The sequence below is a fragment of the Arvicola amphibius genome, chromosome 12 (genome assembly GCF_903992535.2).
Source record: "Arvicola amphibius chromosome 12, mArvAmp1.2, whole genome shotgun sequence".
Classification (NCBI taxonomy): Eukaryota; Metazoa; Chordata; class Mammalia; order Rodentia; family Cricetidae; genus Arvicola; species Arvicola amphibius.
The window spans coordinates 56,533,133-56,605,221 of record NC_052058.2 but is presented as its reverse complement, the minus strand read 5'-3'; the positions used below and the strand labels follow the sequence as shown (position 1 = coordinate 56,605,221).

Below are 72,089 nucleotides of genomic sequence, written 5' to 3'. Positions count from 1 at the left end.
TAGGCGTCCTACCAACACCAACCAGCAGGTGTTGGTCCTACGTGTACTTAAGCACAGCTGGGAACAGGAGTCGGATAATTCAGGAAGCCCATTGGCTCATGGGCAACTCGTCCAATAGAATGATCTCTCACATTGTACCATCATCTATCTCTTGCAGCTTCTACAGTTCTGTTCTTTACTCTATTCTTGCTTTTTCCAACATGCCTCAGTCATGTTGAACTGGGCAGAACAAGCAGGCAGGACTGTGTTGGCCCTAGCCACGCCCACTTAACATTCATTGTATGCACTGCTAAGCTAAACCAACATTCATATTTTAAAGGTATTTTGACTTCCAAATTTGGGTCTAAGGATTATGTTGCTTTGGAAAAGAGGTTCTTCTTTTATTTCCACAGAAGATGAGAATCTATGGATTTCTTCCAGACTAATGTAGTTTGATAGACCAAAAGCCCCCAAAAGGTTGCCATGAACACCCTCTAAAATTATTTTGCCCAACAAAAATCAGGAAGCAGTTTGGAGAGAACTATGTCCAAAGTCCCTACATGATTATTTATAAATAAATGTTTGTTTACATTTAAAGGGGAATATGATGTAGATATAAATAATTTGAATTGGTATGGATATTGGCTATTGATACAAATTTTAGGTCAATCTTATTATATGTATATTTCTGCTCTTGATTAAGGTATTGTGTTTGTGAGCTCATTTTAAAATGTAATGTATAATGAAGAAATATTGGTTAATAGATAACCATCCATAATAGTCAAGTTTGTAGTCATGCTAGTTAGGTTTTCTAGATATACATAGAGAGAGAGATTTCAGTTAGATAGGTATTCTTCAGATCTTTCAGAGACCTTCAGAATATGGCATTTAAAATGTTCTAAGAGGTTAAGACTTTTTATGACAATGAGACACATCTGTTGGTGCATCCTAATTCAGTCTAATTATCTTTTCCTCCAAATAATTCTCCAATGCCTGGTCACTAACCTCCAACAGCTCAGTCCCTATCATCAGTCAGTCATCCAAAGATGGTGTTCTTTTATTCTAAATAGCTCAGAACCTAGGCACCTGTATGGCCCTTCTTGCTGTTTGATTTTCCATCTGAAAGCTGGGGTGACAGGAAGCAGTGTCATTTAAGAGCCTAAAACTCATCTCTACTCCAAAAACAAAATAAAACAATAATTGCTTGACCTTTTGTGGCTACTCCAGACAGAAACTGTCTTAGGTTAGTTATTATGGACAGACAAACGGCATAAATTTTCATACTTCCCTGCCAAGTTTAGAAGCAGCTACTTCTTGTCCCTCCTGCTTATGGTTGCAGAAAGGGGCAAGAGAACTGTGGCTGCCTACAGCCTGTGCACACATCCACACAACCTCTAATGATGCTTTAGAGAGGGATAAATACATACACCATGTGTCTGCAAGAACCTAAGAGCTGGCCTAGGAAACAAGAAAGAAGAAGCCTATCTCCATCTCTGAAACACAGAGGTAACAACTGATCTAAGTCTTGATGCTTCTCAATAAAAATTAAGTGGGACTTTTACAAATTAAGGATAGCTTTCCATCCCAGCTCATTTTTCCAGAGTCACTAGAAAGTACAGAATGTTTATCTAAAAAGCTAAACGTAGTCAGCGGCCATTCTGAGGGTTGTTTTGTGCTAGAAGCCCTCAAAATCCATAACACAATCTATACAGCCATCAAAATGCTAATAGACTACCACACACACTTAACATCAGCCTTTAAAAGAATCTACGTCTCCAACACTCACATCAGCCATCTTTGCTATTTTTCCAACGGCAATTAGAAAACACATGAGTCTACTTTTAACAAATATCCCATGATCCTCTTTCCTTCATTTCTCCTCAGTGATTCTGGTCAGGCTTTATTTGGACAAACAACTATTAAGTCTAGTGGATTTCGCTACACTGTCTCTCTGCACTTTCATGGTGTCTTCTGCATTTGAACCATTGATCTGGTACTTTAAGAAGATTAGGGATAAAGGTACTAAATCAAAGAATGATGACATATAGTTAAATCAAAATGAAGCACCAAGAATAAAACCAGCAATAGATGAACTACTCACTAAGAAAAAAATTGTAGCAAAAGCATCAACATAAATTACCTAGAGCTCTTTTTGCATGGTGATTACATTATGTACATCATGTGATACAATTGAAATAGTATTATTTGTGCAATATTTTGAGTAATAGAAGGCTCATGAACTAGCCTGAGTAGCCAACCATCATTTGTAACTCATGAGCAAAAACCCTCTTGTTCTTTCTCAGTAAGACCTATTCCTGAGTTCCTGAAATGTCAGCGACAATTGGTTATAATTGTCTCTGTGGAACAAAGGCATGCTCTCACTCACTCACCAAATATCCACTGACTACCTATCAGAGGTGTTACATTAGGTGTTGGAATGTAGATATAATCCTGCCGTAAGGAAGCTTCAAAAGAGCAAGAAAGATGGTAAGCAAATGATTATTATGACCTGGTGGAATGAAGATATTCTAAAGAGAAAATATATCTCTCAATCTGAATATCAGACTGTTGAAATGGTAGACCCCAAAGAAATGGGAGTTTTCCCAGGAATCTTATGCTGGTGGAAGGAGAAGGCCGAGCCCGAGGAAGAACTCATCTCCCTCCAATTGACTTCTCAGAGCTCTAACAACTTGTCAGATCACCCTACAGGATGGGCTGAAGCTCAGACATGGACGGGTGTGTGGCAGGCAGCACCACATCTTGACTGGGACTGCTTAGACAGACACATCCTTGGCCTTCTGTTTAAACTTTAATCTCATTTCTAATCTAATCGAAGACAGATTTTGGGGAGGGGCTCCCTGGATCTCCTTGTCCTACTTCCTAATATGGCCATATTAAAGAAATCTCCTTTTTTCTTACATTTATTAATTTGGCTCTTTTAATTGACTTACTAAGGACAGGTGACTAAATTGGCTTAGGGTCCAAACTGTGACCCCCCAAGCAGGATAACTTTAGAGTATTGTGTGATGGTTCATGGAAAGGTAGCAAAGGCATATAACGCGGGTGAGACCCCAAGTGACAGTCAGTGGTCTGTCTGTGGTAAGATAGAGAGATCTGATGGATGAGTAACATTGGAGGGGCTGAAGAAAGAGATATCTTTTCATGGACCTGAGCTGGTCTGAGACAGGCATCTCTGATGGCAGATGAAGACGGCCCTTCAAAGTTGAAGGGTAACAGGGTCTCACCTACCTTCCCAACATATCTCTCTGGGATGTCAGCTCAGCCCTGTCCCCTGAACTCTGAGCATCCACCTGCCCCTTCTCCATTCTACATGGCTACTACTAGGTAGCTCATAACAGCCAACAGTTAGGAAGAACATTTGGACAAGTATAAGGGAATTAAACATGCATTCGTAGGAGCTAGAAAAAGTCCTAAGCCATGGATAACATCAGGAAGAATTCTTCAGGAACACAGACTGTTAGATTTGCCTTGGGGGAATTTCAAAGGACAAAAAGATAGAAAAGATAGATCCTAATCTTAGAAAGGGGAGTGATAAAGTTAAACCCTTGTCTGTGTCTATCCATCAACCAAGACTTGACCAAGCACGCTGCAGATGTATTATTTAGAGTAAGACCTCGATTGGGAAAATATATGAACATTAATCACCAACAGGTCTTCCCTTTAATTAAATGAAATGGTCCTCAGCTGGAACATGACCTCATACAGCACAAACAGGTGAGCTGTCATGGCAAGAGGCTTAGCATAATTGCAGCCTCTCTAGTCTCCTCAAACCATTTATTTTTATTTGTGAAGATGAAACCTACAGAGGTTTTAAGACTCCCCTGCTTGTCATGCATTCTCTTACGCAGCTACATGAGGAGCCACAGAAGCATCAGGAAGCCAGATGGATACCCCCACAATGGGTCAGAGTGTAGATTTTAATTGACAGAGTGAAGGTGCAGCCAGTACTGCTGACATTTCAAGCAGTGAGCATCCTGCTTCTTAATAGGTGGGGAATTCAAGGGGAAGTGAATCTCAATAGAACTCCTCCCAGCAGATGCTCAGTAAATTATTTCCAATGTAAGAGACTCAGATATTTATTAAGGGTTTGGGCCTTTTTTTTGCTTCATTTTTTAAAAGGAATGATTGTTTCTAAGGGATTCATATTCATTTTGTATAATGCCAAATGATGAGACAGTCTGCCAGAGACAAAATTTTATTTTGAGCCAATAGCTCCCCAGTTTAATTTGTTTTCTTCCAGAACAAGTGATTCTAAAAATTAGTCCACCTGCATCCCTGTTTAGCCAGAGACTAGAGAGCGATACCCTTCTGAGGTTGCCTTTAAAAAATGAATTTAAATTGCCTTATTTATTCTGGAACGTCTATAAAGATGGTGTCTGGAATAGTCCATCTCTTCTTCCTGGTTACTCTTCAGGAGGCCATAAATGATTCCTGATGTGTTAAGTAGATAGGTTTTCCATGGTAGATGGGCCCTAGTTGTCACGGGTACAAAAGATGAATATTATACCCAAGGTCAGATTGTCATGTCGGCCAGAGGCACCAAAATGTACTTTCCACAGTCATTGACTCCTATTAGAGTACACAAAGAAGCCAGCCAGTCTCTTCCAACCGTGTGACTTTTGTACCTCAGGACTGCTATAGGTTTGATGCTTTGAGTCACTGCTTACAACATGACAGCATGAACTTGACAAAAGCTGAGTGCTGTGTACACCCCAATCCTTCCTTCAGCCCAGAGATGCAGGGCCAACCCAGCTCTCCAGATTCCAGCTCCGACTAACCAAGATGTACCAATAATCTGAACCTGCTCTATGGTAGACACTATGCTAAGAAACATGGAACACCATAGACATGGGTTCTACACATTACATTTGCAATGTAATGGAGAAAACTATGCTATTCCACTTAGTGAAAGTAAACGAAGCCTCCGTGTTTCAACAAAGTTCCAGAGAGATTCTTTTACCTATGCAGCTTTGACCATCACCAGCTCATCAGTTTGTGAGAGCAAGAACTACACACTAATCCCAAATCGCTCTCATTTGACAGAAAGATAGGATGTCAAGGTTGAAGGAATTGTTGGCTCAGTGTCAGTGTCTACATCAGAGAGAAGTACTATATGGAGTGGTCCATAGAAGAAAAGAAATAGTTAAGGACTGGAGCAAATCACACACACACACACACACACACACACACACACACACACACACACACACACCTGTCGTGGTTTGGATAGGAATGGCCCCCATGGACTTGTTGAATGCTTAGTCACCAAGCAGTGGCACTATTAGGAGGCGTGACCTTCTTAGAGTAGGTATGGCTTTATTGGAGGAAGTGTGTCTCCCGAGGCAGGCCTTGAGATTTTAGATGCTCAAGCTATGCCCAGTGTCTCATTCTCTCTTCCTGCTGCCTTCAGATGCAGATGTAGAACTCTTAGTCCCTTCTCTAGTACCATGTCTACCTGCATGACACCATGCTTCCTGCCATGACAACAATGGACTAAACCTCTGAACCATAAACCAGTCCCCAGTTAAATGTTTTCCTTTATAAGAGATGCTGTGGTCATGGTGTCTCGTCACAGCATAGAAACCCTACCTAAGACACAGCCTAAAATGATCTGGAGGGAGGAGGGGAAGCTACTCCCTGCCAGCTGTGGTTCTCGGTGCCACAGTACGTTGCTCCAGGGTCTGAGGAGCTCTGTGGTAGAAGACCCTTCGAGACATCTGACAGCTGCTGACGACTTTGCCTTTGTCATTGACCTCGGGGATCAATTGTTCACAGGTGGAAGAGCACATGTCCTGGGCACCCGTGCCCTTTCCCAGGGGAGCTGCTACTTGTGTTCCTCTCTTGCTTCACAGGGATCCCCAGGGCTGGCCCTAACCACAATTTGCAAACATGAATACATTTCCATCTTTCAAAATAGTCATTTCACTTCTGTGGCACTTCTTAAATTCCTCATACACCCACATACATCATACAGAGCTAATAATAATAATAATAATTAGTAAAATACATTTTTTAAAAAGATGGAGAATAAATGTGGAAGACACCCAGCATCCACCTCTGTCCTTTATATATGCACACACACACACACACACACACACACACACACACACACACACACACTTAAGCATACACACATCACACAAAAACAATATATATAGACACAATATGGGTGACGACAAACTCTGAAAACCCCTCAAGTCCAATATGTGTTGCACAGAAACCGGCATGCTCCGCTGTCAACTATGTGATAGACACAGAGGTTGAGTGGGGCTGGACACAGGTCTCAGGAACAGCCACTGCAGCATGGCCACAAAAGTAATGGGGAAAGTGGATGTGAGGGTAGTCTGGAATACCCTCCTATACGCCAGTGCTTCAAAAGAAAAATAAGGCAAAAATGTGGAAGTGAAAGAGTTAAGTAGGCAGAATCTGTCTGGAAGAAAGATGGGACCCCAGAGGGTGACATGCAGCGCCACAGAGACCTACGCTGGGAAACAGGAGCAGGGGCAGGGGGTACCAACAGATACCTGCTGCCCAGTTAGAGACAAGAAAGCCAAGTTATGTGACCTACACCAAGCTCTAAATGATCCAGTTCCCTAACAGTCTGGTGAGCCTGGCTATCCTGACACATCTCCTCCTTCATGGGAAACCTGGAAAGCAACCTTTACTTTCCTTAGTTCCTGGGGACTTTGAAATTTGTATTTGAAAATCTAAAACAGTCTCCTAAAGAGACACCTGTAGACCGCTGCTGTCCAGTCTTGAGTTGCCTAACCCCAAAACAGTAAAAGTCATAAAAATCACAGTCTTTGATTTGTCCTAAGACTTGAGCCCTTTAAAGTATACTCGTGTGTTTGTGCAGGTTTGTGTATGCATGTTTGTTTGTGTATATGTCTCTGTGATTGATTGTGCATGCATGTTTATGAAGTTCATTTTTGTTCATGTGTATATGCTCGTGTTGCTCTGTGTGTATGTTAGCATATGTGTGTTTGTGTGTGCACATGCATACAAGTGATGAGTGTGTAGACCTGTGTTCATGTGTGCTTGTTAAGTGTGTTTATGTGTATGCATATGCGTGGTTATTTGTGTGTTTGGGATGTGTTGTGTGTTGTTATGCGTGTTGTGACTTTGTGTTTGTTAGTGTGTTCATGTCTGCATATATGTGTGTACCTATGAACCTCCTTCTGTGTGTGCATGCATGTGATTATGTGTATCTTTTGTGTGTGCATATATTAGCGTGCAAGGGTTAATAAATATGTGCATGCCTATTTCAGTGTGTGTGTACATGTGTTTGCATGATTACATGCCTCTATGTATGTTTTTGTGTATGCTTTTGTGTGTGTTTGTGCATATGTGTATATGTTTGTCTGCACTTCTCTCTGTGTGTATCTGTGTACATATCTGTTGTCTGTATGCACGCATGTTGTGAGTATATGTGAATGTGTTTGTAAGTGGATGTTTATGCATTCATATGTGTTTTGGGGTATGTGATGTATGTATATGCATTTGTTCCTGTTTGTGTCTGAGCTTTTCCACATATATATTTGTGTGTAGTGTGTGCTTGTGTATTTGTGTGTATGTGTGTATTTGTGTTTATATATGTGTTGGTACTTATGTGCCTGTGTCTCTGTATGTGCATGTATGTTTGTGTATTTATATAGGCATAGCCATGCTTTTTCATGTGTGTTTTGGTGTGTGTGTGTGTGTACATGAGTGCTTGTGTGCACATGTGTTTTTGTGTATGCAGGTGTTTGTATATTTTTGTGTGCTAATGTTTCCATTTATGGTGGTCTGCATACATGTATTTGTGTATTTGTCCTTGTTTGTGTTTATATCTGCTTGTGTGTTCATTTATTGTTTATGCTTTTGTATGCATGTATATGTGGGGTTTTGTGTTTACACATATGTTTGTATGTGTGCATGCATTTCTGTATGTATGCCTGTGTGTGCACTTATGTGCCTTTGTGTGTTGGCGTGCGGTTATGTGTGTGTTTGTGTGTGCATGCATGTATTGTGTGTGTGCACATGTGTATTGTGTGTGTACAGGATTTGGGGGATTGTATGTTTGTTTGAAGCAGGCTCTCACTGTGAATGCTGGCTGGCTCAATATGTATACCAGAGACTTGCTTTGAAGTCCCAAGTGCTGGGGTTAAAAGTATGCACCAACACACCAGATGTGTTTGTATGAGTGCCTATATACATATATGTGTTTGTGTGTGTTGGGTATGTCCTTACTCCCAACAATAATTCCTGTTATCAAAAAAGTTAGCATATGAACATTATCTCAGACATAAAATTGACAACTGATGGAGAAGATGTGAAAACTAGATTCTTTGATCTTAGACCTACCTGGACAGGTATGATAGATAACATGCTCATTGCTATCCCAGATGGGTACTGACATCTGCACAAACCAACGCCTCCTAAGACGGACCCACAGGTCAATACTGGGGATCTGTGCAGAACAGATGGAATTTAAACATCCTTTTACCACGGATTTCACTGTAGTCACAAACCAGCTCACTGCTAAATTAGATACTCCTAAACATCCTCCCGCTGGGACTGCTCTGACCTCAAGATATACTCGGCAAGTTCAACTTCCTTTATTGGTCATCCTCTTACTTGGATTTCAATCCTAGATAATGATACCCCTTTTCTCCCTTCCCCTGGTGGCTTTTCCCTTTCTCATTTATTGCCCCCTCCTTTTCTCTGAATCTATCTCTTTACTTTCCTTATTCTTTTCTAACTCTCGTTCAAATCCTCCCTCTCCTGCCTTCAGCAAAGCCCACCTGTGACCTTCATGTTTCTCGTGTCTCAAACCTTCAGAGAGCCACTGCCCCCGTTTAAAATGCTTTCCATCCCAGCCTCTGTCCACCTCTCTGCCTCTCTATGTATTCTTGCTCATCTGTTCCTATGCTCACCCTCCAGCAAATGCCTTGGAGAGTCGGACGCACAGTGTGAGTCACCGAGATATTAATACGTTTTTCTTTGTGAAGGCAGATGACATCACTAACCCACTGTCTGGAGGACATGTGCCCTTGATCAGGTTTCTCTACAGGAGAAACAAGTGGATAATTTTGTCTTCCCAGCTCTGCCCACAAGGGTGATTTCAAGACCCTTCTAAACTTGAGATGCAGGAAGCAGACTTAAAATCGAAGGAAGCCAGCTTTACCAGTTCCTAAGATCTTGATGCAGGCCATCAAAAGGTGTAGGAAGCCCATGTTCAAAACTAGATGTGCTTGGACCATTTTAACCAAAAAGGGTCCTGTTTAAGGTTAGTGATTTTTAATTGTGGTCTGAAAGAACGGGCTGCATAGCCTTACGGCTTAATGGTGTCGCCAGTCAGCAAAGATGCGGTAGGTCGTTACAGCATCTCCAATCCTATCAACATCATTAAGAGACTGACAGTCACAGAGATTAACCCAGAAACAGGCACAGAGCTAGCGCATGTGAAAGCCTGGCTTGAACACACTCTTTCCGTTACAGCACAAACCACATGTGTTCCAGCTTTCAGCCTCTCTTCTTGCATGTGGATAACGTGAGCCTCTGGGTAACATAAGCCTCAGCTGGTAGCAGAGGAAACCCCAGCAGCAGCCACAGTGCCAGAGGGGATCTCCTCCTGTTGACCCTCCCTTTCACGGTCATTGTCTGCACCAGGTCTGAGACTCCAGAGACCCAGTGACTAACGCCGGTCCTTGGAGTGTTATGGGCTGTTACAACACACTGCCCTACCTGGGAAATAGGCGGCACCCACTGATTTCATACCTTTGCAGGCCGCTTACCTGCTCTTTACTCTGATCAGCTGGTATAGGAAGTAGTGTAGGGTTTCATAGGCATAGCCAGTTCTCGCTGGTCACGCCTGAACAATGTTATGAATTTTTTGATGTCTTGATTGGCACTGAGTGTCCGAACCTTGTGCTATGAAATCAAGTGAGGGTTTGTAAATGCCAGTCTGGCAACACATGCAGGTGTCATTTTCCGTATGTGTTCCTTGTCTCCCTGGGTTATAATCATGGTGGGCAAGGTCTCTGTGCTAGTGATGACTGTGACATCTGCAGAGACAATAATGGATAAGTTAATCTTTGCTGCTTGTGATACATTCTACGCCAGTTGCAGAAATGGGATTCTAGGGGAGTTCTGCCCACAACAGAGTCTCCTCCATCTATTACAGATAAAATGGAGGAGACGAGACAAATTAGTGCCTTCCAAGTGTTGGCTGCTTTCTCTGCTTTGAAAATTGGAAAGAATTCTCAATTCTATAAACATTTGCGGGATGCTCGCTCGCTAAATATGTTTTGTTCTATGAGGATGACACTAGTTCAAGACACAGACATCAGAGAAAAACAGCTCCAAAATTCTCTGAAGCAACAGAAGCATGAACAAAGTGTAATAGCCACCCAGAAGAAGAAACTGGAATGGTCTGGAATGAAGCCCTGTAGAGGCTATAGGCACACTGGCCATACCCAGAAAAGGACTTCTGAACGCATTGAAAAGCGAAGATTCCACTTCCAGAATCAAGATTCTCCGTCACAGTCAGCATTGTTGCAGGCCTACTGAACGCCATTCGAGGTGAGTCATAAACATAGCTTTACTTAATCTTTCAGCTACAATGGTCAAGGATTGATATTATTTTATCTCTTTCACACACCAAAAAAGTAAGTTTCTAGCTAAGCATGGTGGCACATACCTGTAAATCTCGGGCGCCTGAGATAAGGGGATCCAATGTTCAAAGCTGACTTGGGCTACATAGCAAGACAAGAATAAATTTTATTTATTTAAGCAAAATTTTAATTATTTTCTTAAAAAATAAATAAGGTTTTTTTTTTAAGTAAAAAGGCTTGGCTGAAGAATCTCAGGTGACACCACAAGTCCTCCTGTCACCCATTATCTCTACATCACCACTGTGATATGCTCGTGGGCACAGGAGCCACCCCTGTGAAAGAACCCACATCAATCACGCAGTAAGTTTTGTCCTTTACTTACGTAATACTTCCTTTACATTCTGAAAAGAGGGATTAGTTCAGCCCTAGTCATATCATAATAATAAAAATAACTCATCAGTATCGTTATGTATTCTAGTCTGTGTGGAGCTTTGCCATCTGACAGGCTGTGTCAACTGTGTCCTATTTAATGCCACACTGCAAAGCCATTATTCTTACTATCATTCCTGCTTGGAGAGATGAAGACATCAACACACACACATCCAGACTAGAGATTATAAACGGATCTGTCTTAAGTACTTTATGAGATTTGAGGGGAGAAAGGACAATCTTTACCTTAAGCCTATTTTCTTGGCAAAAATAAACTTTACTTTTTCTCCAGATCCTTCCCTGATGATTTTTTTTAAGAGAAAGCCACAAATCTGCAAGCCTCTGGCAAGCAAATTCAGTGCTTCTCCCACCAGGCTCTACGGTATAAGGAGGAACGGTCATCTTACACAGAGTAGCTGCTGTCTGCTGCCCTGACTTCGGACACATTTGAAAGCTTAAATTGGCAGTAGAGTCAATGGTCAGCCTCCCAGATTAGCACTGACTGACAGAAAGAGCAGCCATCCTAAAGAACATGCTCTCTGCCTTTGACCCTCGGCTCTCATCCAGGACCGAATCTGAGTAAACAGCCATGAGACCCAAGTGCTTTTTATGTGGCAAAAAAATAGTGAGAAATTGGTCCCTCCCCCTTCCCCCAACCCAATCCCCTAGCCTCTAACCCTGCAGGCTGTCATGTGACTAACCTACTGAGTGCCTGTGGGCGCCCCTGCCATCTTATTTCAGATAATTCCTCTCCCTGCCTCCCTCCTGACAGCACCTTGCACTTCACGCCTTCTATCATCCCGTATTTCAGATTCAGCTGTTGACCCAGCTTCCGGTTTCCTGCAGAAATTAGAAGTCATCAGTAAAGGAGCTTCCACAGGCTCCCACTTAACAGTCTACCCACAGCTCATTTAGGTGACTAAATGAGCAGCCTGACCCTCCTACTACATGTATGAACCTCTACACTGCTAGCTGGAGTCAACCTATATTTACATTGAAGCATCTGCCTGCTGGTACCTTCTCAAGGACTTTGCTCCATCCAATGGCTCATCTCTTTCCTATGAGCAAACACAGTATTTATCATAGTTCAAAATCCATCCCTCAACTTCATTTCTATCCCCAGCTCCTGCTCTATTTCTTTGCCCCCCAAATAATAACAACCATCCAGACCTGTGTCTATTCAGTATCTTCTCTTTCCCTTGTCGCTTGAATTCACAGCATCCAGACTGCTTCTTAGCACCCCTGAAAACTACTTTTGTTAAGCTCTTCAGTGCCATCCTTCCTCCCACTTCAGCCCTCTTTTCCTCCACCTCCACATGCACACATTAAGAAATTAATTCTCATACTTGATCTTTCTTGACCTAATAGCATCATTTGACCCCAAGGGTCATGGTTTTATTCCTGAAGTTTCTGTTTTCTGCACTATCGCTCTTTCTTGGTCCTCTACCGACTTCATTAGATGTTCTTTCCCAGTCTTTATTGGTTCCTACTTATGTGATCATCGTCCAAAATTACATGAGGCCAGGACTTGCTCTCTAGGTCCTCAGCATTTGAGCTTACTTTGTGATCTTCCTCTGTTCTCGTGGATTTCAGCACTACATCTGTCCCGATAATGTTCTGATTTTTAGCTCAGTTCTAATAACTCCTCTAACCTCCATCTTGATAAATATAACTTCTAATGACTATCTATAGCTGGACTTGTAAAATGTATTCAAAATTCCTCATATCGAAAATAATGAATTCTTAATTTGTGGTCCCCTCAAACTTGCTTGTCCTCTACACACTTCGGTTCCAGTGAATTATAGCTCTGTTTTTGCAGCTGCTCAAGATAGACCCTTGCAATAATCCCTGGCTTCTCACCTCTTCCCTTCTTCCTAGCAACAGGTGTCAGTTTCTCTCTCCGATATCCAGAACATGAACGCGTCCTACTGTTTTCGCTCTCACTGCCTTAGTGCCTCCCAGCGCTAACCCTTTCCCACGTTTCTATACAGCTGTCTCACCTCCTTCCCTCCAGCCTCGCTCACAGTCCACCTGCTGGTGGAAGTCAGAATGATCTTCTAACGTGTAAGTCAGGTCATGTCATTTGTCTGCTTAAAAACCTTCATTCACCGCATGTCACAGAGTAAAATTCAATGTTCTTACCATCTGTAATAGGTCAGCCACATAGCAACATAATCTTAGGGTTTTTTTCCCTATGTAATGGCCTAGAAGGAAAGAATGGCAAATACTACTTTTGCCTCTTTGTTCGTATGTTGCCATCACCCTGGTCTCCCCTCTCACATTAATCTCTACTCTACTTGCAAGTCCCATCAACTCTATATCTTCAAAATATCCCACAAATCTGATCACTTCTCACCACCTCCAGCACCTCCATCTGGGCTGCTATGGCCCAGCCTATCTATACTGTTTTGTAGCATCCTTGCTGGTCTCTTGCTTGCACTTGCTCCCAGCTTTCAGAGTAACCTTAACAAAATGTAAGTAGCACCACATCCTTCCTGCTTTAGCCCTTGAAGAGCTTCCTGTCTCAGAGAAAATCCCAGGCTCTTTTCTTCACATGAATGGGCAAAAAGTGGGTATAACCACAATAAGGATAAATTTGAAGAGACAGCCGGGCCAGAAATCTTAAGGATGAAGAGTTCACCTGAGGTGATCAAATGGAGACAGTTTATATAAAATATTATTTTAAAAAAATGGAGGAGGAAGGGCAGAAAAATTTGGGCATGAACAGAAGTTTAAAAACAGGGTAGGGTAGCTGATGACAGTGGCTTCGGTTTGACAGCGAATTCACTCACACAGAGAGATAAAGTAAGAGGCTGAAAATAGAATATAGGAAGTTATTGTCCAACCTCAGAGGAAAGAGAAGATCTCAGAGGCTCAGCTGAAACAGATAGTTTCGGGTAGGAGAGAGGTCATGCATTTGAATGAGCCAGAAAGGTAGAAAGGATTAATGGAATATAGATAATTTATAGTAGGGGAATATGCCAAAGATAACAGGAGGTATGATTTGAAAATGTCTCTGATATTGATCATATTCAGAAAGTAACCCAATGTACTATAATACCTATAGCAAACTATTAGCAAGCAAACATTATTACCTTAAAACAAAATTTAATTCTGGACATATTTTTCTCTTATTAAATATAATTGTCAATATTACAACTGTGAAGTATGTGTTTTAATTTAGCAAGGAATCTACAGTACAATAAAACTATCAAAGTTTCCAAAAGTGGATCCATTTTATTGAGAATACCAGGGCCATGTTTACATTGTTATACTGAAAATTGAGAAAGAAAATAATATTTTAGGTTGTGAAGCAGATACGTAAGCATGCCCAGGTACTAAAGAAACTAGACAACAATAGGATTCAAACGAGCATGCTGGAGACTCAGTGCATAGGCTAAATTGTGGAGTTTTACACTATTTCTAGATTTACATGTATTCTTAGTCACATGTTACTTGACCTTTGTATATAATCAGTTCATACCCACAACCAATTCTCACAAAGACACCAGTATCTTTCCTGTCACTTCAAAGACTGGCCTCCTTTCTCCCTTCCTTGTTCATTTATCGTCTACTTACTAATCCATAGCCAGAGTGACCTTCTGAGATGTCAGCAGGTTGTGTCACTTCTCCGCTCCAAAGCTACAAGTTTTCCTTGTCATTGGAAGGCCAGTCCAATGGAAACCCAACAGGTTAATCAAGAGCATTAGGAAGCATGAGCAGGTGCAGGTTTTCTGCAAGATGCTCTTCATCAGATACATGCAAGTACATGTCCCAAATTTTCATAAGACAGTCTTGGCAAATCATATACTCCTCAGAGCTTTTTCAGACACCAAAACCTATGAGACTTTTCATTATTCTCTCTCAACTTTTATGTATTGTTGATCAGTTATATCATTAGAATCTGTGGATTCTTCTTCCGTTATTTCTCTTGATTGCACCTCAGCCTCAAGTATCACATATTATAAACTTTCTCAAACAATAATTCTGTCCCATATTATTTTTAAGTATTTATTTATTTATTTATTTATTGGTTTTTCAAGACAGGGTTTCTCTGTAGCTCTGGGAACCTGTCCTGGAACTTGCTCTATAGACCATGCTGGCCTCAAACTCACAGAGATTCACCTGCCTCTGCTCCCAAAGTGCTGGGATTAAAGGCATATGCATCACTGCCCAGCAAAATTTTATGTTTTCAAAAAAATATTGTTTTGAATGGAATCTTCTTCCATAATTCTTCAATTTTGTACTGTAACTTTTAAAGCCATACAATGAAGAATGCTAAGCTGTGTGTGGATGTAAAGGAAGTATATATGTAAATATTTTTAGTCTGTATTACTCAAATAGTAAAAATATTATAACCATATACAATCAATATATTGTTTCTTGACCTGCTAAGTACTGGAAGATATTTATATTTTAAAGTAAATTTTAAAACTATTTGTTCGTGAAAAAATTATTTTATTTTAAGTATATGGACAGTTTGTCTGCGTGAATGTCTGGGTACCACTGTGTATGTCTGGTACCCAAGGAGACCAGAAAAGAGTGTTTGGAACTAGCATTACAGATGTTTGTGAGACTCCATATGGGTTCAGGGAATCAAACCCTGGTCCTCTGGAAGAGCTCAAGGGTGCTTGACTACTGAGCCATCATCTCTCCAACCCCAAGGTTTTATTTCATTTTTAAGCATGGATATGAACACGTGTGAGTATGTGTGTGTGTGTCTATCTATAGATAATTGTGAGTACCCGAAGAGGCCAAAGCATCTGAGAAAAAAAGAAGGCATCAGAACCCCTAAAGTCCTAAAGCTGGAGTTATGGGGGTTACAAGCTGCGTGCTTGGAACAACGAAGGTGAAGAAATCCCATTATTCTGTCTGTGGTTCTCAGAAATCCCGCACACGTTTGTGTTCCCACAATAGCCAACCCAAAGTAGGCCCTGGCCTCGGGTCTGAATGTTCAAAGACAACTACCTCGCTGCCAACTCCTCTCAATGGCAGTCACTCCCTCCTCCTTAATTGAATGGCGCATTTCATTTTGTCCCATTCTATTGCCAGTGTTCCATTGACTCTTGTAGACTCATGGCCAGTGTGCTGTTGACTCTTGTAGACTCACGGCCAGTGTGCTGTGGTTGACTCTTGTAGACTCATGGCCAGTGTGCTGTTATGTGGATTCCTGTAGACTCATGCCAAGTGTGCTGCTGACTCTTGTAGACTCAGGCAGCTTTCTTGTGGGTTATTTCAAAGGTGTAGGAAAATATGGGTCTCTACCTCACCTCCAGTCAGGGAGCCTCTGCAGCAGTTCTTATTCAGAGGAAAAGAAGGTCTCTAGATGGGAAAATGTGAGCAGTTCAGGACCTGAACCAAAACTTAAGGACTTAAGTCTTCTTGCCTTGTGCCAGGATGGGGAAACCATCCCCTCAGACACACAGTCACACTGGCCTGCAGTTCTGATGGCAGTAGTGGGGGGACTTGGAAATGAAGAACTTCAGCACGTATTCAGGAGTGCTGTCACCAGTGAACTTACACTTTCATCCCCTGAAGCGCTACCTGTGCTCTCTACCAGCCAGGAATCCTGGCATTAATTCTTCCTCAAAGCAACTCTCCAGTTCCCTTCCAGTGGTTCTCAGCCTTCCTAATGCTGTGACCCCTGAATATAGTTTCTTGTGTTGTGGTGACCTCCAGCCATAAGACTATTTTCCCTGCTACTTCATAATTGCAATTTTGCTACTGTTATGAATCACAATGTAAATTTTTTCTGATACACGGGATATCAGATATGCGTCCCCTGTGAAAGGGTCATTTGACCCAAGGGGGTCATGACCTATAGGTTGAGAACCACTATCTTATGCTCTAAGATAGCACATAACCAGATGGTAGCAGCAGAACCACTGGCTCAGAACCACTGCAGCCTGGGAATCTCCAGTGAGCTCACTGGAAAGGCAGGACCAGAGGCCTACACCAGAGACACCAAAATGGAACCTGAATTTTAGTTATGCCCCAAGCTATTTGTTTGCACACTGAAGTTTGACGTGGAACTGATATAGAGAGTCATGGAGGAAAACGCTACAGTGGGAGGGCCCCTAATTTATTTGAGGAGTCTCATGGAAGTCTTGCACCAAAAGGTGGCATCTAAGTAGGAGACTTAATGAACCATGACCAATTTTCTGCGATTTCAACAGGGAGCACATGAGCACAGCAGGATCTGCCCTCTGAAGCCACACCCATCCCCTGACTCTTGGCTCAGGGTCTGGCACTCTCAGGCATTCACCGCACGCCAGAGACAGCAGGAAACCCCTCCGGCCTACGAGTTCAACCTGTCATTACTAGGATGGCTTCCACCACCATCACCACCACCCCACGTCCCAGAGAGCAAGACAGTCTCTTGGAAGGATTTTTCTACACGTGCAAATGGAATGGAGGGATGGCTGATAGCTTGATGAATTGCACGCTGAACTCTGACTTCTAGGCACTAAATATAGATAGTGCACATGCTGGAAGAGCTAAATATAGCCGTGCTGGCATGGAGAGAAGAAGGAAACTCTCCCGGGATGGAGGGGATGGAGACTGAGTGGTGACCCCACAGCTGCGGCAACAGCAGGTTAATTTACCACACCTGCTGGGGAAGGAGTACACTTCGATCTCATCCCGGATGATTTGCATGTCAGAGTATTTGTTGGGAGCCATTTTTCTGTTAAAACAAAAACAAACAAACAAACAAACAAGCACACAGCTCAGGATGGCCCTGCCTGCCCCCCCAGCAGGCTGGTCTTCTCCACTAGGCTACAGCTCAAGGCTGTCCTCACTGGGGTGACTTTGGATCACCCAGTGGGGTATTTCTAATTCTGTCCCACACTGCCCCAGATCTTTCTTGTTCAGTTAGACAAGAAGGCTCTAATTATTGAGGCTGAAGGTCAGAGTGAGAATGGTTGGCTAACGTTAGCCGCCAAGCTGTATGCCCCGGAGCGCCCTTTCTGGTTCAAGATCGTCCATGCTGTATGCCCCGGAGCGCCCTTTCTGGTTCAAGATCGTCCATGGCCCGCATACTCTGGGAAAGCCACTTAGCTTTGGTCAGGTTAGGGCCAAAGGAGAGAGAAAGGAGAGAGTCCTTGGCTCGCTGCATCTCTCCCAGCAGCGAGAGAGGACAGCATGAGGGCAGCACTCAGACTCGCTTGGAGAAAGGCAGTCGATACTGGGTGGCACCGTTTCAGCACATGAAATGTCTGCCAGCCCTCTGTACCTGTCCTGCCACTCCGAGAAGCCACCGAAGACAGGGAAGGCATGATAAGCATCCATTTGCCATTCTCCCTTCATTGGCAAGAAAACCGTGTCACTCCTGGGCTAGGACGGAGACAGCTCATCTGCATTTTGATTGCTGCCTTTGGATAATGACAACCGAAAATAGGCTCTGAACTCCCTCAACGATCGGTTTCCATTAATTAGACTTAATTGTGTGGCCCAAGCAAGGGAAAGAGATCACCTTGCCTGTCTATGCATACATCATATTTGATCTATCAGGGTGTGTTTTCTTTCGCTTCTTGCTCTCGCCCAGTTCTGTCACATTGTAACTCCTCTGCCCATCTGCCGCTCCTCTTCTCCAGTCCTCCCAGTGGCGGTGTGGAGGAACTAGCTGGTCTTATCTCAAACCAAGGAAGAAAAGTAAAAGTTCAGCGCGCTGATTATTTGAATGTCACCATGTCCATCAGTCTGTGAGTGACACTCAGTGTGACTGTGGCTTGGTTTTGAAAGCTAAGAGCAAACTTCCCCAAGGGACTTGGTCTAATTTTTAGCATCTCTTGCAGTCATAATTGTTGTCAAAGCAGTATGCAAAGTCACAATCGTTTTCTGCCATCCCGTGACAGAGACTGAAGGTGCAAATATAAATACCGAGGTGATGGAAACCCAAGTGTGGTGACGGCTCAGGATCCACACAATGGAGACTGCAGAGGTTAGAAATGCTAGCTAAATATGGCTCAGGGACTCAACGAAGAGAAAGCTACATTAGTTTGTGACTCACTAGCTTAGTACTGATTCATCTGGAGTCTAAATATCCCCTGCCTTGGGTCCCCCATACCTTGACAAGATCTCTCTGAAGGCTGCAATGCTTACAGAGAAATGAACAGATAATAGTATCTCTCTTAGCCAATCAGCAAAGCCCAACTTTAGAGATTTCTATACTGCCTCACATTGTGAGGATGGTGATGGTGGTCTGGCTCCTAGACACCCAAAATGTTTCTTAAGGTAGCAACATAATAATTACAGATTCTCCTCCGGTCACACCATCAGCATGCTTTTCACTTTGACTATCCCTCTGTCTCCAAGTCCAAAGTCATGGTATCTTCCAGCTCATCTTTAACAATGAAGGCCTGTTCAGTGGCAGCATGGGCGCTGGCCAAGAGGCTTCCTGGGACTGAATCTATAGGCTGCACACCCTGGCTACTGTAATTTACCTATTAATTTTACAACCCTGAAGAACTAGAAGTTAAGTTTTAAGATTTAATGGCAAAGTAAATGACTTTTCATCTGTAAAGTGAATATTTTGTCTGGAACAGATTTGATTTCATCTTGTGAAAATACAAAAGCAATTTCAAACATTCTACTTTATCCCACTATAGGGTATTTATACCCTATATATATGTATGTATATATATATATATATGTTTGTGTGCATGTGTACACGTGTGTTCTTCATACTTCTCCTTTGAACTCATTTGATATCCTGCTCATTCCCTAATTATTTAGTGGGTTATGTCAAATCTCTGTCATATAGTCATGTTACATTTGTATGTGAGTCATGATTTTACCATGTTAAAAAGCATGTTTTAGCACAAATTTCCCACTTAATATTGGCAGCTGTTAAATTACATCATTATTCACTATAGCAACTTCAGTTCCATTTTCTTAAAAGAAAGTGCCAGAAAAAGATAAAAGGTCATTTTGCAGATGAGGCGGGAAGTCAAGTCACTTTCCCAACACCAGGCAAGTCAGGGCCATGTGAATTGCTGTCGCCAAGGCTGTAAATTTTATGGAAAGCTTTCTCTGTCTTGTTTAAAAGAGAGCAGCTATATTGATTTGGATAAAAGCTGAGGTGTACAGATAGCCTCTGCCCTACTGAAAACCCCCTCAGATTTGCAGAAACCAGACGAAATGTTCCACACCTTGTTCTCCTAAAACAGAAAAGCAGCTGCAGGGGAAGAGGCGATAGGTGTGCGAATCTCCAGAAAAACAAACCCACAGCTTTGCGTTTCCCCACAAGGCTCTCAGGTAGTGTGTTCTGCTGAGGCTTTTTTATCCCGGCCTTGTCCTATTTCTTGTCATTATGCTCTAAGCCCTAGAGGGCAGCAGCGCGCCCTGAAGGACCTAGCCCAATTCAGCTTGCAGAATGTAATCCATGAGTCCTCTGCACTCTGCTTCACACAGCACACCCCTCCCATCGTCAACAAGCAAACCGCAACGAGGCAGCCCACCCCCATTCCCATGCCTGAGCATTGTGGGATTAGGGTTCTGGGCTTCATCACTCTCTTGGTGGGAGCCCACCGCGGGCTCCCCAAGCCTCTGCACTGCAGCATTGCAGCGCCTGCAGCTCCTAGTGCTGGGAGCTCCGCGCTGTGCCGCCGCCCCCGCAGCTCTGCACAGCCGCAGCGCCGCCGCAGCCGCAGTTTACATAAGCTTGGCACACACAGTGGAGAGAGAGCTCATCTTCTCCGGGATCGGGATGGAACTCCCTCCGAGACAGTGAAAGCTGAACCGCTATCGGATTGCTCCCCACACCCCGCAGGAGCTGTCAAATGGTCATGTCCTGAAATGGCGAAGCCAGAGCAGGAAGTACCCGGTGGCAAGATGGAAATCGTCTTACCATGGACAGCGAACTCTTCTTCCTAAGAAAACAGTCACACTTGCAGGGCTTGGCAGTAAGTGCCTTGACCTCTGCTAATACAGTGCTTTTCTAACCTGTTGCGACGGGCAGGGTTCAAACTAGCCAAGGGCATTAAAACCCAGTTTGCCAAGAAAAATGAAGGACCAACTGGTTGGTGCTGGTTCTTTTTAATTACCTCACTTCATTTACTGACTGACCTTGTAGGTAATTTCTCCACCCTTCTCTCCTAGCTTTTCTAGAATGTTCAGTGGAAACATGGAGAGGTTTCCCTGAGGCAATAGGCCAGTCCCAATTTCATGCTAACAAAAATAAGTAGCACTACCTTCTCCTCTCACCTCCAGCCAGCCTCAGTTGCTTTCTTCCACTCCTAGGGGAACTGGAATCTCAGCCTCACCCAGACCCTAAAATCCTTTGCCTTTCACCTCCATTCTTGCCCAACAGAGCAAAGAATGTAGATCAAACCACAGATATGTGATTCATCCCCTCCAAGGAGAAGGAAGGAATTCCTAATCAATACTGTCGTGCTCAGGCAGAGAGGACCACAAAAAATGCTTTTCCAGGCTGGGGAGATTGCTCAGCAGTAAACACGCTTGCCACAAAGTCTGACAACCTGAGTTCTATTCCTGGACCCACAGAGAAAGAACTTACTCCCACAAGTTGTCCTCTGACTTCTACATCTGTACTGTGGCACGCACACGCACACGCACACACACACACACCAGAACACACACATTAACACGTGCACACGCAAATGTAAATAAACCATCAATTAATTTAAATTTTAAATGGCATCTCCCTCTGTTAAGAACGAGGACTGCTATTTGTTATTATCAAGCTTTCTATTCCAGCAGGGTCAGATGGGGATAACTTGGACCTGGTACAGAAAATCAGGACTGCCCAATTTACCCTGGATTAAGAAGAGGACATGGGACCTTCAGCCTGGAATGTCATGGGCAGACTGGGACAAGCTCAGGGCAGGGACAGAATGCTAAATGGATTTCTGTTTCTCCTCTTAGAAACTTGAGCTCTACATTAAAAAGACATTCTTCTCTTTCCCAAAATAAATGAGAGTATTTTCTCCCTGCGGAATTACAGTAAGACAGAAGACAATGCTCCGTGAGCATTTCAGAAACTTGATCGGTAGAACTTGAAGAGGACTGTAAACAGAGCAGCGTTCTAGATGTAGGTGTCAAGACGTCTAATGGGCTAATAATGTTCGGGACATTTAATCTTCAGCTATGCCTTGTTTGTGCCAATTGGAGTGGCACAGGCATAGAAAAGAACTCCAAATCCAGGATGGTATCCCCACACATGCCCCTGGCTGCTGCTACCCCCACCTGAGACTTAGAATAGAAACAGCCATCTCCTGTGTGTCATTTCCTGGGCATCAACAGATGCCGTCTCTTGGAAGCAGCCAGATGCACCATCATGGAACGAGCCCTGGCCTACAGTCAGATACCTGAGTTCTATTTTCAGGCTGGTCCCTATGACAATGTGACCCTAGTAAAGTATCTGACCTTCTCAGATGAACTATAAAATGTGGGATGATTCATCCCCTCTTCTCCATTATTGTGAGGATTAAATGATATAAAATTGACTTCCAATTATTTGTAATGCCATAGACCTTATCCACAAGTCCCAGGGTGTCCTTGCTTTCCTGGATATCTTGCTTTCTGTCCCAGTTTTGGGAGTCATAGATCCACTGTAGGTAAATCCTTGATTGTTGTATTTTCTTTTTGTGCATCCTCGTCTTCTTAAATAAGAACTCCTTTACTCTGGTATTAGTTTTTTTTTTTTTCATAAGCTTCTGTGGATTGAATTCACACCCCTTAAGCAATGTTCATTCAGATCTTCAGATATCCGAATGAGCAGTGGGGTGGTGGCCATTCATAACCAGACCATAGTAGGGGCACCTGTAGAGATCAACCGACCTTGGGAGATTTTCCTGGGCCTTGAATCCATAAAAGAATCAGTATAGGATGGCTGAGCCAAGAATGTAAGGGCTTTGTAGGCTATCTTTTCACCTCAGGGTGCGGACTCTATCAGCATCAAAGCAGGATTGGGTGGGCTGTATAGAAGAATGGCTAGTATTCTATCCAGTTCAAGAGGCCGCCAGTATTAAATGAGACAGTGGAACAATTCATCATAACTCAGTGGAACCCATTTACATGTGAACAGTCAATGGAGGCTAGAGAGATGGGTCAGTGATGAAGGGTACTTGTGCGGCAAGGACCAGAGCTTGAATCCCAGTGCCAATACAAGCCAGGCATCTCATACAAACTGGCAACCAGCTGTGAAGGGAGTGAGAGCAGAGACAGGAGGATTCCTGTCCACTCTAGCTGAGAAAACCAGAGTTGCTAGTTCTTAAGAGACCTTACTTCAAAGATAGGAAAAGGGCCATAGAGGAGGTCACCCAATGTCTTCTCTGGCATCCATGGGTGTGCTTGCAAGGACACATAATTCAAGGCATGTAAACATAAAAAGTACTTTAAAAGATTAAGATAAATAATTTTGTGGTAATATATATATATATTATAACAACATTATAACTACTGTTAATGTATAAATCAGTGTTATTAATTATATTCAGATATTATGCAAACAACACCATGATCTTTTCTCTTAACCTTTGCACTGTCATCCAAACAAAACCTACCAGTTCATTGCACTGAAACTGCCGAGTTCCTCCTCCCTTTAACCCCAGGCACCGCTAATCTACTTTCTGTCTCTGTGAACTTGCTTATTCTAGCTGCTAGAAACAGACTAATAAGTCTGTTACATTCTGTCTGGATTATTATGCTTGGCATAATGTTTTCATTGTCTCTCCATTCATTGGTTGCGGGGTATTTGAACTGTTTTTATTTGGGGGATTTTTATAAATATACTATGGTGACCATCAGCATGTGAGCATCAGTTCAAATTTTGCTTTCAATCCTTTTCCCTGGTGCACTCCCTGGATCATATGGTAATTCTATGCTTAGCTCTTTGTAAAACTGCCAAACTATTTCCCATGGGAATTAAATAATTTCACATTCCCACCAGCAACGGGAGCTTGCCATTTTCTCCACACCCTGACCAACACCTATTATTTTCTGATTTTACTTCGTATAGTGATAAATGGTATACAGATTTTAAAAGGCATACTAACACTGTAAATCAGGCAAGTAGGTAAAAGTCATCAATCAATAGATGCATGCAAATTGAGAATCAACTATATTCAGAAAAATGACTGTGAAAGACATAGTGTCTATGTAGCTTGGGTAAGAGGTGAGAAAGCTGGAGATGAAAATGGATGTGGAATTTGACCAGAAAGTTTGACCCAACTAATGGTGCAGCAGAAAGACCTTTGCCAATAACTATGGCTGTTGAGAAAGAACTCAAGACTCCTAGGGTCTAAACCTGGTTTGTTGGTTTGTTTGTTTTTTGCATATGGTGCTAATCTATAAAACTTGTCTTTATTCATTTGGGAAGTAACTAGGGAAATTATATTAAAGTAATTGCTTACTAGTTGTGCACTGTTTGAGGTTGAATTCCTGAGTCTATAGATCTACCAGTGTGTGTTGTCCATTAAAGCCCACATGAGCTGCTGACATTAGCTTCTATAATTTGGGGGATGAAAGTTAAATTATTATAACTGAGATGTTTTTCATGGGTACCATCTCTCTTCATTCTTTTTCTCCTGCATGGAGACCACCTGTCTTCCACTCCTCATCTCTTGATTTCTTTATTTTTTTCCTGAGATTTTGATGTGATTTCATTTTTCTTTTGTCACAGAAAGCAGACTCGTGACTCTCTAGCTGCTTGGAGTGTTTCTTCTCAGATCAATTGATCGCCGTGCGGAGGAGTGTGACTGGAGCAGAAAGCAGGGTGTGAGAACTTACAGCCATTTGAAGTCCAAGATGAATTTTAAGCATCTTGAAGCTATAATCTATGTCAGTGGGAAAGCAGACTATAATTAAAGGAAAGGGGAAAATAGTCCATCGTCCACACCACTGTGTTTACTATATAAAAGGAGAACATAGGCGCTCCAGGAAAAAAGGAAACCATGAGTAATTTAAGAACAGATATCACAACTTGTACTTCCATGATTCTAGAATAGATGCTTCTATTTTTTCTCTTTCTACCTGTTCTTTATTTAGCTTTCCTCATTTTTTAGTTGGAAAATGGTCGCTTGGAATAAAGATTGCCTTCCTCAACCTTCTGTGAGGGCTGAGCATACCAAGACTACTTTGAGATTGCATATGCAACTTCTGGAAAATGTCCCTGGAAATAGACAATAAAAAGCCCGAGTTCCAAGGATTTTACACCCGCCTTGGCCTGAGTGACCCCTGACATATATTTCCAAGGAGAAAAAAAGCAAAACAAACTACTACTCTGGACTTATGGTAATTTACAGATAAACTTATTCCTTGGTGCTAGATCTCTTCAGTCTCTGGAAGAAAGCTTTTCATTCATTCAGCAGTTGCAATGATAACATTTATAGTCAACTGAGAAAATATGTCAGGCATGTTGCCTTTCTCACATATATGGAAGGTACAGTGTTTTAGATTCTCAGGGATACCCTTATGTAAGGATTGAGGCATGACTCATTCTAGTGTGGTTAGAAAAGCAGACTGAGGAATACACACACACACACACACACACACTATGATGTCTAGATAGATAGGTAAGGTACTGTGCAGCATAGAGTATAGCAATCCAAGGAACAAATTCAAAAATTGTCACTGATTGCTAAAATATAAATCAATGCAACTTTGGGGATCGACTTGCTAATAATACACACTGCAATTTTAAAACCATCATTCTTTGTTCTACAGTAATTTAGGTTTTAGAGATACACTCTAAAGAACTCACGTGGGAAAAGAGTGGTGTTCAAAACTGTCACTGAAGCCCTAGGTAGGGAGACAATTTCTGCACTGAAGGATTCAGTCAATAAACACATCTGTCAGAAGTGTGAGATTAGCGGCTAGCTGGCATCCTCCTTCCCCATGAGTTGGCTTCCATGAAGAAAGCGATTCTAAGAGGATGGGAAGGAGATTGAGATAAGGGAATGGCAGACAGCAAAGCACCTGCCTCCCACCCACACCACAGTGCAGCCTTCTTACAACGGGGAGAGAATTACCCAGAGGCCAAAGAAGCTATTCCAATAACAAGGCAGTGCTGTTCAGTGCTCAGGGCTGAAATAGAAGTCGAGAAGTTGTCACCTGGGAGAAGAAGCTTGGTTGGAGGTATCCATTGGCAACCCGGGGATTTGCAGCTATGGGAAGATGAGGAGGCCTGCTGGGAGACAGCATCACAGTGGTGGGCCCCAGCTGCAGAGGCCGTGAGCTGGTGCTGCCCCCAAGTGGCTCTGCAGACAGCACACATGCTTAAGGGGCCAGAAGCCACCAACCAGATCATTCCTGCTATAAATGAAATAAGATGAGTTGCTACAGTGTATGCAGATGGGAGGGGGGGATGAGTCAATCAAATGTGTAGCCACAGGGGCTATAACCTAGATAGCTATACTGTGATGGGGTGCTGTAGGAAGCCGCGTGTTTGTTCCCGGCTGCTGGGCCCTGAAATAATCACACAGAAACCACATTATTTGCAATATCATTTGGTCAATAGCTTAAGCGTATTTCTGGCTAGCTCATATCTTAAATTAACCCATCTCCATTAATCTGTGTATCGCCATGAGGCTGTGGCTTACAGGGTAAAGTTCTGGCATCTGTCTCAGGCAGGGCTACGTGGCTTCTCCCTGACATCACCTTCTTCGTCCCAGTATTCAGTTTAGTTTTAGAATAGAGTCTAGCTCTATTCTGCTAAGCCATGGGCCAGTGGGGGATACTCAGAGAATCACAATTTGCCTCATAACCTGTGAGCCCATTATCTATAGGGACTCGGTTTCCTTCCCTATTCTTCTCAGCTTTCTCCTGTTCTGTCACCTCTCACATTTGCAGGGCACACGTGTCCATTGGAGGATACCCAGAAAGTGGCACTGTGTGGGGTTCAGAAGGCAGAAGGACAACAGGCCGCTGTTTCTATTGGAAGATCTACTCATATGTATGAGTGTCAGTACAGGACAGACATGGGGTTTTGCCAGCTTTCAGGGCCAGCAGTCAGCTGTGCTCAACTGTAGAAGCAGCTCTTGGCAATATTCGTGTATAAGCCCTTCTGGATCATTGCTTCCTTTGGTTATTGTTTGAGAATTTCACAATGCTTTCTTATCAAATTCACACCTTTTTCCCTTCCCTGCAATTCCTCCTCTGTCCTTCCCCACTCTGCGTGCTCTTTTCCTAAGCCCACTGAGTCCGCACAGCACTACCCACACTCAGGGGCATACGGAGACGTACTGGTACGGGTGTCATCTTTCAGGGACTGCATCTCTGAAGAAAACTGACTTCTTCCTCCACCCGAAGCCAGCATCTGCCAATAGTTCCTCACTAGGGCTAGGGCAGGGCATCAAGGGCTCCTTCCCATCCATGCTAGGAGTTCAGTTGTCTTAGTCTTGGCAGGCCTTGTGCACAGTCAGAGCTGGCATGAGTTCTCGTGTACAGTGGCACTATCATGCCCTACAAATACTGTTTTGCTACACATGTCCATTACCTTGGTTCTTATAATCTTCCCACCACCATCACCACCCCTTTGTGATGTAGCTGTCAATTTTAGATAGGAACACTATGCGGTCTTTGTATTTTTTCTTTGTATGTTGACCAGTTGTGGGTCTCTGTATAATCAATATGTAATGAATACACATAAACTTCTCTGATGAGGGCTGAGAGATCCATGGAACTATGGCTAGACTCTTAAGAGCTTAAGGAGTTCCTTGTTATGTCCATTTAAGAGAATAATAGTACAGGAAGCCAACACAATCATTGTGTAAGCCCTCTGTTCTTTGTGTGAATTCATGGCTTACAAAGAAAACAACAAGAAATGGAGTCTGATTTTGTAACTGAAGTCAGACAACACAACACTGCCTAAAGTTTAAGCCCCCTGAACTACAGTATTATTCAGACTTGGTTCAAATACCATATCTGCATTTACTTGTAATGGAATCTTAAGCAAGGTTCCACGTGATCTTACTTAACCCAGTTCCTTGGTATGTAAATGGCAAATGTGCCTACTTCACAGGCCTGTCACGTGGATTTGATCAAATATAAATAAAAATGTGTGTGTATGTGTGTGTGTGTGTGAGAGAGAGACCATTCATAAACAATCATGAAGTGTCATGATTGAACATTACAAAAATTAAAATATAATGACTTCAGATACAAGGAGAAAAATACATATACAGCCTAATCTTAATTATCTAAAATACACATATGGAAATATACCAATATCTTGGGCTTACTAATATATATTCAACATCTTCAGCAACTAATTTCCTCACTACTGAGTTTCCAGATGATATTTTCTTTAGTACATCCCTTTGTGTTTTTCTCATTATTTACGACTATATAAGTGCTACTCTACAGAAAGCATACATGTGATGTTAGAAAATGGCTTACAGAAAGTGACTTAAGTATAAATTCAGTCCCCAGAATTTCCCACAAACCCAAAGCTTCCTGAAAAGAAACATACCCAACCAATTCTGTATCCTCATCAAGAAAATTTTACCATCTTTATAAAACACTTTTCCCACAAGGTGAAGGAAGAGCAATTAAATGTTACTGCAGATATGGGAACAGCAAAGCCCAGGTTGGGGAATTTACAGAAGGTGAAGTCCAGAGGGGCCGATGAGCTTGTGGGGGTAACTCTGGAAACAGTCTGACTCCCTGCCTACGGAAAGGGAATCAGTGGGTGAAGCCAATGTTTAATGTCTCAGGTCAGGAACAGTTCTGGGACTTTGCATTTTAGCCTTTAAATTCTTTCTAATTCCTCTGGTGGTCCTGAAAGACTAACATGGCCTATGTTCAGACCCCTCCCTCCGTCTATTACCCCACAGTTATGAATGATGCTTCTGTTCTCAGCACTGCTCTGTTAGATATTATATACCAAATATATATATAATATATATGGCATATATATGATATATATATATATTGAAAATAGATTCTTCTTTCATACAATACATCCTGACCACAGTTTCCATTCCCCCCACTCCTCCCTGCTGACTCCTACCATCCCTCTCCTCCAGATCCTAGATTTTAATAGATGTCTGGATCCAGCAGTCTGCACATTGTTGCTCCCTAGCTACCCATGAACAGCCGCTGGTTTGTTTTTTCTCTGTTGGTGAATGTCTTGACTTGAGCGACTGAAGCTTACTTCCAGTCCAGCTGATGCTACTGTGGTGTTATTCTCTTCCTCCAACCGGGGTATCTTCTCAAGAACCCCCTTTACACAGGAGCATTTGAGAAAATGATGGTTTCTCTGCTCCTGTCTACGTCTAACAAGCACGTGCACCTGATACATCCTAAGACCTTCAAATGAACCTCATAGTAGGTCCACCGTTCTCTCCATCTTCAAGGCTGTGCAGCAAGTTTGTAGAAATGTAAAGAACTTATGGTGGAGCTAGTTGGACTCTTGTCAGGGATTACTAATGAAGAAAAGATGGCGGCATCCGCTCTCTGTACAGACCCATCTATCACTTTCATGACATTGTGTCCCAATCGCATCTTCAGGAGACATGTTTGTTAGGAATTTATGTTTAGTTTTTTAAAATTTTCTTTTCATATTTCCATTGTATTTTGGAATTAGGTGAGCATACAGCAAGGCTACGACCCATTAGATGAGCCAGTGGACTTTAGGCTGGTAGAAATAAAGGAAAGATGCCTGCAAAAATATTGCCTTTGAACTTACAATGCTATACTATGAGGGAAATTGTGTGTGTGTGTGTGTGTGTGTGTGTGTGTGTGTGTGTGTGTGTGTGTCTGTGGTATCAGTCAAATGACTGCAAATGCACCAACTGTGTGTCCTGCGGGCTTGAGGAGAGAATGGGGTAGCTCTGTCTCCTTATCTGAGTTTGGCTTGTGAGAGACCTGGGGGTGGCAAAGAAGGGAAAATGCATGGAATACTTCAAGTCCCAAGAAGAGCACCTCCAGTCTGGACACCTTCCTGTTATTACCAAAGTGAACTTGGTACAAATTTGACCCAATCCAATTTGAGCTGAAGAATTGGGCAGTAAATCTCAAAAGGGCAGCCAGCTTTCCCTGTCAGATTGTCAACGCACCATTGGCCTCAGCTCCTGCTGAAACAAATGAATAATTGTGCCTGTGGTGCCTAATTTGACATTTCTGTTCCCAATCTAAGTACAGAGAAGTTGTTAAAATAGCAAAATGTCAAGGGTCAGTGAGACCACATTCATTCAAGGGATCAATGTGCAGGATGCTTTATCTAACAAACCTATTGGCATTATTATACAATTTCCAAAAACAAATATATGCTTCTGAGGGAAACTCCCACTATTGGTTTCTTATTACACCAGATCTTTGTGCCTGAATCACTTGCCAAAATAAAGCTGGTTAACTAATTTCTTACATGAAGGGATCCTGACACAGGGAAGCCAAAGGCCTTTCAGGGAAATGAACAGCCGCCAAATTTGCTGCCCTCAAATAAATAAATAAATAAATAAATAAATAAATAAATAAATAAATATAATAAAATGAAATGCTGTCACAATCAACCTGGAAAATAGGTAGACGGTGTCACCATAAATCCCCTTTCCTAATTCTCTCGAAATAGGATTTAGACAAGCCAGTTCAGGCTAGCCATGAGTCACTTTATAGACATCTCTGGGTAGGGATGGAGATCTCACTAACATCAGAATCACTGAGTGACAGACAGCTATGATTTGTATTCCGGGGACACACAGACCCCACCAATCACAGCAACTTCCCACTTACTCACAAGGAGCGAAGGCAAAGGGCTCCCATTACATGAGGAAGGATGGGAATTGAAAAGCATCAACCCACAAGTTTTGCTTTATTGTTCTTATTTTTCTCCTGGCTGTAGGTCAGGCTCTACGGCAGGCAGGAGTCAGTCTCAGAAGATTCCAGGGTTCCTTCCAAGAGAAGAGGGGCAAAAGCTGCTCTGAATTCCCTACAGTATAATTTTACTTTTTTATCTTTGCAATTCTTCAATCATAATAATAATAATTTCTTAAGGAATATGTAGTTGTAATTTAATATTTTTAGAATAAGTAAAAAAACTGCAGTGGTTTCCTTTTTCTCTCTGCAGACTCAGTTACCTCCAGCAAACCGTGGTTTAAAAATATGAAATGAAAAATTCTAAAAATAAACAATTCACAAGTTTTAAATTGCATATGCTTCTGAGTATCTTGATGGAGCTCATGCCCTCCTGTTCCATCCTGCCTGGGACATGAATGATGGAGGAATATCTATGTGTTACTTTCATTATTAATAAAGGTACAGCCTTGGCCCTTTAAGAGAACAGAAAATTAGGTAGGTGGAGTAGACAGAACAGAATGCTGGGTAGCAGGAGTGGGGAGATGCTTCAGGCAGTCGCCATATTGAGTCTCCATGCTTCTCCTCTCCGAGATGGACGCAGGTCAAGATCTCTCCTGGTAAGCCACACCTCATGGTGCTACACAGATTACTAAATATGGGTTAAAGGAAGATGTGAGAATAAGCCAATAAGAGGCTGAAACTATGGGCCAGGCAGTGTTTTAAAATAATACAGTTTCCGTGTAATTATTTTGGGTAAAGCTAGCCGGGTGGTGGGACACAGCCCCACTGCTCCCTTCTACACATGAATTACCCTTTTGTCCTGTGAATTCACCTTGTCTATGCTACTCACCCATTGCTCACCCCAAACCATCATGATTATCAGCTTGGCTGTTGCCAGATGGCCATGGTTGGGTACAGGATGCAGAACTATCTGAGGTTTGGGCATTTACTAGTTAGCTATTTAGAATATATCTCCATGGATAAGGGGGCACTACAGTAGGATGACTCTAATTCTATTTTTAAGGATCCCAAAGGCGTAGTAGGATAACAATATAGAAATAGTAGCAACTCTGTGATATCTATAAATGGTAAAATTAGAGGATGTTTTTAAACTGTTGTACGTTCTCTAGGTTTGCTAGTATAATGATACTTTTAACTTCTGTTTCTTAGGAAAAGGAAGAAATCTGTAAGCATGTGAGGGAGAAAATGTGCTTTAAAAACATAAATTCTCAGCTTTGAAAGATAGCTCCGTGAATAAAAATGTTCACTACACAAGCATGAGGGTCCAATTTGAAATTTTTAGGACCCACATAGGAGTCTAAAACAGCCAATTGTGCCAGGAGGCAGTGACAGGGAGATCCCAAGGGCTCTGGTGGACGGCCAGTTTAGCTGTCATGGCCAGCTCAAGGTCAGTGAGAGAACCTGGCTCAAAAAGAATGTAGACAATGGCAAGGAAGGAAGCCAATATCTACCTCTGACTTCGACACATGCACACACACTGGTAAGGGAACCCTACATGTATACACTCATCATATACACACATGCACCACACACACACACACACACACACACACACACACACACACGCACACGCCATAAACTTTAGGGAGATACAGAGTTACTGAGGCATGTGATCAATAAGAACTAATAGTATAAGGAATCTGATTTGTGTCAGGACTGAATATCTTACCGTAGTTCAGTCAAATAAAATATCTCTAGGCGCCACCCCATTCCCTACAAAGGGTTTTATGCTAGTACTTTAAGTGTTTTTACTGGTTTGTAGGTTTGTGCTAGAGTCAAATGTAATGTCTGGTCTTGTGTAGCAGAGGCAGAATGGTACATCTGGCAACTGTACTTTGTGGAGGTGGTATTATGTATATACACACATACATACATACATACATACATACCCAGTGATTTGGGGCAATGCCAACCTGAAGAAAACTAAAGTAGGAAAAATGAGAAATGGAAGGGGGATCTTATGTGTCCCCCAGTGGCACTGCATTGAGATGCATACGAAGCTGGCTAACAGGCTGTCTTCACATTTGCTTTGGAGAGTGTAATACAGGCACTAAAGTTGGCTTGCTGCAAGAAATAGCAGGCACAGGACAGAATCTAAAATTGAAGCATTGGACTCAACAAGAGTAGAGAGAAGGGAGTCACAACTTCCACACCTTTTGTGATGGCTGACACTTGGAACTTGTTTTGACTCCACTGCCCTGTTACACATATAGTAGGAAAGGGGGCTCCAAGATCATTTATTTTGATTGTCAGCTTGATTGAATTAGGAAATCACTAGGGTATTAGGGAAGTCAGTGGAGTTGGTGATGACATTACTCAATTAGATCATGAGGTCCTTGGCTTGATCAGTGGATTATCCCTTGAAGAATTTTCAACATTTGACATTGCTAGGAAGTGGTAGAGGCTAGGAGGGAAGACCTTGAGGGAGGGAATGGACCATAAGCGGAATTTCCTTGGGGCCATACTCAAACTGTCTTCTATCTAGATGACCTTTATTCTACTATCACTGTTAAAAAATTAAAGATCACCTCTACCACACACTGCTGCAATTTTGATGTTCTGCTCAAGTGTGTAAAACCAAAACCTCACAGATGGAGCCCTCTGAAACCATGAACCAAAACAAGCTTTTCTCCTTCTAATTGGTTATCTTTGACATTTGGTCACAGCAATGAGAAAAGTTATTAATATAGGCTATACATGAATCTACTACCCAGTAGGCTTCCCTTGACCATTTCAGGACATAAGTATATATGAGAGAGAGGAGTATGTATTCTTATTCCCATGCTCAAAGACATCACAGGTCCAGGTATATCATCATGAGAGTTTTATACCTTGAGATGACAGGGCTAACAGAAGAAAGCCACTATCAGGTCAGAGCACACTTTGTAGGGCAAATGGGATCATTATTTCAACTGGCCACAGAATAACTGAGTTTGCACAAAGCAAAGACCACAGCAAGACACACACTGGGCTTTTGGAGTGCTGCGAAGGATCCCTGGAGAGCTGAAGAGATCACTGTAGAAAGGGCTTTGCAGAAGTCACAAGGTGAGATCAAGAGCCAGCCTCGATCTACTGGAGCAGTATTAGAACTGAACACTTGACTCTGCCAGAGATGTCAGAGAAAGCAACATCAGAAAAGAAAAGATCAGTTATCCATGGTTCTTCATACCTCTTCTGGGTTGTGATATTGCAGACAAAAGGAAATTCATAGTCATAGAAAGAGAATTCTGAGAGGAAATGTTAATTTTTAAGTAACTTTGTGTAAGTGTATGGTGTTTGTATGTAATAGTGTTTGTGTGTGTGTGTGTGTGTGTGTGTACATGTTTCACATGTTCCAAGAGAGACTGAGTATCATTCAAAACATACAAAAGCAACAATAAATCTTACCGTGGATTTGGAGTAGAGGAAATGCCAAGCCACAGCAAGAATTTTAAAAGTAAGACATTCAAGTTTTAAGAACTGTCCTGATCACTCGGGAGGCAGAGGCAGGCGGATCTCTGTGAGTTCGAGGCCAGCCTGGTCTACAAGAGCTAGTTCCAGGACAGGCTCTAAAGCTGCAGAGAAACCCTGTCTCGAAAAACCAAAAAAAGAAAAAAAAAGAAGAACTGTCCTGAGAGCCTGAAAAGGTCATGCTAGACATGGAGTAAGAGAATCCAAATGCTGATCAACTGGTGAATAGCTAAACAAAGTTAACATATCCGCACAATTGGATACTATTCAGACTACAGAGAGGTGAAAGAAGATGACCACATGCCACAACCAGGCTGAACCTTGAAGATGCAATGCTAAGTGAAAAATCAAGACTCAACAGTGTCAGCTATATGCAATGCCCAGGAAAGGCAAATCTAGAGATTCAAGTTTGTCTGGATAGGAAGCAGGGGCAGAAATTAAATGCATATGGGAATAAACTTAATTTTTGGCAAGATGAAAATGTTCTACAACTGAATTGTGATGCTTACTGCAAACCTTATGAACTTGCTGAACACATTATTCTTCATTTAAGGCGGATGAGTCTTGTGATCTATAGATTTTATTTCAACAAAGTGTGTTCTCAATTCTGAACAAAAATAAGTCCAGAATTTGATCATTCCTGACCCTGTCTCCTGCTAACCACTCCATCCATGACCATTTCTTACCTAGGCTATTTTAATAGTCTAAGTAGAATTGCTGCTTCCATCATTTATCCTGTAGGCTCTACGTTTCATAAAATTAGCAGAAGGATACTTTTAAAATATAAAACCTTTTTAATGGTTTCTCATTTCATTATAAATGAACCTCAGTCTTTCTGTGGCCAGTGAGGCCCTGCATGCTTTACCTACCAGGTGCCTGACTTGGCCCTTTACAGATTCTTCCTCTGCCTAGAAAGTTTACTACAGATAGCTCTTTTCCTTTGGGAAATTACTTTTTGAGACAAGTTCTTATTCTGTAGCCCAGGTTAGCCTAAAATTCACTATATATCTGACTTTTAACTTGAGGTAGTCATCCTGCCTTGCCTTCTTGAATAGTAGGATTTCAGTTGTCTGCCTCAACACTTGGCTTCCAGAAATATCTTTGTAATCACTCTCACTTCATTCTAGTAACCTGATTATTCCCAGAGAATCAATCCTGACTCTATGCTAGTTCCAATAGACTGCCGCACCTTGCTAGATCCCCACATGACATCTCTGCCCTATCCCACTGCTCTCTCACTTTCAATATAACAACCATTACCTTCTGAAATATTTTTATTGAAAGGCATTTATATGTGTTTGTGCATGTGCATGTGCGTGTTTCTCACTATTCCTCTAGAACAGAAGTCCCATGAGAACAAGGGTCTTACCTGTTACTGACTTTTGTCCTGACCCATGTCTCACTGGATGCCCATATGCACCATGGAAGTTAGGTCATCTAATTTACAGAAAGCACTATGTCCAGGCAGATAACGTTGTCTACTAATAGGAACACAGCCAGTGATGATCCAGGCTAGCTGACTCCATAAGTCACACTCACTCCATCAATGGCTAGGAACATCACACCAAGACAGCATGCAAAGAAAATCAGCTAAGCCAGATCCCACTAAACAAAGTTCTGTTGTTCTGTCCCCATTAAATCACAGTTAACAGCAATCCTGATTCTGAATTCCTTGATTCACTGCACATTTTCAAGATCTGTGTAGAACACAAAGAATCTGTAATGGCTTAGCTTCCCCACACCCATTCCTTTTGAGAATTGAGCCCCTATCATCCTTTAATTTGAAGTAAACAAACTTCAGAAGCACTGAACATTCCATGCACTCACAAGTCCAATTGAACGTCAAGATCATATGGGCGGAGAAAGATAGATGACCCCAGTTCCTCACAATTCTTTTCTCCCTTTAGAGGCTAATACATCACATATCTTCATAGCAATCTGTGTGATTTATTTGTGTAATCAGAAGAGAAACACACTATCAAGGCTGCATCCCTGCTCAAGTCTGTAAATACAAAACATAATCAAGAAAGTTATGATGTTATTTAGACCCACTCTCATTACATGTGAAGAGACTCTGTTCTGGGTTTTCTTTCTTCGGTGTCTTATTATATGTTATTTGTGGTGTGTGTGTATGTGTGTGTGTGTGTGTGTGTGTGTGTGTGTGTGAAGGTTTACATGGATATATGTGTGCATTCCAGTATGTGTGGGGGGGCAGGTATTTCTCAGGAACCACACATCCTCTTTACTGACACAGGTTCCCCCATTAGCCTGGTGCTTCCTGAGTAAGCTGGGCTGTCTAGCCAGCAAGCCTCAAAGATCCTCCTGTCTGTTTCTCCTCAATGCCAAGATCACAAGATCACTCCCATCAATCACCCTGTCAATCACTCCCATGAATGGCTTTTTCAGGTCCTCTTGATTGCATCGTAAGCTGTATCCCTAGTGTCTTTGTATTTTCAATAGCTACAATATATAGATATACCAGGGACACCATGATCCTCAGATAGCCTGATCATTTTAGTGATGGAGGAAAAGAAAAGAAAAGGACAGCACCCATGGCAATGACAGCATGGTCTATCTCCCAAAACTCACTTAAGAAGCCATTACTATGCTTCTGTGTAATGGCTGTGCTTGCACTAAGTCTTGAACCTACAAAGATAGGCTTATACAGAAAATGGTCTGCCTTCAGGACCTACCAGTTCTGTAGAGACATAAGCAAAATCTTCCTCCATCTTCTTTATATATTTAAATATATATGAAGATATATAATATATTACATATAATATATTAAAATATATATTATAGATTTATAAAGTGAGAGATAAGATAATGGAGCTGAAACTCAGAGTCATCACTATGGTTACCTCTGGAGTAAGAGTGAGCATTCTTTGACCAGCCAATCCCAGCCCTTAAATAAGAACTTGGCACAAACCAAACACGATGCTTAATTATATATGTGCATCGTGCCATAATCATAGCTGATGAGGAAAAGACTGATTATATATTTCAGAGTTGCTAGATTCTTTGCCAAAAGAGATCATTTTTCTTGTTCTTAACCTATAACTATCTTTATAAAAATAGTTTAAGCTTTTTACAGAATATTCACATGGAGTCTCTAGGGTTCCTCTCTCAGGACACCTCAGAGTCTGCCTGCTATGAAGGTAAAGGTTGACATCATGGAATCTTTCCCAGCAAAAGAAGAAAGGAAACTGCATTCAGAGAGAAAGCCAGGAATCAACCTTATTAGTGGCTGTTGTCAGAACCCACTGCCTCTTCGCAGTAACTGGGTTATCCTTAATCTACTCACTTGATCTGGCTATGCTATTTAAGGAGGAATTACTTCCCCATCATTGCACATAAACTTCTGTTTCTTGGGTCATCAAAGCTTCACACATAGAATGTTTTCACACATAGCTATATCAGTTTTCTTATGGTTAGCAAAACCCATCCCATTCTAATTTCTGAGAAAATTATCACAGAATAAGAGATAGCAAATCAGCAGCAAAGGTTTATTGAGTATCTCCCATGTTAACACATCTGGAATTATCCTTTATAAATAATGGAAGCTCTTTATAGGTGTGTGGATGTGTTTTGTTAAGCAACTCTTATTTATATACCCTTTCTATTTATAAAAATAATAAATACAGAGATAGAGACTTTTGTTCCCAATACTCACATGGCAGTAACTCTAGTCCTTCTGGATTCCGTAAGTACCACGTACACTGGTAGTGGCTCTTACATACATGCAGGCAAAACACTTACACACATAAAAATAAGCAAATCTTTAAAACACAATAAATACTTAATGCAATATAATTGAAAGACTGTGGACCAGCAAGATGGCAGTGGGTAAAGGCACTTGCTACTTGCAAGCCCAATGACTTGAGTCCTATCCCCCCAAACCAGTATAAAGGTGGCAGGAGATACTGACTCCCAGAAGTCACCCCCTCGCCTGGCCTGACCTGCACATGCACACAGCCCTCATTCACATCATGACAGTGTTTTTATCTTGATTCCTTAGCCTGGGACAAGCTGCTCACCTCCCTTTCTCTCTATGTAAACACTGCCATTGCTGCTCTTCCTACCTCATCCCACCTGCCTTTTGCTGGGAAGCTTTGGTGAATTAATCCAAGTCCAACAAACACTTGTAGACAAGGGCACTGGGGAGTCCTGACTTTCAGGGCATCAAGATAATGTACCTACAAGATGTGCCGGAACCTTTGCAGTTGTGTGCAGTTTTCTTTTGTTTACTGACCTTGCTTCATATTGACAAGATTGATGGAGAAACACATCAGCGGGTAAAATGAAAAGGACTCTTAATCTTTCATCTTTACCCACAATTCTGTTTTATCTGAAGCGCACAGGTGATTATGATTAATAGCACACTAACGCCATGAAATTATTTTTTTTCCAGAGTAAGTATGACTCAAAATTAGCTTCTCTACGTTTTTAACTCCCCTCCACCTTGAAGATAATTGCCTGTCCCTCAGTTATGTCACCTTCAACTCTCTGTGTCCTTAATGAAGTCCAGTCTTGAGCATGATGAAAAACGCGGTGAATCAAACAATGAGTCCCTTTAGAGTTTTTGTTAAAATATAATGCGCAAGTCAGAAAGCATACATAATCAGGCATAGGTGAAACTTATGATATAAACAGGCCTTTGAAAGTAGCTTCAGAGCAAAAACAAAACTTACCACATTATGCAATTCTCTTGTGTGTACCAGGCTTTTTCTTTTAGGCCACAGAACAGCTCAAAAATCATGGCATGGAGACTTGTTATTAGATATGAATGGCTGGCATGATTTTAGTTCCTATTTTGACCTATTTCTTGTCATCTATGCTTTGTCTTGGGGCTTTTTACCTTTCTTTCTGTATATCATGCATTCCTGCTTCTCATGTCCGGCTGGCAGCTGCCTGGCTTCTGGCCCTGGGCGTGTCCCTCTCTTTCTCCCTCATTCTCTCCTTTTTCTCTCATTCTTTTTGAGCCTAGACTATTTCTCCTCCTATTTATTCTGTCTTCCTGCCATCCCTACCTATCCCTATACTGCTTAGCTATTGGCTGTTCAGGTTTTTTTTTTATTAGACCAATCAAGTGCCTTAAGCAAGCAAGGTGAAACAAATGCAATACACCTTTACATAATTAAACAAATGCAGCAAAACAAATGCAACATGTATTTAGATCATTAACAAAGACAACAGAAACAAATGTGACACACTTCACGCAGTTAAAGTCATATCGACAGCATAAACAAACGTAGTGCATCTTTGCATCATTAAAATAATATTCCACAACACTTGTGGATTTTGCATTCATCACCTCCTGTATCAACCAATGCAAATCTGTCACACAAAATGCAAGCGTTTGTAATTGTGCTGGCCAGTTTTCTGCCACTGTGGCAAAATGTCTGAGGGAATCAACTTAAAGCAAGAAAGTGTGTTTGGCTCATGTTTCAGGGGTTTCAGTCCATGGATACTGGGCCTCATTTTCCAGACAGGTGTTATGGAAAACCTTCAAGGTGGGGAATGCTTGGGGGACAAAGCTGTCTATCTCATAGCAACTAGAAGCCAAGAATGACCAAGACAAAATACACCTTTCAAAGGCATGCCTCCAATTACCCCCTTCCCCCCTCCAGCTCCTACCTCCAAACATTTCTAGTCCCCCCCAAAAGGCCCATTTGATTATATATCAGTAGACTAATCTATTGATGAGATCAGAACCCTCGGGATCCATTTCCCTCTGAAAGTTTTCATCTCTGAACACAGCTGCATTAGGGAGCAGGCTTTTATCATTCGTTGAGCACCTGTGCATTTCAGATTCAAAACAGAACCATATCTTCATTTTTAACTGTGTAAATATAAGTTATGGGCCAAATATGCAAAGCACAGCTCCACAGACAAATATCAAAGGATTGCTGGTCTGAACAGTTGCAGGCATGAGACACTTCCGCTGTTAACAACCAAATGTTTGAGTCATTCTGATTCCTTGAGATTCAAGACAAGTTCCTCCAAATAAACATGGCATAAGATGTGAGTGTTATAATATGCTAATAAGAAGAACCACAAAACTAAGTCAGATAATGTGGCATTCTACTAATAACCAACTTTCCTGTCCTATAAGTTTTGTAACAGTGGTAGGGCTTTTATCTGGTGCAGGTGTCAAGCACCTGTATACAAACAAGCACGTACTCCTCTCCATCCATTTAGTGATTGTGCTGGGTAATTTTATATCAACTTGACCCACGCTAAAGTCATCTGAGAGGAGGGAATCTCAGTCAAGAAAATGCCTCCATCAGATCCAGCGGTAGGTAAACCTGTACGGTATTTTCTTAATTAGCGATTGAATGGTGCCAACTCTGGGCTGGTGGTCCTGGGTTCTACAAGAAAGCAGACTGAGGAAACCATGGGGAGCAACTCAGTGAGCAGCACCCCTCCATGGCCTCTGCATCAGCTCCTGCCTCCAAGTTCCAGCCCTGCTTGAGTTCTTGTCATGACTGCCTTTAGCGATGGGTTCCGATGTGGAAGTGTGAGTCTAATAAACGCTTTCCTCACTTACTTGCATCTGGTTGTGGTATTTCATCACAGCAATAACAACCCTGAGTAAGACAGTGATGTAAGACAGTGACATACACCTCCGAGCCCAGCGGTATAGACAGCTCCCGCAATAAGTTGCTCTGAGGAGCAGCATCTCTGTCAGTAAGGGTAGGAAACAGGATTCAAGTCCTAGGTTTCTCTGTTAGCCAATGTAAGTCTGAGGTCTGTAGATTACCAGGAAATGGCCTGCTTATCTGTCCTGGGGTACCTGGAACATCAGCCTCACTGAGAATCTGCAAAGGTTTATCAGGACGTCCACAGTTACTTTCAGCTGTGGATCTTACTGTTGAAGACAAAGGCTTGTGACTCTATGATGAAGCAAACCAGACAAAAAAAATGACTCTACATTCCCACCGTACTTCATCCACAGACTAACTCCTCAACTGCCCTTGACATCAATATGGACATGAAAATTTCCCCTAAACTACTTCAACTTTTTGGATTTGGAGAGATAGTTCAGCAATTAAGAGCATTTATTGCTCTGGCAAAGGTATGGAATTTGAGTTGAGTTTGGTTCTCAACACTCAGGCGGTACACCACATACACACACTTAAGAATAATATTTAAAATGCTTATGAGGTAAAGTTAAATTAAATCTCAGAAATATTTCCCTAAACAACTCTTGCTTCTATCCATACTTGTCTGTTATTTATTATTACCTAGTTATCATCTTAATTCTGCTGGCTATGTGTCCCTTCAGTGCACATTTACTGAATTTGCCTTGCGCCACATGCAAATAAAAATTGAGCCTTGCCCTTGTAAAGGCTATAGTTTGAGAGGCAAATTGATCAAATAAACAATATACCTATCTTGGTCTCTTTTACCACAATTTCTACTTCTCTCATATTATTTAGGTTCGAATCTTACCTTCCATGACCCAGCTAAGAACCTCATTATCCAGATTTATGCTCACCAACCCATCCATCCTACCATGTTCTGAACCTCCGCTGAGCTCATACATCAATGACTACCAAATTTACAGAGAGATCAATGTGCAAACCACCACCACAGGTAACTCACAGCTCAAGATAGGCATCAACAATTGATCACAGAATTCTTTTCCCCAAGCCAGGAAGTAACCACAAGATCTCAGGGAACACAGAAAGTTAGGCAATCACTACCAAGCAAGAGGAATCGATTCTTAGAGAAAATGTACTATCATCCTCAGTTCATTCTACTTACTTACTAGGTGATAATCAGTGTTCTTTGTCTTCTTTGTGCTTAGGTCTATGTCCACATACAGCTACTATCACAATGGCGTATCAGGGAACATTCTTATGGTCCTTTTAGTATCTCTAATAAAGCAACAGGGTTGAACAGAGACTGAGGAAGGCCTTGCTGTAAGTATAGATTACTAAACCAAGAGTTTCCAATCTTCTGAGGCAGGAAAATTCCCCAAATATCTATAATTTGGGGCAGAATAAAATGAATGCTACAAGATAGGCCTTGAAGTTGAGAAAAGTACTTTTGTTTCATAGTTTCGGCTCATGGTTTACTGGCTCCCTGACCTGGGGTCTGAAGTGAGGCAGAAAATTATGCTAATGAGAGAGAGAGAGAAATGACGACCTCATGGCCATCAGGAAGCAAACAGAAACAAGAGTCAGGGCATAGGATGTATCCTTCTAGTTTTGAACACCTCCCAATGTCATCATATCACAAACACATCAAGGGGTTAATCCATTCATTAGCTCACAGTCCTCTGAACACAAACACTTCCCCAAACCCAACAATCTGGCCACCAAGTCTTCCATAATGAGCCTGTGGGGGGCAGGTTGGAGTCAAAGAGAAAGATGATTGTGTAGTCTCAATAATGATGCCAAGCAGCACAGTTGGACAGGAAGACAAGACACATGTCCTGCCTTTCACCTTCTGCACACTGATCTAATGTATACTACCCCCCCACCAAGGGTGGGGGGATTCCATGTCCCCTCCTCCCACCAAACCCACCTTCCAGTCCTGTCCTGGCATTCCTGGTGCCCATTCCAAACCTTTGCTTTCACCTCATTTCTCTTTTCTCTCATTACAGATTCATCCTCTGGCTCCCATCTGCCTCCCACTGCTCTATGACAAATCCTTCTAAAATAACACCGGTGACTCAGCGGCGGGGATTTTATTCCATTTATATGTCCCTTTCTCCAGGCCCCAAAGGGCACAGAGAGTTTCACAGATACTCAGGCTCTTCCTAGCCCTATTCTTCTAAAAAGGACTGCCTGGAGAAAGGGAATGAAGATGTAGTTTGGGCTTTGTCTCAACTGCTTACATATCAAGGAGATCTGTGGTGCTTGCTTCTTGCCCCATGACTGTCCCTCTTCCGGTGGCCATGGATTCACCAGAACAGAATCTACAGCAGCAATTAGACCAAAATCTTATCAATCCTCTGTTGATTCTTAACCACTCACGCTAGCTGAAAACTTCAGAGGAGTCTCAGTTTATCAAGTTCATGACATATCTAGTAGATAGCCAGACCGTTTCAGCCTTATGCATATACCTACACCTCTAAGTCAGGGTTTCTCAGCCTTCCTAATGCTGTCACCCTTTAATACAGTTCCTCATGCTGTGGTGGCCCCCAACCATAAAATTATTTTCATTGCTAGTTCATGACTGTAATTTTGCTACTGTTCCGAATTGTAATGTAATTATCTGCATTTTCTGATGGTCTAAGATTACCCCTGTGAACAGGTATTCAACTCCTGAAGGGTTGCAACCCGCAGATTAAGAACCACTGCTCAAGTGACTACCCTAAACTTGGATGCATCACGTTGTCCTCTGATTGCTCCACTCCCTATTAAATCTTGTTCTTGCCCTTCTGCTTGGGACCTCGCAGACCTGGCCTCAAGCCACCTTTCCTCCCTGAGCTCTCTAACCCCCACCCACCCATAAGCAGTCTCCCTCGGGCGCCTCCATAATTTCCTTCAGGCGATTCTTCTGGCAAGAAAACCCACACTGGCCATTTATTCCTGGCAAGAATCTTTTAGGACTTAAAGGCACAATTATTCTGTCACTTCTTCTGCAGAGTTTATTTTTTTAACTTTCCAAGAGTTTACTTAAGTTCACACACCAAACAACTCTCCTTTATGTTATTATATAGATTCTACCTATGTCATTTTCTCAGTTCTAAAATCTGAGTCATATCCCAACCTCCTGACTTGGGTCCAGCTCATTCTTTTGTGTTCTTGCTCTTCAGACAGCTTAACAAACACAGTGTAAATCATTGGCTTCTTGGATACCAGAACCATAAGCTGTAATCAAAGCAGTCATTTGATGAGAACACAGAAGAGCATAGTTTGGGGTATTGAGTGATCTGTAAATTGTGATCCTGTTGAAATAGAGAGATATCCCACGTGAAAAGGATTGGGAGAATTAGGAGCCCATAGGTAGGAATGCAGAGCTTAGACAATGGTAAGCAGAGTGCCAACAAGAGAACCAATCATAAGGTAGTGAGATAACTGCCTAATTTACAATACATTGACTTTTGCTTGACCAACCTACCAAGAGGTAAGGAATTTGCTCAGGTTAAGGTGGAGTGGAGCCGCTTTCTGAGCTGTGATCCCTCAGAATGGTAATGTGAAGACAGCTGGATGGTTTCTCACAACTTTGATAAACAAAGTCTCTACTATGAGACTGAACTGGATGGTGACTGTCACTGCATGCTACGATTTGTAACTCACTGGCAGAGAACTACTGGGTACTGAACCCAAGAGTGATAAAGCTGACTTTCATCTCCATAGACACTGGCCCAAATGTCTCCCATCATGGAAACCAGAGGTACAAGAGACAAAGAGCAGGAGGGACAGAGGTCAAAGAGACAGAAATAAATGATATATTACCTTTCCCTTTGTATAATAAATGAAATATAGACCCATCCTCAATAATAAATATTTATTACTTATAACATTTAAAATGAATGCCATAAAAAATAAAAAAAAACAACTTTATTCATGCAACATTTCGTAAAAAGTAAATGTAGCACAATTAGTCCATGAGCCTGCGAACTGAGATGAGCTACTCGGCTGTTGAGGGAACAGTGTCCCAGAGAGCACTACCCAGACAGGGTCATGGCTGAGTTGGTGGACCGCTGGGCTCTCGTGGGACTAGTTTCAGTCATGTTCTTTCTGTCACGGGACCTTTTATCCACAGTTTTGATTGCTGCTTTCACCCATTGGGCGTGTGGATCAGCACAGATTTTCAGTCCTCGTCTGGTGACAAAGCTAGAACACAGGGGAAAGATAGTGTTAGCCGTACTGTCCAATGAAAGAAGACCTGTCAGAAGATAGTGTTAGCCGTACTGTCCAATGAAAGAAGATCTGTCAGAAGTCAGCCGAAGAAACTATCTTCAAACCCTGAAACAACCCATGAGCACCTTCCTTCTGTCATCTGTTTTAGGAAAGGAAGGGAAATCTCCAGGTGATAGCCAGCTGTTGGCGGCTGTCATTCACCGGTATAACCAAACACTGGAGCTAAAGTGGATTCCTAGGACCATTTAGTTCAACTGATCCCTACCTCCTTCCTTTTCCAGCCTGGAACTATCCACCTCCTTGGGGGAATTAGAGATAATGTCCATGAGTTTCTAAGAGAGAAACTCTAAGCATGCATCAGAGAGAGAGAGAGAGCTGCTCCTTCTGAACATGGGGTTCTGGAAGGCAGTGTAGGAAAGTTCTGGATGTGTTCCCTTGAGGTATAACCACATACAAGGTGTGCTGCTCTCCACAGTATGTATCTTACGTTAGTCTGGCTATTTGAGCAAGTCCTAGCCTGGGCTGACCATCAGAACTGGACACAGTGCCCATCTATTTTCTAGTCAGGCTCATCTGGTGAGCAAAAGAGGAAAAAGGGTGTGTGTGTTCTTTTATTTTTTTTCAATAATCACCATTGGACAGGACAGTGAAAAAACAAGATTAATATAAACAGAATGGGCTATTGGCTATGCTGAGCATTCCTCCATGGTGCCCTATTTTTCCTGGGGGGGGGCAACCCTTCTTTTTATTGCATTTCTAGATAGGAACATCTTTGAGTAGACACTCACATAACTGCTTTCAATATGCCCTCCCTGATGGTATAGGTCTTGATTATCTGAACTGGCAGCGGCTGGGTCCTTAAACTCACACAGAAACTCTCTTCTAGGGCTTCAGTGCCCACGCCTAGAAAAAGAAAAAGAAAAAGAAAACATAAATAAACTGCAGCTCGACAAGTATGGAGTTCAGAGTCACTTCTTAGATTACTGCTAGAACTGTGTCTGGGAGGCATTGTCTCAAAAGTAAATACATAGTAACAGGGTGGCATCCATCTTTGTATATTTCCATTAAGATAGCTATGACAGCAGAGTCCTGGGGACACTCTCAACAGCTACTTACTTAACGGTGTCCTTTTGTGTCCCAAAAGTCAAAGGCACTAATTCAGATGGGCACTGACCCTGTTTAATGGAGTCTGTGCCAGGAAAACAGAGACAAAGGAGATCATGTCAAATGCCAACTTTGCTGTAAATTAGGTAAAAGAGTGTTGCAATAAAGGGTGATCTGAGCAAGCTATAGTCAAGGGGAGAACCCAGTACATTTTTGTCTGAACAAATATACATGTTCTCATTTGTAATAGTCACACGTGGGAAACGGGATGGGAGAGTTTCCTCAGGATTTGCCATTAAAGGACCCGACCGAGGGGGGGATTAAACTCTTCGAGTTCTTAACACTACCCTCCATTGCACAAGAAAAACTATCCCTGGAGAGTCAAGGAGACTAAGGAGTTGGTAACATCTAAGTAGGCAAAGTTTCTAAGTGATAATTCTCTTGGTAGCTGGAGCCGCTGCTGTGCGCTTCACAGCTGCCGAGACCTCAAGTCATCATCCTGATAATGATCAAGTCTGAACTGGAGCGCTTCTGCTGCCACAGGAAGGCCTTTGTCTACCATATGGAACTAGAGGCTGGGTGCTCACACCTCTTTCCTTCATGGCTCCTTTGCTTTGTTCTCGGTGCCAATCTGCCCATTCTTTGCCCTCTGCCAATATGGTTTTATGCTAAACTTCTCTGGACTCAGAGAAAATCTGGCCTCTTTTAGCTTTCTTTCACTGTTTAAGAACAACATGTCTCTGAGTCGAGTGTACATGGATGCCAAGGGCCAGCAGAATCCTATTGTCCTCACCAGGACTTCTACAGCCTCTCAGCAAAGTGGGGTGTGTGTGTATGTTGTGTGTGTGTGTGTGTGTGTGTGTGTGTGTGTGTGAGAGAGAGAGAGAGAGAGAGAGAGAGAGAGAGAGAGAGAGAGAGAGAGAGAAAGCATTGCTTGACACCTACTGCGGGATTAAACCAAAGCAAAGATGCATTTTTGCCCATTTGGACATCACTAAGACACCAGCAAGGTTTTTAAAACTCCTGCAAGGAGAAAGCTTGGGAATCTGAGAACAAGTCTCCAGTTCCCTAGCTCTTGCAGACTTTCACTAAGCCAGCCCTGGCCTGAGCCCCAGCCCATCTCAGGAAACAAGCAAACAAAAGCAGCTGAGAGCTACACCTCCCATCTCAGCAAAAATGCCAGCCTTTTAGTGCATGAGACCTAACTGCAGATTCTTGAAGTTTTCTTCCCTTCATCAATATTTCTTCTTTTGCCCAATGTCAAGGATTTCCAGAATGTGTTCCCTTTATTCCCTTTATGCTTGTAGAATCTATGATGAAGTTATGGTATTAAAGTCTAAGTGTGCAGAACAAAATACAAATAGGTCTATAAATTAACTCCAGCTGGAAGGGAAAGGTGACCCTTTAGGAAACATCAGCTGAAACGTTCAGCTACAGCTCAGTGCATCTGCATCCCACCTGGGCATATCTTCCAGGTTCGTTAGTCAACAGAGTGTGGATTATCTGTTCCACTCAGTATCAGAGGCTGTCGTACAAACTCAAGAAGTCTATCATAAACGGTAATGTTCACAGCAATATTGGCAGACTCCTCTATTTAGTTGAGGATAATATTGATTTTCTTAATATGAAAATATGAGCTCCTGATCATTTTATGCTTGACGTTTTCAAGTAGAAAACATAGATTTGCTTCCAAACACACTGTCTTGACCTCATTCCCCAGTGCGATGAAGGTTAAAGAGTCTGAGAATTTATCAGATCAAAATGAAATAAACAAAAGCAAGCAACCCATTTGTAATCATTGCCAGCATTAATAAAATAGCATCGTAAGGAGATTGGATTGCTTAAATAGTCATCAGTAAAAATAAAAATCAGATTTATTCCATTTTAATTCCAGCTCACAGTGCTCAGTGTATAGACAGAATATAACAATCAATTTTAAGTAAATAAGCATATGCCTAGAATGGCTGGGAGTTGAAACTAGCATTCCTCTTGTGCATATGGGAAGTTTGAGGCTTCCCTGGACAAAGGAGTTTATTCTAATCAAACCCCAAGTCAAAACCTAGTACCTGAGCCCACCTGATCCGTGTCCCGTCAATAGCTGCTCAACTTACCTTCCACAGAGCACGTGGTGAGGCAGCAGGCTCCCAGGAAAGTCAGGAGGAGAAGTCTCATGGCTGAGGTCTTGCTGCGCTGTGCAAGAGTGTGGCCCAGACTCCCAAGGGAGCCCCTTTTATTTGCCCCCCATTGGTCAGCACACTTCCTGTGGTGAGAGGGGGCTCTTTCAGGGTGGGTGTGGAATCATGGAAAGTCTTTGCAACACTAATGATATATTTTTTCTTTAAACACAAGTACCTTGGCTGCGTTCATACTAACATGATACTTTGTGGCCTTTTCCTCCCCCCATGTGGTTAATGTGACAAATGTGTGCATGAGACGAAATGTCCTTGTCTCCTTCACAGCGGTGGGTCTAAAGTCAGATCTTCCGTCCCAAAGGCTAGCCAGTGACATGGCTCAGTGTGTTAACGGGGCAAAGGAAATGAGGTGGTGTGGTCACTGTGGTCCAGCCCACCTGCCTCCTGTGACAGAAGACTTCTCCAACCACAGATCAGCAGCTCCCAGTGCCTGCCTGACTCCCCAGGACAGCAAAAGAACACTACAGCCACCCTCAATTCGCCTGCCTTTTCTCCTCATTCTTCTCCTCTGCCCTGACTCAGTTTACCCCCATTTCTTCAACTTCAAACTACGGGAGGAGGAACATTTAAGTCAGTGTTTATGGCATTTCTCTATGCATGTTTGCTGTTTGGGGAAAAATGTACAAATATATTTAAGCTTATTGAAAACTCGTTCTACAGTTTTATTTCAAAGAACATGAGAGAATACTAGCCCTTTCAAGGGGGCTGAGGAATGAATCCGTGGGTAAGTGTACTTGCTGCTCTTTCAGAAGATGAGAGTTTCACTCCCAGCACCCAACTCGTGTTGTTCGCAACCACCTGTAATTCCAGCTCCAGGGAATGGGATGCCCTCTTCTGACCTCCATGAGTACCTGAGCACAGGTGTGTGGGTAGACGCACCTACAGATAAACAAATAAAAGTAAAATTCCAATAGCTTTCCTTTTATTTGTATTCATATGTTCACATAATTGTAGTAGCCTTTTTTCTTTTGGGCCACCAACCAGCTCCCAAATCATGACAAGGAGACTTCTTATTAGCTATGTATTCTCAGCTTTATTTTATGCTTGTCTCAGTAGCCCTTATAGCTTAACCTGTTCCTCTTCATCTATGTTTCCTTTGGGGCTTTTTACCCTGTCTTTCCTTCTGTATATCTAACATTCGCTGCTTCTCATGTCTGACTGGACGCTGCCTGGCTTCTGGCCCTGGGTGTGTCCCTCTCTTCCTCCCTCGTTCTCTCCTTTTCTCCTTTTTTCTCCCCGAGCCTAGATTTCTCCTCCTACTTCCCTTTCTGCCCATCAGCCCTGTCCGTCCTTCCTCTGCCTACCCTGAGCCCTTCAGCTCTTTATAAGAACAATCAGGTGCCTTAGGCAGACAAGGTAAAATAAGGAGAGCACATTGTTACATAATTAAAACAAATGCAGCGAAAACAAATGTAACACATCTTTACTTCATTAACAAAGGCAGCAGAACCCAGGAAGATTAGCCGGCAGGAAATAATCAAATTGACAGCTGAAATTGACAAAACAGAAGCAAAGAAAATAATACAAAGAATCAATGAGACCAAGAGTTGGTTCTTCGAGAAAATCAACAAAATAGACAAACCTTTATCCAAACCAACCAAAAGGCAAAGAGAGAATATCCAAATTAACAAAATCAGAAATGAAAAGAGGGACATAACAATAGATGTGGAGGAAATCCAGAGAACAATTAGGTCATATTTCAAAAACCTATACTCCATAAAATTGGAAAATTTAAAGGAAATGGACAATTTTCTGGATAAATATCACTTACTAAAATTAAATCAAGACCAAATAAACAAATTAAATACACCTATAACTGCTAAAGAAATAGAAACAGTCATCAAAAGTCTCCCAACACACAAAAAAAGGACTTGATGGTTTCAGCACAGAATTCTACAAGATTTTTGAAGAACTAATATCTATATTCCTCAAATTATTCCACACAATAGAAACAGAAGAAACATTGCCAAACTCTTTTGATGAGGCTACAATTATCCTGATATCCAAACCACACAAAGACATTACTAAGAAAGAGAATTGCAGACCAATCTCACTCATGAACATTGATGCAAAAATACTCAATATAATACTAGCAAACAGAATCCAAGAACACTTCAGAAAATTTATCCACCATGATCAGGTCAGTTTCATCCCAGAGATGCAGGGATAGTTCAACATACGAAAATCTGTTAATGTAATCCACCATATAAACAAACTGAAAAAAAAAAACCCACAAGACCCACATTCACTAAATGCTGAAAAAGCCTTTGACAAAATACATCATTCCTTCATGATAAAGGTCTTGGAGACAGCAGCGATACAAGGAACATACCCAAACGTGATAATGGCAATATACAGCAAGCCAATAACCAACACCTGACTAAACGAAGAGAAACTCAAAGCGATCCCACTGAAATCAGGAACAAAACAAGGTTGTCCACTCTCTCCATATCTATTTAATATAGTACTTGAGGTTCTAGCTAGAGCAATAAGACAAAAAAGGAGATCAAGGGGATACAAATAGAAAAAGAAGAAGTCAAACTCTATTTGTTGATGATATGATAGTTTATATAAGGGACCCCAAAAACTCTACCAAGGAATGTCTCTTATACCTTTAAGAATGGCCAAAATCAAAAACATTGATGACAACTTATGCTGGAAAGGTTGTGGGGTAAAGAGAACACTCCTCCATTGCCGGTGGGGGTGCAAAATGATACAGCTACTTTAGATTTAATTATGGCAATTTCTCAGAAAATTAGGAAACAAACTTCCTCAAGAAGTAACTCATAAACACCTTCAATAATGTAACAGGATACAAGATTAACACACAAAAAAAATCCATAGCCCTTGTTCACACAGATGATAAATGGGCTGAGAAAGAAGTCAGAGAACCATCATCCTTCGCCATAGCTACAAATAACATAAAATATCTTGGAGTAGCTCTAACCAACCAAGTGGAAGACCTGTATTACAAGAACTTTATATCTTTGAAGAAAGAAATTGAAGACACCCGAAAATGGAACAATCCCCCATGTTCTTGAGTGGGTAGAATTAACATAGTAAAAATGGCAATCTTACCAAAAGCAATCTACAGATTCAATGCAATGCCCATCAAAATCCCAGCAAAATTCTTCACAGACCTTGAAAGAATGGTACTCAAATTCATATGGAAAAGCAAAAAAACCAGAATAGCCGAAACAATTCTGTATAATAAAAGAACTTCTGGGGGTGTCACAATCCCTGACTTCAAACTCTACTACAGAGCTACAGTACTGAAAACAGCCTGGTACTGGCATAAGAACAGACAGGAGGACCAATGGAACTGAATCAGAGACCTGAATATTAATCCACACACCTTCAAACACCTGGTTTATGACAAAGAAACAAAAATATAAAATGGAAAAAAGAAAGGATATTCAACAAATGGTGCTGGCATAACTGGATATCAACATGTAGAAGAATGAAAATAGAAACATATCTATCACCATGCATAAAACTCATATCCAAATGGATCAAAGACCTCAACATAAAGCCAGCCACACTGAACCTTATAGAAGAAAAAGTGGGAAGTACACTTGAACGCATTGGCACAGGAGACAACTTCCTAAATATAACCCCAGTAGCACAGACACTGAGAGAAACAACTAATAAATGGGACCTCCTGAAACTGAAAAGCTTCTGTAAAGCAAAGGACGTGGTCAACAAGACAAAATGGCAGCCTACAGGATGGAAAAAGATCTTCACCAACCCCACATCAGACAGAGATCTGATCTCCAAAATATACAAAGAACTCAAGAAATTGGTCATCAAAAGAATACATAATCCAAAAAAATGGAGTGCAGAACAAATAACCAAATTAAAAAAATGAAATACAGACCTAAACAGAGAACTCTCAACAGAGAAATCTATAATGGCTGAAAGACACTTAAAGAAATGTTCAACATCCTTAGCCATCAGAGAAATGCAAATCAAAACAACTCTGAGATTCCCTCTTATACCTGTAAGAATGGCCAAAATCAAAAACACTGATGACAACTTATGCTGGAAAGGTTGTGGGGCAAAGAGAACACTCCTCCATTGCTGGTGGGGGTGCAAAATGATACAGCCACTTTAGATTTAATTATGGCAATTTCTCAGAAAATTAGGAAACAAAATTCCTCAAGACCCAGTAATACCACTTTGGGGTATATACCCAAAGGTTTCTCAATTATACCACAAGGACATGTGCTCAACTATATCCAAAGCAGCATTGTTTATCATAGCCTGAACCTGAAAACATGCCCCTCAATCAAAGAATGGATAAGGAAAATGTGGTACATTTATACAATGGAGTACTACACAGCAAATAATAATAATAATAATAATAATAACAACAACAACAACATCTTGAAATTTGTGGGCAAATGGATGAATGGATCTAGAAAACATCATATTGAGTGAGGTAACCTAAACCCAGAAAGGCAAATGTCATATGTACTCACTTACAATTGACTTTTAGACAAAAAGAGAAAAAGCAGCCTATAAATTCACAATCCCAGAGAAGTTTGACAACAATGAGGACCCTAAGAGAGAATACATAGATCTAATCTACATGGGAAGTAGAAAAAGACAAGATCTCCTGAGTAAATTGGGAGCACGGGGACCATGGGAGAAGGTAGGAGGGGAGGGGAATGAAAAAATATATAGCTGAATAAAAACAATTTAAAAAACAAATAAAAATTATAAAAAACAAAGGCAGCAGAAACAAATGTAGCACATTTTCAAATAAAGTTATATTCCACAGTATAAACAAATTTAACACATCTTTGCCTAGTTAAAATAAGATTCCACAACATACAGTTATGATCATTATGATCGCTGTTTTAACATCAATTTAAATAAGTTCTCATATTTCTTCAATCTTCACTTTTCTACTTTGCAAAAGTCTCCATGCATACATTAAACACTCTGATTGCTACATAGATCCTATGTATAAGGTTGTTTTTCAGTAATGTATCTGGTCTGATCCTTTAATAATTTAGAAGATGAATACTTGGTGAAATCATATCATTATATTTAAAGTTACTGTTTTCTCTGTATAATCTTTCCAGAATGAAGCTTTGATTTGCAGTGTCTCCAACAGAATTTGAGTTAACCAACCTTTCTGCTAATCCATTTTGATTTTGTTTCTTATTTTATGAAGCTATCAATAAAATACATTTAGGGAATATGTAAACTGAAAGGTTTTGCTACTAATATTAGAAATATGAAAATAAATTTATATTTCCATTAACATCATAAGTTCATCTCTAAGAAATGTTTCATTAATGGTATTCAATCTCCTAAACAGACTTTACACTGCACGTTCAGAAAGTATTTTAAACTATTTCCACAACTCTACCATTGGTCTTCAAATTCTGAAAACATTTGCCATTTAAATTCCTTCTTCTCCTTGACCTAGACTAATTATTGCTTTGTCCCAATTCCTAAATACAAACATGTTAGACAGTCTCACGTACCATTAATGAGCATGGTGGTTACCCCCTCAATCCCACGACTTTCGAAAGAAAGAAAGTAGTATGTGACAGGGGCATCTGCATGTCGACATTCACTTTGGCCTTCTTAGCAATAGCCAGGACACGGAATCAACTTCAGTGTCTATCAGTGCATGGATGGGTCCAGAAAATGTGGAAAGTGAACCTCTTAGAGTGTATTGTGTTAAGTCACATACACCAAGCCCAGGAAGACAAAAATGCTCTATGACTTCACTTACACATCAGATATAAAAACACTGATCTTATAGAAACAGAGTAGAGTGACGGTCAGCAAGGACTGGAGTGATGACACTAGTCATAGGACACCCAATAGCAGCTGACAGGAGAAACGATTTCATGGACTCTATTGTACAATGTGCTGAGTACGGTAACAATTTATTATACTCTTGAATAATCCTGAGAGTGTGTAAAGAACTCCCACTTAAAAATAACCGTGAGATAATACATATCTTAACTACTTCTAAAAAGTATATATACTTCAAAACCACGTTGCATATGACAAGTACATGCAACTGTGTCTTTCAATTTAAATAAAAAAAGTAATAAGAATGGAAATAAAGTGTGAAGACTGTGATGTGGTTTTACACATTTTTATTAAAAACATAGACAATGTGACTGATGACTGTACTCTTCCTTAACATATTAAAATGGAATTTCTTAAGCTCTCAGTATGATTCTTCACCATTGTGCATTTGCCAAATCAAACAGTAGAGTCACCGGCACAGAACAGCTAAGTGACAAGTAAGACAGTAGACATCTGGGACAAAGGGACCAAGCGTCTTGTCAGTAGCAGTCACACAAATGGAAATCAACATAACAGTGTGACCCTCAAATTTTCCTATGCAAGTGGCAAAAATTAATAACCATTATAATAGCACTATGATGCCAAAAATATAGAGCAGCATACCACTTTGGATATTAGAAATTGATGTATGCTTTCATAGCCCACTGGGAAAAAAGGAAACTGATAATCTAGTTGAAGAGGTCCATCATTGTCATATAAAGCCAAATATTCATGTGTTACAAGATTAAAATTTTCTCCCTCTAGTTCTAAACTTGAAACACACTAAGTAAAATGTTTTGAGTATTCAAGTGCTCTGATTGAAGAAATATTAATCAGTGGCACTCTGTGCAATGTAATTAATTGAATAAATTAAAAAGGTCACATATATGTCAATGGTGATGATGTATATAGAACTGTATAATTCAGATTAGACTGATACAAAAATTGATGCGAGTACTCCTAATCAGTTGTCCGCCTGGGAGGCTCTCCTACAAAAAGTGGCCCAGGAAACTGGGCTGCTTCTACTCTTAGTTAATGGTATCTCTTGGTGCCTGAAAGGACAAGGCCATAGAGAAAAGACATACATATTAATCACCAGGAAGATGCATTATTTGATGGCATTGTATTAGTGAGAAGCACTTACCTGTTGCCTCCTAGAAATGAGGATAGAAAGGAAGAATGGGCAATATGGGTATGCCTGGGAAATACAATCACAATTTGTGCCCAGAACAAGAGTAAATAAAGTCTGCCATTTCCTGCTGTAACTACATGTTATGACTAATCCAATTGTGTACTTAAATTTTAGTTTTTTAAAGAACAAAAACTGAAGAAAGGTGACTGGGGTCATTATTTTCTTTGAAACATGCCTCTCTATAATATGTCTTAAATCATACCTACTTTTACTCCTGAAGAATTTGCTTCTATGTTTTCTGATAAATATAGTGTGATTGCTATGAAGGAAGGTTAGGCACTGTAGAAATTGGTGAGAGAGAGAGAGAGAGAGAGAGAGAGAGAGAGAGAGAGAGAGAGAGAGAGAGAGAGAGAGAGAGAGACAGAAACAGACAGGCAGACAGAGGGGGGAGGAGAAGGAAGAGGGAGATGGGGAGGGATAGAGTGCCCTGTGTGTAGGTGCCTGCAGAGGCCAGAAATGGGCCTCAGACTCCGTGGACCTGGAATACAAACAGTGTGAACTCTCTAACGTGAGTAGTTAGAATTAAATTCAGGTCCTCTGAAAGGTAACAAGTGCTCTTAACCACTGAGCAATCTCTCCAAACCCTATAAAAGATTTCTTGGGTTTTATTTAGTTTAGTTTAGTTTTTAAGTAATATTGACCCAAGTGCCACTACCCAGAAGTAACCACTTAACCATTGTGGATGGACCTTCCTCTAAAGTTATCTTAGATAAATACGCCCTGTTGGGAGCTGCAGACCCCCTGGCCCCTTGACTTTCTTTGCCTGCCTCAGACCCTTTGCCAGCTGGAGTGAACTGAGCAAAACACCTGTGCCTGCAGCTACTCTGAGCATGAGACCTTGATGGCAGGGGAGTAGGTCTGATGAGGCCTGCAGCTGAAAGATCCCGAGAGCTGGGGCGTGGCTTTCCATTAAGGATACCTATGTAAGCTTCCCTGGGGCACAATAAACTAGGCATTCTTGTATCAAGGATGACCCATGCCCATGTCCATGTCTCTGTGTTTTTAAGTCTCCAGCTTAGTTCCTGGCTTGCAAACAGTCCCATAGTGTAAGCGCTACAATGCCCATGTATGTATCATCATACACCCTCTCTAGAGCATTCCAGGGCTCTAGATTTATCGTACGCGTACAGTGTGTGGGCCTTTGTGCTAACACTAAACAGTATTAGCCTGTTTCATTCTTTAAGCATTATGATGGATTAAGTTGAATCTTTATCTACAATTTATAGATGAGAAGCTGTAGCTTGTAGGTGTTAAGAGGCTGAGTCACCCACATGCTCTCCCGAAGCTCAAGAAGGTAGAGTGACAATTCAAACCCAGGTCTGCCAGACTCCAGTGTCAAGCTACTAAGTCGTCCTGGCCTGTCAGATAACCTCTGACATAGTGCACCAACTTTTAATGGGTCTTCCCATTGTTCCTCTATTTAACCCACAATCACATAGCAATAAGAATAATATATATATATATATATATATATATATATATATATTCAACTTTCTGTTCTTATCGGAATGATCTCTTTAATTTACCCCCAGGAGGCATGCTTAAGGCTCCCTTTAATCTGAGAAAGGCCGCTTTCTCCCTCTCCCTCTCTCTCTCTCTCTCTCTCTCTCTCTCTCTCTCTCTCTCATTTTCCCTTCCTTCCTTTCTTCCTTCCTTTTTTTTTTGTTTTTTTGAGACAGGGTTTCCCTGTAGTTTCTAGAACCTGTCCTGGAACTAGCTCTTGAAGACCAGGCTGGCCTCGAACTCAGAGATCTGCCTGCCTCTGCCTCCCGAGTGCTGGGATTAAAGGCGTGCGCCACCACTGCCCAGCCCTTCCTTTCTTTTTTTAAAGAAGACAAATTATCTTTTTTATCATTTTACATACCAATCCCAGTTCCCATTCCCTCTCCTCCTCCCATTCCCTCCATCTTCACCCCACCTCTATCCCACCCCCATCCACTCCTCAGAGAGGGTAAGGCACATTGTTCTGGGGAAGTTCCAAGGCCCTCCCTACTATATCTAGCTTAAGCAAGGTATCCATCCAAAAAGCCAGTATAAGCAGTAGGAATAAATCCTGGTGCCACTGCCAGTGGCCCCTCAGTCTGCCCAAGCCATACAATTGTCACCCACATTCTGAGGGACTAGTTTGGTCCTATGCTGTTTGTTTCCCTGTCTGACTGGAGTTGGTGATCTCCCATTAGCTCAGATAAACTATTGCAGTGGGTGTCCCCATCACGATCTTGACCTCTTTGTTCATATTCTCATTCCTCCCACTCTTCAAATGGACTTTGGAAGCTCAGCCCAGTGCTACAGGTCGTTTTCTTTAAATGCTGTGTAAAGCTTAAATGTGTAAAAATAACATTGTTTGAAAGATAGCTGTCAATGATCAGGCTTGTCCACTGATCCTACAGAGACAAACTGGTGATATAAAAGTCCTCCACTCAGGGCTCAGAGAACCCCACAGAAGCAGGAGCAGAAAGAGTTTCAGAGCCAGAGAGGATGGATGACACCAAGAAAACAAGGCCCTCTAAATCAACATGATCAAAAGCTCATATGAACTCACAGAGACTGAAGCAGCAAGGTCGGAGCCTCCACAGGTCTGTACCATGTCTTCTGTATATATTAGGGCTTCCAGTTCAGTGTTTCTATGGGACTCCTGAGTGTGAACTAGTGGCTCTCTACTTCTTGTGCTTTCTATTGACCCTTTTGTTTGTTTGTCTTGTCCAACCCTAGTGTTTTTGTTTTATCTTATTGTGTTTTATTGTTATCTCTTCAAAAAGAGAATCAATTTATAAATATTGATATTATCATATAAAACTCTGACTTTATAGTTAGGTGTAATAATATTTAATTTACACTCCTACTATTAAGATATGAAAGGACCTGTTTCTCCAATCCTTACCAATACTGGATTTCAATAAATCAATTTAGCCACTGCAAACAAATATAGATAATTCCTCATTGATGCTCAGTCTTCACTGTTCCAACAGTAAGGTTAATATTCTGTTATGCCTTCCTTATTAACTCTGTTTCCATTACTATTCACTAGTTTCTCTTTTTTTCTTGATAAAAATGCTTTTATTATAACTATGTTTCTGTTAAATTTCAAGCAACAGCATGTTAGGAATACATGAAAAGCACCTTGTTTGCAAGAGGAACTTCATACACCACCAACAAACTTCAACAATGTCTGTTCTAACTGAATCCTCAGCCTTAAGAACATAGATACATTTTTTTTCTTCTTTTCTACACCGGATCCCTTGTTAAGCATCTGACTCATCACAAAGAAAGCCCACTGAACCTGGAAACAAAGAAGACTAGGCCATGGCTGCCAGGAGAAGTGCGATCACAAACGGCTTTAAGGAATCATTTCATTTTTGAGGCTTCTAGTGACGCAGGATGCAATATTCCCATCTTTATATTGGAAACTGAATTTGTCCACCTGTAATCTTTTTGTATCATGAGCGAATGGTGTATAAATCCCCGTTAAAGGCTCAGAATTCCTATAGCAGAATGTGGCCAGCCCAGCCTTTCCGAAAGTTTGTTGACTACATCAGACTTTCATGGGAAATGTCAACTAGAAAAACATTCATAAACATTTATCAGGTGCATGAACTCTAACTCCTGAAGTTACATTAAAATTGTACATGATGAGTGGATTGCTAAACACAGTGTCCAGACTAAGGCCTGCCTTGGAGTGAGAGAAACTAGAGAGAGCTTGGAGGTGAAAACATAGCTGGAGACAAGAACTTGATCAACATTAGAGGTCAGTTGAATTATACATCTATCTGTGAATTCCCAGCCTGGTACAAATGCTACTTCCATAATGGTGGTGGTGATGGTGGTGGTGGTGGTGGTGGTGGTGGTGGTGGTGGTGGTGGTGGTGATTTTGCAGTACCAGGTAATGTGTAAATTCCCTTCTTGTATTTCTCAGGGTTTGGCAAAACTCCTAGTCTTACTCTGTAACCAGATAAGCTGGTTGTTCCAGAAATCATCAATAATAAGTGACTAAGTGGACTTTACACTTTGATTTCCTTTTCATTTTTTACCTGGGAAACTATGAAAAGAGCAGTAATGTTTCTCTAAAGAAATCAAGAGGTTTTTTTTTTTTTTTTTGTTCGAGACAAGGTTTCTCTGCAGCTTTTTTAGAGCATGTCCTGGAACTAGCTCTTGTAGACCAGGCTGGCCTCGAACTCACAGAGATTTGCCTGCCTCTGCCTCCCGAGTGCTGGGATTAAAGGCGTGCGCCACCACCGCCCGGCTGAAATCAAGAGTTTTGTAGAAAGAAAAGTCACTAATAGTCAAATCTGTAAATTATATGAAATTATATTAAATTATAGAATTGTAGTGAGCTTTGTCAGACATGCCTGTAAGTAGCAGATACTATCTACAATGAGATACAGGAAAAACACAGCACAAATAGCAACATCAAATGCTTTTTGTAAAGTTTCATTAGAATCCAAGAGTGCCGAGAAGCTTCTGTAAGGCAAAAGACACAGTCAGTAAGACACAACGGCATCCCACAGAATTGGAAAAGATCTTCACCAACCCCACATCAGACTGATCTCCAAAATATATAAAGAACTCAAGAAACTAGACATCAAAATACCAAATAATCCAATCAAAAAGTAGGGTAGAGATCTAAACAGAGAATTCTCAACAGAAGAATTTCAAACTGCCAAAAGACACTTAAAGAATTGCTCAACATCCTTAGCCATCAGGGAAATGCAAAGCAAAATGACTCTGAGATTCCATCTTACAGTTGTCAGAATGACTAAAATCAAAAACACTGATGAAAGTTTATGCTGAAGAGGATACAGAGTAAGGGGAACACTCTTCCATGGCTGGTGGGAGTGCAAACTTGTACAGTCACTTTGGAAATCAGTATAGCATTTTCTCAGAAAATTGGAAATCAGTCTAGCTCAAGACCCAGCAATACTTCACTTTGGCATATACCTAAAGGATGCCCACTCATACCACAAGGACATTTGCTCATCTGTGTTAATAGAAGCATTATTTGTAATAGCCAGAACCTGGAAACAACCTAGGTGCCCCTCAACCAAAGCATGGATAAAGAAAATGTGGTACATGTATACAATAGATTACTACTCAGCTGTGAAAAAATGTCATATTGAAATTTGCATATAAATGGATGGAACTAGAAAAAAAAACCATCCTGAGTGAGGTAGCCCAGACCATGAAAGACAAACATAGCATGTACTCACTCATAAGTGGGTATCAGATGTAAAGCAATGGATAACCAGCCTATAGTTCACAATCCCAGAGAAACTACATAACAGAGAGTCCTAACAGAAACATACATGAATGACCCTGGGAAGGGAAATTAGACAGGATCTCCTGCAAAAATTGGGAGTGTGAAGGGGATGGGGAGAAAGGAGGGCAGAAGGGGAGTGGGAAGGGAGGGAAGAAAAAAACATGAGGGAACGAGACGGTTAAGATGGAGGAAGGACAGAGAGGGAGAGCAAGGAAAGAGATGTCTTGGTTGAGGGAGCCATTATGGAGCTAGCAAGAAACCTGGCGCTAAGAAAATTCTCAGCAATCTACAAGAATGACCCCAACTAAAACACTAAGCAATAGTGGAGAGGGTGCCTGAACTGGCCTTGCCCTGTAATCAGATTTATGACTCTCTTAATTGTCATCATAGAACCTTCATCCTGCAACTGATGGAAGCAGATGCAGAGACGCACAGCTAAACACTGGACCGAGCTTCTGGAGACCAGTCCAAGAGAGGCATAAGCAATAATATGAACAAAGGGGTCGTGACCATAATGGAGATATTCACAGAAACAGCTGACCTGAACTAGTGAGAGCTCACTGACTCTGGACTGATAGTAGCGGCACCTGCATAGGACCAAACTAGGCCCTCTGAATGTGGGTGACAGTTGTGTGACTTGGGTAGTCTGTGGGGCCACTGGCAGTGGGACCAAGATTTATCCCTAATACTTGAACTTTTTGGAGGAATACCTTGCTCAGCCTAGATATAGGGGGGAGGGCCTTGGTCCTGCCTCAAAGTGATGTGTCAGACTTTGTTGACTCCCCTTGGGAAGCCTTACCCTCTCTGAGGAGTAAATGGGGGGGCTAGGATGGGAGGAAGATGGGGAGAGTGGGAGGAGGGGAAGGAGTGGGACGTGGGATAGGTATGTAAAATTAGAAAATATTGTTCAAAAATACATTTTACAATAAAAAAGAATCCAACAGTGCACATTTGCCTACATATCTGCTCTGGTAGCATAGACACTACAATGGCAGTATCGCTTAATTGCATGGTTTTTGAAGCATAAGCTATTTTTACCTCTAGGCTTTTAACAAAAAAAAATCTAACTTCTGTTGACATGTATTTATTTTTATATCATTACATTTAACAAGATTTCAACTCTGTGAAATACGTAGAGAGAAGGAAAGACTAAGAAAATACACACAGGCATTTTAAACCAGGGTTCTCTGAAAGTGTGTGGTTGGGCTGGGAGGGTGAATGGAAAATTCGGTGAGAGCCAACTACTCGCATACACCGTCACCAAAAACAAACTCGAGTTTCCGGAGTGCCACGTGGTTATGAAGTTATTAAAACACTGTTCTGCCCTGAATAGGCATGAGTTACTCAGCACCAGGAACTAGCAAGCTCAGGAGAAGAGGAAACGCTGCATGTCCACCACCATCACATAGAAACTGCTTACAGCAAGGTTGGCTACACTCTCCATTGTTCACAGGTCAATAGGGAGTCTGGACAGAACTGTCAACAAATGAATGTAACACAGTCTCCAGGGAAGAAAGGCAGCTGGTTTCTACCACGTCAAGCCAACCATGTACCAAGAAATTAATGCTATTAAACAGACAAGTTGGGTTTCTTTTTTATTTCTGTCTTAATTATTTTTAATGGCATGTCTGCATATGTATACCTGAGTACAGGTGCCCATGAAGGCCCAAAGTATACGTTCTCCCTGGAGCTGGTGTTACACAGCTTGTAGCCACCAGATGTGGTTGCTAGGAATCTCTGGACGAGATTCTGAACCTCTGAAAAAGCAGCATGCACTCTTAACAACTGAACCACCAATCCAGCCTCTAGAATTTTTCTTTCTTTCTTTTCTTTCCTTTTTTTCATGTAAAATGAAATCTACTGTGGTCCATAATTATAGGCATTTCTAGATAGCCTAATCTGGGTATCAAACAAACTCAGTTTTTCTGTGAAAGGAAAATATACCTATCAAGACCCAAAGCCAGCATTACTGGTTAATACTACAGTGTGCTCAATATCGTTCTTTGCCTGAGAAACCATACTGTTTCAGGACTCATAAGCTGTGAACCCAGACATCTGCATCCTTCTTCAGGCTCAGCTACCAAAAGTGGTACCCGGAAAAGAATAAAATCATCCTACCTCATAGTCATCACAGTTAGGAACAGAAAATTCAATTTATCTCATTTCTAGGAAGGGGTCAATAAATAGCAGTGATTAGAACCAAAAGATAGACACTGAAGGCCATTAGACTCTGAAACTGGGTCATCAGGGACAAGGGAGCAACATGAGATTTTCAGGGCAGGGTATAATTTTCTTGTGTTGAAAGTAATGGTTCATGATTTGATATCAGCTACTCCGTGGTTTTCTTACTCCTCACACATGACTTCCTTCCCATATCTGAAACACGAGGACGACTAACTATGCATGTCACTCCCTGGATACTTCTGACATCAACCTGGGGGACAGTTCCATCTTCCCAGTGGGAGGTTCAGTCACAAAGACAAGACTTTTCTACAGTAGAACAATAAGGTCATAAAAAAATCACTAATTTCTCAATTTTCAGATTAATTGAATGACTCTATCTGTGTCTTTATAGGAATTTCATATTTTTCTAGTAGAACATACTAAAAACATTAAATGCTGATGACAGATATTTTCTTAGTTGCCCCAGACCAATAACCTGTTCCATAGAGCCTGAGATTTTAAGAGTGCATGCATTAACTTAAAGGGTCTATGGCTTTGGAATGAATCTGAATGGGACCTCACGAAAATCCAGCCAGCAGTCCACCCTCCCCGTGCCTCCTGTAATGGCACAGTAGGCACAGTAGACCCTGTGTCGTTGCTAAAGTTACTTATGCACTTTGCAGTCATTCACAAACATTACGGTCAACACATGACAGTTTTTATCCTGTACTGGCCATGTTTCTGTTCTCTCTCTACACAAATTTGAAGTCTATGAGAAGTGACACATTGTTCATTATGAAATCCTCACATCCTTTATATATAGGAGCATAGTAAATATTTATTGACCGAATAAATGCAAGTATACTGATTTTCTTGTCTTTTCCTTTTCTCCTAGGAACTAAGGCAGAAGCACTGTTCAAAATATTGTGCAGCCCTACTTTGCTGATAATTTACACATACATTTGCCAGACACAGAAGGCTATAAGGGGAGAAGGGGAAAGAATATCCAAGCTACAACAGACCTTGAAGCTATCCAGATAGTCTACTATTCTTAGTAAATGGGCAAACAGAACAGAGTTACGGGCAATGTCCTGAAACAAAGGTCTATCCTGTCACATCTATCAGCAAACAAACCGCCACCACCGAATGTATGATCTCTGTAGGAGACAAGAAGATTGATGCCTTTGTTCTCTGTTCTCTCGGCCACAGAAGACAGAACCCGTTCTTGAAAGGGGCAAAGTAAAAGATCAATGGGCATAGAGGAACTGTTTACCCAGCCTCTACAGACTCCTTGGTACGGTGAGGCTCTCTAGGGGAGTGCTCGTTCAGCGTGCACCAAGACTTAGATTTGATCTCAAGTAAAACATATTAAACTGAATTAAATTTAAAATTAAAGAAAACTTCATCGGTTTCCTTTTAGCTAGGCATCCCCATACTCCAATGCACTCGGCCAGGACAGACCTCAGAGTAAGACAAAGGCCAATACACAGTGCAGCTTGGGCTATCCAGCACATCTACTCTCTAGCATCTGTAAACAATATTATGTGAGTAGTGTTTTAAATATTCAAAGTATTGGTCACCATCTTCCTTTTAGGAACTATGTTTAATTACCATAATTTATCATAAGGTGTTTAACATCTCTCAGAATGAGCCGTAAATGTAAAAATATACTCACTTCCCAACAAGATCTGTTAGAGTTTCATAATTCTCTTTGCTGCTTAGGATCTCTCTGTCTCTGTCTCTCTCTCTCTGTCCCATATATATTTATATATAAATGTTATATATAATACTACTATCTGTAATAACATTTCAATAGTATAGTATCCTCAGTTCTTATCCATGCTGTTTTTACGTATGATACATATCATATAGACTACATATGATATACTTTATATCAGTTATATATCTATTTTCCCATGTACTATGCAGTATATAGTATATGCTTCATATAATACAAATTATATGATATATAATGTGTCTTGTTTAAGTATGGAGAGATAACTTCTTCTGAGCTCTACCCTCTCAATATAATACACAAACAGTATTACTAAATATAGGCCTTATATTTTGCAGAAAGTATCTATAATTTATTCATCTTGTATACTCTCCACCCCACCCCCAGTAGCCCTTGGTAACCATTCTACTTTCTGTTTCTATGAGACTTTTATTTTTCAGACTGCTGAGGTGGGGGGGTTGGGGAGCAAGCCATGGAGCACACAGAGGTCAGAGGACAGCATTGTGAAGTCAGTTCTCTCACTGCATCTTCACATGGACATCGGGGATGCACTCAGGTCATGAGAGCTGCATCACCAGGTAGCAAGTCTCTTTACCCACTGAGCAATCCCAGTGGCCCCTCTAGAAGTCTACCTTAGATGCTGCATACAGGTAGAATCGTGTAATGTTTATCCTTCTGTGACCGGCATCATTTCCTACAGGTCCCAGCGGACTGTCCCATGTTACAGGGTTTCCTTCTTTCTAAGACTGAGGCATTATTGCTGCATACAGCATTCTCAGCAGTTGTCCAATGCTGGTGAACTTTTAAGTTGCTCCCATATCTTCAAGACCACAAGAAGTGCTTTGTAACATAAAACCGCCTTAGACCTCTGACTGATTGATTCTTTGGAATATGTGCTCCAAATTAATTTGCCTGATCATATGGTGTTCTTTTGGGGTGCTGTTGTTCTTGTTTTGGCTTTGAGGATACTCCACTCTGTTTTCCATAGTGCTTGTATACTGTACATCTTCAAACCTGCTGCCTTTTGGATTTGATAATACACATTCTAAGTGGTGAGAAGCTGTGCCTCTTTGTAGTTTTCCTTTAACATCTTGGATGCACAAAAACACTGAACATCGTTTTATGTATCTGTTGGCCATCTTTATGTCTTCTTTGAAGAACTATCTGTTCGAGTCCTTTACTCATTTTTAATCTAGATCATTTGGATTGGGGAGGTCTCTTGATTTTGCTACTGAATCTCCTTTTGTTTGTAATGTTTGCCTTGGGTCTGAATCAATATTATATAGCAATGCACCACAATAGTATCAACTCTACTTTCCCAATGTCCTTTCTATTCTTATTTCATGGATGGTACATTTGGTATCAATAGAAAAGTCATCTTCAAACTCTAATCATCTAGATTGCTTCCTGTTTCCTCCTAGGGGCTCAACAGTTTTCGCTTTACATTAGCTCTATGACCTATTTTCTATAAAAGCTGCCATGCTTATATATATATATATATATATATATATATATATATGTTTTTGCCCTTTTCACATGGATATATACATTTTCAGAACAATTTATTGAAGATATTATCCACTCCCCCAATGAATCCCTTCATCTCTTAGTCAAAGATCAGTTTACTTTACTTGGGTAAGGCTCCTCCTGGAATCCCTCGTTTGCTCCCCCATTGCATTTGTCTAGTATTTCACTGTCCTAATTACGTGGATTGCTTCAAAGTAGCCGTGATACGGGTTACAAAAAAAAGTGCCCCAATGTTACACAGAATTCAAACTTGTACCTCTGGAGAGTGTGGTGAAGACCCACCTGTAGACGCCCACAGTGTGACATGGCAATTGTTCTTTATTGAAGCATGTATGTTGTTTGCAACCAATAATTCAAACTGAAATACAAAAGACTAAATGATCTCCATAGTCGTGCCGCTGCAAGGTTTCCATGAGACATTGCAAATGTGGTCAGTTCTTTATTGTAGAGGCCAAATAGTAATGAGGAAGAAAACGGGATCTAAACTCAATCAACCTGAGTCTAGCCTTGGCTTTCCTACTGACTAAAACTGTTTAATTCAAGAAATCAAACAACTGTCTCATCTATATTTTTATGCTGAAAATGATAATGAATTTGACTCAACAGAGTTATCTTGGAGAACAAAGTGATAATAATGAAGATAATTTAATGAATAACAGGTTGCCTTCAACTAATGTTTTTACATTTACTATCTACCAAACATGGAATAACATTCTAAGGGTCTACATTTGATGTGTTCTTCAACATCCAAACAATGGTAATAATAGAGAAAATAGTTGACTATCAGAATTTTTAGCAGAAGCACGCTGATTTTTTTTTTAGTAGTAGCAGCTTCATGGTTCAATATGATAAGACACTGATATCACATCCAATCAAAAGAAGGCATCCGTGTATACTTAGACTTGAGTGGGAGCCTATAATTTGCAAGCTTACTCAGCTATTAGTGGAAGAACTCATATCTGTTCTAATTAACTGACTATGGCTTATGGTAGAAGTGATGTTTCAAGAAACAAATGTGTGTTGCATGGCCTACTTATTTATTCAGTTAAAATAACTTTAGTTTTTCTTTTTATGTGAGTAGTTTATGCCTATTAGTTATAGGAAATGATTTTAAACATCCAGGTAAAATGGAGCTAAGGCCATCTAGAATGTTATCTCTCAAAGAGAATTATTCCCAGAATATTTCTGGGTTTGAGCTATAATTCAGTGGTAGAGCACTTGCCTAGAATGCATGAAGCATTCCCAGCGCTGCAAAAATTCAAGTGTGGTGCATGCGGGAACTCAACAAGAGCGAAGCTGTGCCAGATACCTGTTCCTTGGCCTGCTTTAATTTTCACCTAAAAGCAGTATGTGCATATGTCAGGCCTGCACATATATAACTGTGTTATTTTAATGGTCACAGGGAACACCATTAAAAGTATTTAATAAGGGGCTGGAAGGATGGTTCAGCAGTTAATAGCACTGGATTCAATTCACAGCACCCAAGTGGCAGCTCACAACTGTTTATAACTCCAGTTTCAGGGGATCCAACACCCTCATACAGACATGAGCGTGGGCAAAACACCAATGTACATAAAACAAAACTAAATTATAAAAAAGGTATTTGGTGCAAGCCATTTCTCCCATACTAATGGACATTGAAGTCATTTACACAGGGAGAGGTATTGATAAGACTTCAGTGAGCACTCCCATGTATTTCTGTGCATTTATCTAATAATTTCTTTAAGTAAACTCATGGGAGCACAACTGCTGGATTAAATAAATACTATCTGTTGGTTTCCTCATAAAAGAATTATTATACTCCCATAATTCACCTCAGTGAAAAAGAAGAATAAGTTTTGGGTTGATTTTTTGTTGCATTTATTTATTTGCCTGCGTGTGTGTGTGTGTGTGTGTGTGTGTGTGTGTGTGTGTGTGTGTGTGTTTGAAGATGGGGAATATGCCATAGCACACATGTGAAAGTCACAGGACTTAACACAAGTTGGTTCTTCCACCTTATGGACCCTGAGGCTTGAACTCAGATCTCCAAGTTTGACACTAAGCTTGGCACCAGCCCTAAGGTTGTATTTTATAAAGCAGCATAAAAAGATGGTTGAAGTGACCATATTATGAGCATTGCTGAAGCCTCATTCAGCCTAAGAGAGTGGCAGTAACCCCATTGACAACACAGAGGCAATTCATACCACTTCCGTTATCAGTTTCAGTTCTCTGACTTTCTGGTTCTCTTTGTCCTTTGTCTATTTCTCTCTGTTCCTCTGTCTTTCTGTTTCTCTATCTTTGTCTCTCTGTCTCTGTCTCTGTCTGTCTCTCTGTCTCTGTCTCTTTGTGTCTCTCTCTGTGTCTCTGTCTCTGTCTCTCTCTCTCTCACACACACATACACACACACACACACACACACACACACACACACACACACACTTTACAGAGTCCTGCTGATACATACTGCCTTGAGAGTTAACTAAATCACATTGGTGGAACCCACAGTGTGTCTCTGTGGTTTATTGAAAGTAACCAAGACTTCAGTGAAGTGTCATCACTGGTCATGATGAATACTTTCAAAACCATTAGCTCTTAAGCTCAAACCTCCATCAGACCTTCCACAGAGGCTAAACTTAGTCACATGGGCCAAAATTTCTCCAGCCACCTCTTGCTGTCTCTTCCATCAGTGGTCAATAAAACCAGATTTCTCATCTTAATAGATCTGTTGCCGCCACTAATTTCCATGAGTTCTAATACCAGGCTACGTAAGTACACATTAAAGCAAGCTATTCACATACAAAGGTTCACTTTTGAAATGGGGAAATTTATAAAGATGAACGGGTAAAGTATTCAAGAATATACTTTCATTTAGCTTGTAATCAGTAAAGGTAAGGAAATACCATTTATTTTCATAATAAAATCCTTATCTTTAAATCTTCAAGAAGAAAATAGATCAGGCATTTTTTAAATCTTTTACTGCCAAGATCTAGAATGTAAACAGCAGTGCACACAGAAAACAAAAGAATTCTCCATTCCAAAGACCCACGTGAGAAAGCTTTCCCACTGCTATCCTGGAACAGGCCCTGGTTTTTTGTTTTGTTTTGTTTTGTTTTGTTTTGTTTGTTTGTTTGTTTTCTACTGAACGTACACTGAAGTTCTACGATGGGAAGTTTCCACAGGGAGGTGTCTGTCCAAGGAGATGGCTTCCATGCATGGTCACAGAACACGACATGATGAGAATATTCCTGGTAGCTAGAGGGTTGGGTGAGAAGGAGGAAAAGGTTTGGACCAAAGCAATGAGCACCTGGGAACAGAGTCTAACCTTCCAGGGCTGCAAAGGGCTTACCCACTGTTCACACACTTCACTAGATCAGCCGAGAGTAAAAGAAAGTGATAGCGACCTGACCTATCCACTTCCTGTGTACAAAACAGAAAGTAACAGGGTTCCTATACAGTGCTGTGTTGTGAAGCCATTTAATCAGTTAAAACCAAGCAGTCTATTCAAGTTGTAAATCCAAATGTCCTTTCAGACTCCAGAACATTCAGTTTACACTATAATTTATTTAATCATTTAGTACTATCTTGTTTATTTATGGAATACCTATGCCTACGAGGTGACCTGCCATAGTGGTTAAGAGCCCGGGTTCTGGAACCAGACCTTGATGTTCATATATGACTTGGTCATTTCATAACTGCATGGCCTTCTGTGAGTCACCTTATGGCTTTAACCTCTATGTCTCAGTTTCTCTGACTGGGCAAAATACAAGTAATATTAATAAATATCATTTGTAACTACTGGAAGAATTAAATGAGGAAGCACATGAAAAATACTAAAAATTGTTGTGGCGTGTATTCAGCTCTCAGTCTTCATTAATTCAGATTATTCCGTGGTTTTTATTGCATTTTATCTATGAAGGGAGCATGTGCCGCTAGTACAGTGGTTCTCCACTCTCCTAACGCTGCGACCTTTAATGCAGTTCTTCATGTTGTAGTGACCCTAACCATAAAATTATTTCGCTGCTACTTGATAACTGTAATTTCACTACTATTATGAGTAGTAATGTAAATATCTGTTAAGCAATCCCCCCCATGGCTTCCTTTAGCTCTTGGCAAATCTCCCCCATGTAAGTAGTTCTAAATAGAGTCTAATTTTTCCTTGATATGAAGGCCACAAAGATGCAAAGCATCTTTGGTTTCCAAAATACATCTGAGACCCGATGGCACTGTTCTAAGACATTCTGTTTGGATCTAGTAACTGCGTCATAATTGAATTTGTGCCATATAGTAAACATGGACCCACCTGAATGACTGATACTTGAGCATCTTGTTTCTTCTTTCTCATATGGTGTGCCCTTGAGATGTATCAAGAACACTAGCCCCTCCTTGAGCTAACAACATGATCTTTTTGTCATTTAGGATATTTTATTTAGCCTAAAATCCTAATATATTTTCTTTTTAATATATTTAATATATTTTCACCATGCATATACCATATCTTGATCAAATTATGTGAGTCTAAATATGATCTAAACAATCACAGAAAGGCAATAGAAAGCATTGAATACTGTTTCTATTTTCAAACATAAAGGCATGGTAGTTTTCAGAACAATGTGGTGTTCAGTTTGATCCAGCTCTTATATTAGTAAATAAATTATTTGTGAGTATTTAGAAAAATAAGCTCTGATTAGCATAAATAGATTAGATTCATTAAAAATGTCACATCAACCTAATTGTGTGCTTCAAAGATTTTTCACTATAATACATGAACATGGTTTTCAAAATGTCAAATAGCCCTCAAAAGCAAGAATTTATAATGAAAATAGGAATGGAATGTTTAATTCATCTATTCTTCTTACACTTTCATGTTGCTATGATTTAAAAACCTTATAAAAGTAATTCAAGGGGGGAATTTTCATTTTGGATCATAGTTTCAGGGTACAGTCATCACAGGATGGGCATTACATTGGGAGGAGACTGAGGAAAGAGGCAGCTGGTCAGCACATCAACAGTCAAGAAGCAGAGGGAGCAATGAATGCTTGTGTACAGCCCACTTTTTCCTTTTTATATAGCCTAGGGAATGATGCCACCCACAGAGGACTGGTCTTCCCAGCTCAATTAACCTAAGTCAGGTAGTCTCTCACAGGTAAGTCTAGAGGCCCATCTAGGTAAGCCTAGAGCTCATTGAGTTGAAAACTGAGATTAATTATCACACTGGTCCCCAGCTCCAAAGAAAGTCCTACTTTAAAATTTTCCAGCTATTTATTCTTTAATTATAGCTATCTCTCCTTTTCTTTCATACAGTTAAATGTATACAGCTGTTTACCAATTTTGATGAATTTCAGACATCTATTGACTTGGTTTATAATTTTCTTTCCTTTTATTTTTTTGTGATTTTTCTCATCATGTGTGTCATGCTCACAGAGAAATACAGATTGATTTAATAATTGCTTATACTATTATCAACTATTATAAGTATTGTTAATGGAAAGAGTCAAGTAATGTACAACTATTGCATTTCTTTGTCTGGGTTGTATTTTCCTCATATTTGTTCTGGTATGTTTTATTTTTTATTTTGGATATTTTTTATTTGTCTCTTGAGACAGAATCTCACTATGTAACTCAAAGCTGTCCTTGAACATGCAACTTTCCTTCCTTGGCCTCCCAGATGCTAGGACAACAGATATGTAGCCCTATGCTCAACAACTTGGAGAGAGCTCTTTGATATTTAAGATATTTTATTTAGCCTAAAACCCTCATACATGTTTAGTTAATAACTTCACCATGCACATAAGGTATCTTGATTAAATTCATCCCCACTCCCTCCCTTCTAATTCCTCTCCTAACCACCTACCACTTTTCCCTCCCAATTTCAAGTGCTGTCTCTTTAAAAAAAAAAAAATCCACAGGTCCACTTAGTACTGCCTGTACAGGTGTAGAGCCATCTATTGGGGTTTCTAATTGACCTTTCTCTTAACTGTTTGCATCAAATACCACACATGACAGTTATCTACTGTATGGAGGGTCCCTGCAGGCTTTACACTCTCAGGGAG

General features: G+C 41.1%; 1 protein-coding gene across 1 annotated transcript; it reads right to left on the bottom strand.

Moving 5' to 3' along the window:
* Positions 1-44,705: 44,705 nt before the first annotated feature.
* On the bottom strand, positions 44,706-48,367 carry LOC119828124 (lymphotactin-like). Its single transcript, XM_038350197.1, has 3 exons — positions 48,292-48,367; positions 45,865-45,979; positions 44,706-45,049 (listed from the first exon to the last, which is right to left on the bottom strand). Exons 1-3 carry the CDS (start codon positions 48,350-48,352, stop codon positions 44,881-44,883), a joined length of 345 nt encoding a protein of 114 aa, XP_038206125.1. The 5' UTR covers positions 48,353-48,367; the 3' UTR covers positions 44,706-44,880.
* Positions 48,368-72,089: the final 23,722 nt, after the last annotated feature.

What these genes read in the sequence shown, in the direction of transcription:
- LOC119828124 (XM_038350197.1), bottom strand. Translation starts at nt 48,352, where the DNA reads ATGAGACTTCTCCTCCTGACTTTCCTGGGAGCCTGCTGCCTCACCACG. An exon ending in CACCACGTGCTCTGTGGAAG is followed by an intron (nt 45,980 to 48,291) that starts GTAAGTTGAGCA and finishes TTCTTTTTCTAG; the next exon opens with GCGTGGGCACTGAAGCCCTA. An exon ending in GGCATATTGAAAGCAGTTAT is followed by an intron (nt 45,050 to 45,864) that starts GTGAGTGTCTAC and finishes CCTGTGTTCTAG; the next exon opens with CTTTGTCACCAGACGAGGAC.